The sequence below is a fragment of the Aulonocara stuartgranti genome, assembly GCF_965226115.1.
Source record: "Aulonocara stuartgranti genome assembly, chromosome: 4".
NCBI classification, from domain to species: Eukaryota; Metazoa; Chordata; class Actinopteri; order Cichliformes; family Cichlidae; genus Aulonocara; species Aulonocara stuartgranti.
Window position 1 is genome coordinate 23,561,111 of NC_138942.1, and position 56,362 is coordinate 23,617,472.

The 56,362-nt window shown below is 44.4% G+C and overlaps 2 protein-coding genes across 3 annotated transcripts in view; both read right to left on the reverse strand.

Moving 5' to 3' along the window:
- Positions 1–307: 307 nt before the first annotated feature.
- tnrc18 (trinucleotide repeat containing 18) lies at positions 308–45,765 on the reverse strand. Of its 2 annotated transcripts, none has more exons than XM_082529550.1 (30): positions 45,582–45,765; positions 43,512–43,861; positions 29,869–30,009; positions 26,851–26,958; positions 24,644–26,419; positions 22,457–22,544; positions 21,461–21,690; positions 20,229–20,375; positions 19,459–19,643; positions 18,705–19,116; positions 17,525–18,502; positions 17,295–17,440; positions 17,079–17,212; positions 16,829–16,942; positions 16,541–16,721; positions 16,135–16,450; positions 15,276–15,488; positions 12,477–12,641; positions 11,580–12,034; positions 11,039–11,173; positions 10,319–10,460; positions 10,109–10,226; positions 9,362–9,437; positions 9,118–9,226; positions 8,727–8,843; positions 8,172–8,324; positions 5,803–7,562; positions 5,463–5,699; positions 5,216–5,290; positions 308–4,411 (listed from the first exon to the last, which is right to left on the reverse strand). In XM_082529550.1, exons 2-30 carry the CDS (start codon positions 43,723–43,725, stop codon positions 4,205–4,207), a joined length of 9,132 nt encoding a protein of 3,043 aa, XP_082385676.1. In that variant the 5' UTR covers positions 43,726–43,861; positions 45,582–45,765; the 3' UTR covers positions 308–4,204. The 2 variants fall into 2 exon arrangements, with proteins under 2 accessions (XP_082385676.1, XP_082385675.1); XM_082529549.1 differs by having other exon boundaries at positions 9,070–9,226.
- Positions 45,766–53,765: 8,000 nt separating this feature from the next.
- actb2 (actin, beta 2) overlaps positions 53,766–56,362 on the reverse strand; it is a 4,134-nt gene continuing 1,537 nt past the window's right edge. Inside the window, exons 2-6 of the mRNA XM_082531212.1 lie at positions 56,221–56,350; positions 55,780–56,019; positions 54,981–55,419; positions 54,692–54,873; positions 53,766–54,589 (exon numbers count right to left, since the gene is read on the reverse strand). Of these exons, the coding sequence (XP_082387338.1) occupies positions 54,446–54,589; positions 54,692–54,873; positions 54,981–55,419; positions 55,780–56,019; positions 56,221–56,343 (1,128 nt within the window). The 5' untranslated portion in view covers positions 56,344–56,350 and the 3' untranslated portion in view covers positions 53,766–54,445. The remainder of the gene's footprint in view (positions 54,590–54,691; positions 54,874–54,980; positions 55,420–55,779; positions 56,020–56,220; positions 56,351–56,362) is intronic.

Below are 56,362 nucleotides of genomic sequence, written 5' to 3' on the forward strand. Positions count from 1 at the left end.
GAGTAAATGCCGCTGTTAGTAAAACTTTCTTTAAAGTGGATGTTAGCAAAAAATACTCGATGTGAGAATGTAATCAAATCACTCGAGCCTAACCTGAACTGTGATGTCCCTTTTGGCCACCGTATTCAAGATGGCGGGACAACATGGCAGCTTCCACGAAGCAGTGCCTGTTGCTATGCTTTGTAAATGAACTAAGTTTCTAAAAATGAATCAATTTGTCGGAAAACATTAAACAGCTCCAGAACACGAGCGTCTGCACCTTTAGTCAAATGAAAAACACTGTTTTCAAATCAGAGAGTCAGAGACATACAGTTCCATCTGTTTATTGATTGCCTATAAAATATTGAGTTACTAAAACAATTTCAAAGAAACACTGATAAACGTGGTTGCTGTCTGTAAAAAAAGAGAAAAAAAGAACAGTTCCTTACACATACAGTATAGGGTGACAGAATATATCAGGTTTCAGATTTCTCTCTAAAATGTATTCTTTTTGCATTTTTTACAAGATTAGACATGTGTACAAAGTATATTCTGATAGCTTTTTCTCCCCCCGACAGTGAAGGATCATTTACAAAACTTAGATGATTTTTCTATTTATTTTCAAAATAATCTTTTCTGTAACAGGACGATAACGATACTGAAGGAACAGCAGACGAAGAACCAGCCTCCAGTCCACCTCTCTCTCTCTCTCTCTCTCTCTCATTCTCTCTTTTGCTCGCTCTCTCCCATTCCTCTCTCTCTCTAGCAGCTAGCTCCCAGTGCCAGTCAGCAGTATTGCTTGAGAGGCGTGGACGATTGTTCAGAGAGGGGAAGCCGGGGGGGGGGGGGGGGGGGGGACAGAAACGTGCAAAAAAAAAAAAAAAAAAAAAAAAAATGGTGTGGGGGTGTGGAGGGGGATGCAAAAAAGCAATCACAGCAAATAATCAAGTACAAAGCCGAAATAAGACAAACAATGATAAACAACATATACAAAGTCAGACCCTTAAAATGTATGACCTAAAAAATAAAAACAAAAAGAAAAATTGAAGGCGAAACGGGGAATAAGTGTGTGTCTGTGTTTGTGTTGGACCCTGTATGAAGGCCTAAGGCTGGGCTTTGGATGGAGATTGGGGGGGGGGGGGGGCAAATAGAGATTGGAAGGCAATAAAACACACCTTTAAGGGTTACAAGGGTGTGTAAGAGTGTGTGTGTGTGGTGACAGCAGGAGATAAGAGCTTGATGTCTTATCAGTCTCCTTACCTCTGTCCTTCACACACACACACACACACGCACACACAGACACACACACACAGAAAAAAGTGCTTGAGCAGCTCCAGGGGTAAACAAACATTCATAACGGGCACTTTAATACGGAGCTTGTTCACTCTGCAAACACCGGTGCGACCTGTGTATCCACGATGCTCCCACACATCCAAACGCCAACGAGCCGAGACACTTTCGGCCTGCCTGTCATTTAAAAACGTTTATCTGCGGAAATGCATCGAGTTTTAGTCTGAAATGAACCGACAGGAGCAGGTGGGGCTTTAGCAGATAAGATGTTAGCAATCTCAGAAAGTGGCACATGGACTCACTCTGTACCCGATTCATTTTTTTTTTTAAATACCAATAAACTAGCAGCACATTATCAAACTTTCTCTTTTACTCTGTGGCTATCACATCTGGATTATATATATATATAAATGCATATGGAATTGTTACTGTGCTGGCACTGCTGCCACATTAACAACAGGGACATGTGGGGTTGTCCTCCAGAGTGACTTAAAACATGATATATAGGGTACGATAAAAATTAGACAAATCTAGACATAAGAGCTCAACAAGAGTAGAAAATATTAAACCTATTGAATATCAACAAGACAATTTTTAAACTCTGCAGCAAAGCAGAGAGGGCAACATGTTTAAAACCTACATGTTTATACAGCATACAGCTACCATACACTGCATGTATACATACACTGATATACTGTATGCAGAAGATACGGTTATATCCAATACAAATTATACACAACAAAGTAAGTCTGTTAAGAGCTCCGGGTCGGTTGGATAGGTTGCAAAACCAAAACACGATCATAAAGAAGGCGTTTTCCCAGCAGACTGGGAGCATATCTGATTATTCCTCCTGAAGGTGCAGGACTTGGGGGGGAGGGGGGGGGGGTGTAAAAGATTTGGCGAATTATCATAATCATCATCATAAGGCCTGGGAGAGTAAGGCCTCTCAAAATGCTCACAATCCTGAGCACGACATTCAACAGTCTCCCACTAAAAAACGGTGAAACGAGGCACACAGAATTAACAACAAAAAAAAAACAACAACGTCAAAACAAGACGAATGTGTCGCTGCTTGTTTCTGACGGGGGAACGGTGGCGTGCAGAGAAGAGACGGTGACAGCGGCGGGAGTTTTTTTTTTTTTTTGGGGGGGGGGGGGGGGGGGTAGTAAATACTTTAAGAAAACATACAAGACTCTCCTCTGCAGCGGAGCTCATTCAAAGTGCACTCTTGTTAAAGATGATTGCTTGGAGGGCAAAATGTGATTAAAGAGGCTAAAACGATGAACATCCATAAAACAGCGGAAGCAAAAGTAAAAAATAAAATAAGATGCATCCAAGCGCAGGACATTTGGAGGTTGCAAACGCTGCAGACTGCGGAAGAGGAGTGTTAAAACTGAATTATGTTGATCTAATGAGTGCTGGCAGCTCCGTGGCGAATATCAGAGGCATGACCTTGATGCTTCTCAGACCGGCTGCAGCGCTCACAACCCTAAATAAAAAAACAAAACCAAAAAAAAACAAAGGAGGAGGAGGGAAAAAAATCCACCCATTGGGAATCCTGCACTGCTGATACATTAGCTTATATCGTGCAGTACATTCACAGATCTCCTTTTTCATCAAGTGTTGTGGTTTATTTTTTTCTTGGTTACCCGTTTTGTTTGTAAAGTAAAAAGAGAGGTGGCCTACATTTCCCAGGATGCTTTTATTTTAAAAAAAAAAAAATATCCAGACAGGCCTTTAAGGCACCACATCTCATGTCTGCGCCTCCTTTGGGGTCCACTTCTCCAAGCGTTGAAACAAAGCGGGCAAACAACAAAATGCAGCACACTTCCACAGCAGCTGCTTTTGTTTTCTAGTGTTTGCGTGTTTTCGGGGTGGATTTTTCGTCTCCCCCCCTCTTTAAAAACAAGGAGCTCAAAGATGAAAATGAGAAGTGCTTTTAATAGTACAAGATCCTTCCTCTCTCTTTAGCCTGAGTCTCTGAGGGAGCAGGAAGTTTTTAGAAGCACACGGGCAGTTTTGTCTGCCCAAGTTAGGATTGTCAAGGGGGATTGTGTGGAAGGAGGAGGGGCGTTTAAATTAAAGACAGATAGATTTTTAAGTGTTTTTTTTTTTTTAGGTGCTCTCTGGTAAGGAGGAGTCTACCTCTCTCTGTGCATCTCCTTCTCTCTTTGTCTGTCGCTCCTGCTGTTCTGTAGATACATTTATATAACTGTAACATGACTGTAACATCACCACAGCAACATAATCACAACATCACACCAGCGGGGTCCGTCTGTCCGTTTAGCCGGAGCGTGTGTGGGTGGGTGGGGGGCAGGTTTGGGGGTGGACAGACTGACACAGGCCTGCATCTCCTGCATCTTCATTCACAGTTCATTAAAGCTTCTTGACTGTTTACCTCTTTAGAAAAAAAGTACTCTGACATAAATCTATTAGATGAAAATAAAAACACTCATTATTGTCCTCTATATAACTGTGTCACATGGCGTCTGTATTTACATTGCTTTTGTGCACGTGTGAGCGTACGTGTGTCTCTTTAGACAGGGTGCATTTACTTGTAAAAGGAGACCGAAGTGTTCATGCGTGTTCGAAAAGCTTTCCCATGAACACAACAAGGAAAACAGAAGCGTGTTCATGACGTTCGTGTGTGCAAATGTTTCAAGAGACGCGTTTCTTCTAATACTGTCTACATAGTGTCTCCAGTTTCTGTAGTAGTAGCTGTTCATGACTGTCTTCTTAATTTTTTGCTTTTTTTTGTTTTACTTAAAGTGTTTCAGAGCAGTTCTGTTCATGGAGTCTGTGAAAAGATCCACCGCCAGTGAAAATCAGTGATTTGACAGGTTGGGTACTGACTCCTTCCCAGTGAGGTCCAAAGTAAGCCGGGTCACAATTTGGTTTTATCAACTCGTAGTGAGTTTCTCTTTTCTTTTTTTTTTTAGCAGATGACTGGAACTCCATCGGTGTTGAAGATCATCCCCGTGGTGGGTTCGTAGGTGCCGGCCAAGTAGTAGAGGTCCTCGCTGTCGGCGTAGCGGCGAGTGTGGGTCATCTGCTCGTACTCCTCCACGCTCACCACCAGGCACTTGTGGCTGACCGTCTGCACGTCGTTCTCGTCGCTGTGAGACGACTGGTAGAGGGCGCGCTGCGACAGACACAGGCTGTGTTTACTGCTTTTGTAACCCACATTCATCAGACAAGTCAACACTAACACATAAATGGTAAATAACAACAAAGGCTCATCACCCTGACTGAAGAAAACGAGCCACTACTTCTACAGCTAAGAGCCCAAGAATCAAATACTTGTCCGTTATTGAGTTCAGCAGTGGCTCATGCTAGACTTAAGGGTTAAGACTCTACAATAATAGAGAGAAAACCTTAACAATCAGACCGTTTGAGCAAGTATTTTGTGACAGCGGGAAGGAGAAACTCCCTTTTGACAGGAAGAAGCCTCCTAGAGGACCCAGCTCAGGGAGGGGGAGCCATCTGCCGTGACGGTGAGTTATTATATAACTTGTCTTTTCTTTCTAGTGCCATTTTATTTTGTCCTAAAAAAACGATTATTATTGATCTCTCAGTTACAGTGAGGTAGCAAAGAAAGTTAGTGTTAGCATGCTAGCTAAAATGGACTAGCTTTGGGATTACAGCTGGTGTTAAACATTGTGTTCTGGCTAATACAGATCGGCAGTGGCTCAAGACTAGCATGCAAAACATGTAGCAAGACCAAATAGTAGTGAATTTTTTTTTATAGAAAGTTATTTTATTACAAATAAGAAAGAACACTGTATGAAGTTTTCCTTTTCCAACCAACAGGATTATTTATGGCTGTATTCAGTTGTATTTTTCCTGGTTGTGAATCCATTTAAGTACACTTTGTCAGTTTGCCCATACTGGAATAAGCAGCAGTAGAATATGAAGTCTGAAGTTCAGAGATAAAACTTTTCCTCACCTCCATAAAGTCTTTCCTCTGGATGGAAGAGTGCAGAGCTGCTGGTAAAGACTGACCGCATATCTGATCCCAGTTCTGCAGAGGAAGCAATCTTACACTTAGGACACAAAGCTGGAAGCTCCTCAAACACTTACACATTTTTATAAACCTCTATATAAAAAAGAAAAGAAAAAAAGAAAAAAAGTGTAGTACATTAACGCTGTCTTTCTTTATAAACCTTTGATCAGTGTTGAGCACAAACTTCTACCTTCTTGTCTGTGAGTTTCTTGCCGGGGTTCGTCTCCTCTGGATGATAGAACCAGTTGACCCTGACCACCATGTTGCTGCCCCAGGACTCCCACATGCTCTGGATGCGACCGATGAAGGGCAGGTTGGGGCGGCCGGCGGACAGGAACACTGCACAGTCCCCGATGCGGATCATTTCTCTGCCACGCACAATGGCTTTGTAGAAGAGCTTCTTTGCCTTGCCCTTCATACCGCGTCTCTGGAGGGGCCACAAAGGACATGTTGGTCACAGAGTGAAAAGAGCGATATCTACATTTCATAAATTTTTTTCCTACATGATAGAAAAAGATTTTTCTCCTCACCTGAGTGGGTTTCCCAAACCACTTCCAGAGCTGTCGTGCAGGAAGGAAAGCTGAAATTTTGGGCCTGTTCTCCACACTTGGAAGCCTCTGACGTTTAGCCAGCTCCTTAGTCGTGGGAAGGTGGACCCCCTCTCTCCTCTTTGGCCTCCCCGCTTTCCCCTCTCCTCCACTGGGCTTTGGTTTTGGAGGACGACCCCTTTGTCCGGAGCCCTTTCCGGTGGCTGGCTTAGCCGGTTTAGAGGGAGCAGGAGCAGCAGCTGTTGGAGAGGTTGAAGGGGAGGGAGACTGCGGTGGTGGAGACAGTTCTTCCTCCTCCATTTTCACCTCAACCTCTTTCTTCACCTCCTCTTCCTCCTCTTCTTCTTCTTTTGCTTCTTCTTTAGGTTTATCTTGTTCTGGAGGCTTCTGGACTGAGGCTGGTGGAGGTGTAGGAGTCCTCTCTTCATCTGAGCTGCAGGAGGAGTCGTCAGTCGACGAAGATGATGATGAAGATGACGATGAGGAAGAAGATGAGGAAGAACCAGAGCAGGATGAAGACGATGAAGAGCAGCTTGAGGTGCATTTCTTCTTCTTCTTCTTGATTTTCCCTTTCTCTCCTTCTTCCTCCGAGTCTGAGCTGCTGCTGCTCTGAGATTCCTCTTTCATCTTTCTTCCCTCCCTCTTCTCCACCTCCTTTTTCTCCTCCTTTTTACCTTTCTCCTCTCTTGTGTCCACCTCCTGTCCTCTACCTCCACGACTGTCTGCCTTCTCCTTAGCCATCATTGGAGCTTTGTAGGTTGAGTCCTTGTCTGGCACACCAGTCTCACTACCCGGAGCTCTCACTTTAGGCTTTAGTAGCTTTTGATTGGCTGTGGCTGTGCTAATGGGGGTGTGGTCTCGCCTAACTTCACGACCTTCCAGCAACATCAGAGCCTTCGTCTTCTTAGTTTTAGGGGAGGTGACTCCTTCGTGGTCGAGCTTCACGAGGGGCTCTGCGGAGAGAGACTTCCGCCTCACATCACCCTGCCCAGAGCTGGTCTTGGGCCTGGAGATGGAGCTTGGCCTGGACGACAGCTGGTCGGACGGCATCTTGATTTTAGGTCTGGGAGCCGAGGATGACGATATTGAAGATGATGATGAAGGTCTGGGAGTCAGAGAAGAGCTGGTTTTGCCTGCTGACAGCCTAGAAATGGGGCTGGGCATGAGTCCCGAGCTTAGGCTGGGTCTAGAGCTGCTGTGATGGTCTGAGGAGGGTTTGGTTTTAGGCGAGGAACTAGAAGTAGGTCTGGGTGTGGATGACGCAGCAGGCTTGGATGCAGTAGACGAAGCAGTTATACTGGGCCTAGACATTGGCCTGTTTGCAGTAGGACTGACATTGCTGTTATTCTCCCTCTCTCTGCGCTGGCTGTTGTACGAGCTGAGGTTTGGCTCGCTGTACAGATCCACAGTCAGGACCTTACCGTAGGTGGAGGGGTAGAGCGAGGGAGGGAGAGAACGAGCTGCTTTAGAAGCTGGAGGCTGCGCCGGACTGCTCTTCCTGGGCACTGGACTGGAAAGCGTAGGGCTGCTTGTTGGGGATGTAGCGGAGCTCTTTCGGCCTGGTTTTGTTTGGGTTCCCAGTGTTGGCCGGGATGCAGGGCGGGGTTTCTCCTGAGCTGGTTTCTGGACAGAGGAGGGTCGCTCCTGGGCGGGCTTGGCTGGAGCCTGGGGTCTTTCAACTGGCTGGGTGGAGGAAGGTGGAGGATCAGCTTTCTCCCGACCGTCTGAGTTCATGGAGCTCTCTGTGGGGAAAAGAGGAAAAACAATACAAATGTAATTTTATTTCCTGCTTTACTCCGCATTTGCTGACATTTCCATTGTGTGGCTTCGTGACTTTTGTGGTCTGCAGCTCGTCATGCTGAGCAGAGTAGACAGATCAGCAAGCAAACGTTTCTAAAATGAAAATATTACATCTAAGAACTGCTTACCCAGTCAAAACGTGGCAGCGTCAGCAAATCGGACAAGCGGTGTGCTTTTTATTACAGTTAAAGCTACGGGCTGCGAGCTTCACAGAACAGCACAGCAGCAGTTTCAGTAAATTCATTAAACTGACATCAGAGATGACACACATGGTCAAACTAGAGATGTCTGACACTTCTGAACCTCAAGCTATTTTTGCTGGTTCTGTTGTTTTAAAAACGTGACTCATCGAAAGTGGCCTCTCTCATAAATGCAGAAAGAAACCACACAGAAGTGTTTCTGTTATTATCTCTGATAAACAAAAAGTCTCAAGCATGTAAAAATGTACGCAGAGACATTCAGCTTTGGGAATAAAAATTTTCTATCAGAGTAAAGCAGAAAGTTGAGGAGTTCGAGACAATGTGATGGTATTAGTACTTTGTTTGGCTCACCTGGTTTGGGTTTGGGTTTGCGACCAGGTTTTCCCTTGATCTTGGGTGTGGTCTCCTCTGGCTTTGCTCCCGCCTCTTTACCCTCTTTGCTGCATTTGCGGACCCTCCTCCTGGAACAGCTGGCCACGAGCAGAGCCGGGGATGGTTCGGCACCTTTACAGAAGAAGACAAGGGTTTAAAGTTTGTGCTTTTCACACTTTTAATAATGAATGCAGGAGATTTCAGGGGGCTGGGGGCTCATGTTGGTTGTCTGCAATGTGCAAACTGGGCTAAGATGTTTAGGATACTGTTATGTATGAGCATACACTCTACTGTCTTCATCCCCTCAGGAAGTGTTGGAAGCACCTTGCTTATTACAAGTTCCCAAAGAGAAACACGGGGATTAGGACTCAGTGATCATTAAATATGTTCAGTTTTTTTAGGGAGCAATGTGCTTCATGGTCCCCGTTTTTCTCACTGCTCCCCTTTACTCCCCCTTCTCATTCTCCAAGACTAATCTGAGTGTCTCTGGTGCTAAACCTTTCACACTGTGTTGTGTGCATATTTCGTGCTCACAGTGGATCTTGTAGTCTGGCGGCAGCAGTCTGATGTGTGAGAGAGGGATGCGGCCCGTGTCGCCATCGTCAAACTCCACCGTGATGAGATCGTCATTCTCATCGATGTCTGAACTTCCTGTTTGGAAGAAACGAAAATGCGCAGGTCAGCAGGAACGATTGTATCTGGTTAGATTAGATTAAAAAGGGCTGATGTAGCATGTTTCGATCTGAAGTCAAGAACAGAATCCAGACCAGTTACGTTTCCTTTACAATCTCCAAGACAGTAACATCCCTACAATGAAAGTGCAGCTCTGCTAAGATCGTTTGCATTTGTTTGTGCTGCTGGCAACAATGTAACTTGCTTATGAATCCTATCATTGAAGTGGTGGCTGTTTGTGCTCTTGTCGCACCGTTGACAACAGTGCCGGGGTAAAGACAGCGGTACTGCTGGCTCCAGTAGGCAGCGATGCGGGTGCCCTCAGGGAGATAGCGCACGGATGGAGGCTTCACATCAATGATCTGTACACACAGAAGTAGGAACTCTTATATGGCAAGCTAAAGCATCAAACTATTTCATACTTCCCTTTGCATATGAACACAATACTTTTATTTTTGCTACTCTTTACACCTCACATATTTCACATAGATACTCACAGCCTCCTGGAGTAGTTGTTCCAAGCAGTAGATGTGCGGTCGGTTTCCTCGCTCCCCCTCCACCACCACACTGTATCTGTGGGAAAAGGGGAGTTGGTCAAAAGCTTGGGGTCATCGAGCAAGGGTCATTGCTTTAAACAACACTGTCAGACAGTCTCCTGAGCCACAGCAGCGTTCTTGGTAGTGTGAGTGGTCTCTTTGTCAGAACCAGAGCTTAGGCCATATCTTGATAGAGCTTGAAGTGTAGTAGATAGAGGAACCCACTCTCTTTACTATTGTTTTCACTTTGTGTGAGTGTCATTGTGGCAAAATGTGGTTTTGGTGGTACTTATTTGTAGCAAGAACAACCACAGGGTCAAAAATATCTGTCTAACATAACCATACAGGATCCAAATTAACACAGATGTGAAATTTCATGTCGACAGTGGGAGTGGGTCAAAAACTCATCAGTGAAATGTCATGTTTAATGTTTTCCTTTTTCCATGTTTGTGTGAATGCATGTGTGTGGTTAAAGCAGGGGCTGTCAAACATAAGGCCTGAGGGCAAAAATTGGCCTGGTAAAGATCCCAATTCGGGCCACTGGACGACTTTGGAAAACGTGATGGACAGCATGAACTTTTAGGCTTTTCTTGTGTTTACAACTTTTACTGAGAAAGCTCGCTTCAAACTTTTATGCTAAGCTAAGAAGGTGTTCAAATGTGTCACATGTTTTTCCCTCTACTTACAAGTCTGCTAATGCGTACTCACATGTCAGGGGAGTGTACAGTGTTCACATGTCCTGCATACAGTAGCTGGTCGTCCATCGGGATCAATACTCTGAGTCCGTCCACCAGAGAGTCCTTATCTAGCACACACTGCACTGGAGCTGAACACAACACCACCCCAAACAGTAATAAATATACATGCTATCATTTTAGCATGTGTGACAATCTGAGGTTCGAGTCTGCGGGCACTGACCGGGAGTCGAGGCACTCTCTGACACGCTGCTGCTTCGTGCTGGGAGGAGTTCGTCCTCGCTGAAGCTGCTGTCTTGGTTGTGTTCGAAGTCTTCGTCTGCCGCCATGCTCTCCATCAGCCGGCTCACCGCACCCCTGGAAGGCTGCAACACAAACAAGCAGATTTGATTAGATTCCCAAAAAACCGTGATGATGTTATTTTCCTTACAATCAAATTATTGTGGAACAAGAGTGATTCCCCCTGCGACACAGTGGCTTTTCTACTTAATGTTGACTTGTGGCACTCCACCAAATCACCAGGCTGACACACCACAAATGAACTTTTCACACACAAACAGTAGCATATTACAACACTTATGCTGTCGAATAAACGATCTCCACCAGCACAAAGAGCCCTGCACACACTTCTGCTTCCTTTTCCAAGGCAAACTCAAGTTTTGTCTGGCGGCAGATGGTGAGAAATACAACACTTTGGCAGAAATCACACAATTAGGTTTACTCTTTCCCCTCAGTAACAAAACAAAAGTGTTAAATCCAACACAAGCTATTAGTTTGTTTCTGAAGACCTTTTGATACTGTACACACACACACACACACACACACACGCCAAGCCTCAAAGTACCTTTTGCACTATTAGGTCCAATAACTTTAAAGATCTGGCTTTGTCCTTGTCAGCATAATTAAGTTTGCATCTTTGCAGCAAATTTATCATCATACTGACCTCTCTGGCTTTGGTCTTGGGTTTTGGTTGACTCTTACGTGCCAGGCTGAGGCTCAGCGGTGCAGGGCTGTCTGTGACTGGACTGCACAGAGTGGACGGGCTCACAGGCAGAGGAGAGTCCTTCAGCTTCTTTTTCTGTTTTTACAACACAGTTAAAAACATGCATATGAATAAATTATGTCACCGAGGCTCTGTTGGGCAGAATCACATTGTGTACACACACACACACACACACACACACGGGGGGGAGGGGTGCATCCAAGCCGCCTGCAGTCGTCCTTTCTTGTCAGCAACACGCCACAGACAGCAGGGGAGTGCTGCAATGACTGAAGTAAAGGAAACCCTGCTGGCGCTCTGACATACACTCCTAAACACACACACTAGCAAACATTGCAATAGAAAAAAGGATGCGAGGGAGCAGGAGTCTGAACAAGGGGGCGAAAAGATAGTAGAAAAGATGTGGAGTGAGAAGAGAGGGGGAAAAGGTGTGATTTTGTTGTTCAGTCTGAGCCGGTAACAGCTCAGTGACTTCTTGACATACTTTCACCACGTCTTTCCCGTCTCTGCTGGGCTGAGTGGGCTTCGGTCTGGAGACGGCCTTCGGTGTGAGCGGTGGGGCTGAGCTGGTGGAGGAGGACGAGGAGCTCTGACTGGTGGAAGGGGTGGAGGCTGAAACCGTGGCATCGTGGAGAAAAATCCTCTCGCTGCGTCGGCGGTTCCAGCCCTCATCCTCGCTGAAACCTCCGAACCCAGAGCTGCTGGCGAGGTCTAAACTAAATCTCCGGGGTGAGCGAGGCGTAGGGCGTAATTTGGGCAGAGGTTTGCGTTTGACTTGCAGCGCCTCGTCTCGCTTGGTGGGGCTACTCTGGTCAACGCGGCGGGTCGCTGGTGGCAAAAGGGGGAGCTCGGGGGCGGAGCGTTTTCCGTGCAGCAGAGAAGGGAACTTCCTTAACCGCACGTCCGAGCCAGAGTCTGACCACTCGCACTCTGTTGAACCTGTAGGAGGTGAGGAGAGGGTCATATGATGGTAAAAACTCTTCCTATGTATCTCTCGCACATGCATAAAACTAGACTCCTCCCATAAACATCCAGTCATTAACGAACTGAAGTGGTAGATTGCCTGAAATCAATAACTCTGTGAATAGGAGTATTGATCAGTTTGAAACTAATACATAATTCAAGGGTGAATCGTTACACACACCCTTGCTGTGACAATTAGAAATGAATTAAAATTTAACCTTCAATCAATAAGAAAATCCTGAACGAATGCTCAGGTGGTGAATCTGCTCAACCACAAAAAAACCACAATAGAGTTAAAGGCCATCGGGGGAATGTGTGAAATCAGTTTAAGCAGAGTGAACCGGGTCTGTCTGCATTAAAACAAAAGGAGAGAGAAGGCACATCAGTTCACAGCTCATTTGTGTGTAAGATCTTTTACCCAGAGTGCTTTGCCTGCTGCAGTGTTTGCTGTCGTGGTGGAGGCTCAAAGAGGCCGAGCTGACAGGGAGCGCACTCGCCGCAAACCTGGCCAGCAGACCCAGCCCGCTCTCCTCACAACCGGGGTCGTTGTCTGAATCCGACTCTTCCTCGTCCTCGGAGGTTTCTGCATCAGAGAAAAGATTTCCAGCTCAGAGACAAATGTGTTCACGGCAGGAGGTCTGGACCAAAGGTCAGATCGCTTCCTACTGTTGCAGAGAGAGTGCACCACAGAGAGGGCTAATTAACAAAAGAAATAACACCGCTATTGCAGCAGCCCGGATCTTTAACTATGTGTCTACACAAGTACACATAAACACACACACACACGTGTAGGCGGGAGAGAAACAACAGTGGAGAGAGAGGAGATCCACTGTCTGAACTGCCGCAGCCCGCCTTTATGTAAAGCTGCACGAGAAAGCAACAGCAAGAAAAATCAACCATAAACATGCATCTGAGCCCCACACACACACACACACACCACAGCTGATTTCAGAGGACGTTATATTGACTTACACTGGAAATCTCGTATAACCTTAGCTGTAGCTTGCCTGAACCTAATCCCAACCTAAACCTATCCTGAAAACATCACTTTACTTTCAAATGTATTCATTGCATCATGAGGTCCCATTAAGTAGTTATGTCCCCATAATGTAAGTGGTGAAACAGATTAAGGTCCCCACAAAGTCAGTAAGACCCGCGTGAGCTGACTGGGATATTATTTATTATTGGAAAAATAAAAACACTCAAAAACATCATGGAAATAAAATAAAAGCTGCTCCTCCTCCTCTGACAAGCCAGAAGAGCACACAAAGAGACACACACACTCAGAGTGTAGCATAGTGGCTGTTAGCTGCATGTAGCTGGCAGTTAGCAGTTCATGAACAGAGGGGGTTAGTGTTAACATGGAGGGTGGATACACAGTACATTTAAGAGCTGTAAAATTATTAAAAGGCTATAACTTTGGGATTTAAGTGATGCTAAAGCACAGAACTATAAAAAAAAATGTTAGGGAAAGGAAACTCATCACTAGGCTGAAAATCAAGTGGTTCTGGATTTTTGTGTTCAAAGCCTCAGTTCTAAGAAGAATCAGAGGTGACTGTGCTGTCAGGTTTCCCTGGAGCATACCTGCCGGTCACTGCAGGGTTTTTAGGCTTTAACCCCAATTAATTGTACAGTTTACTTTCACTGCAGCTCGAGACAAGAATGAAAACATTTAAAGACTTGTTTCGAGGCTCTAACAGTTACTTTTAGGAACCAAATCTGGTGCACATGTTGTACTGTGAATCCACGGTGCGTTAACAGTAGCAGACAGACGTTAGGACAAGCAGGCACTGAGAGGACAGCCCTGTGAGGCCCCTTATGTGGTTTAATTATCCATGGTTATATCCTCTGTTCCAAACCAACACCAAATGTGTCTCTTTAAACTTTTACAAGCCATCAGTAGACATTAACTTGGTAGGTGGGGGTAACCATGGCTACCGCTAGAGCTCCAAATTGTGTGAACAATAAAAAAAACAAAACAAAAAAAAAAAAAACCCCTCCCCCCCAAAAAGTTAATATTCTCTGTAGGCATTTCAATTTCAGCATAGTCCATGTTAGTCAATAATAAAATTGAGGGAGGGGCACATCCTACTTACAGAGCAGGTGACAGGGGTGTGGCCTCAGACAGGGTGGGGCAGGGCAGCGCAGCGGCGAGAGCCTAGCCGTAACGTAGCCTGGCCTTAGCCCAGTATAGCTTAAGCAAAGCTTTAGCCACAGCGCAGAATGGCCATGGCGCGGTAGTGTAGGCTCAAGGCTGCGCTAGTCCTCGCCAAGCTTCTGTAATGTCGCAGTAGCAGCAGCACAAGCACATGGAACAGGCTGAGACACTTAAAAGCATCATGAGTAGGGCAGGAAGGGGATGGGGGTGGGGGTCAAAGGTGAGAGGACAGAGCAAGGTGTCGGAGACAGCAACGTAAAGGGAAAAGGGTTATTTGAAGGTTTAGTAGACACACAGGAGGAGCTCTATTGTCCAAATATCCCAAAATCACTCTTGGGTCATTTTTCCCCCAAAAACGTCAAACACCAGGCCACATGCTCAAGAAGCGTTAGTCTAAAAACAAAAGTGAAGCACGACAACTAACACTAGCATTACACATCTATTTTATGACCGTTTAAAAGCGCAGCAAGGAAATTATCTGTCCAAACAGACTGGGCTCTGTGTGCTCTGAATTCATCTTCTAGCTTTCCAAGTGTGAACCCTTAAGCAGAACAGCCATTTTCCAGCTATCCACAGGGATATTTGACGAACAAAGCACTTCAAAGGATGTGTGAGGTGCACTTGGGCAGCTGGACGTACTGACAGAGACGGACAGACAGATGAAGCAGACACAAGGACCACGGCGCTTTGCATTCTGTAGCAATCAAATCAACACCTTTAATAAAGCTTATAGATGTCAAACTGCAATACAATTTTATGAGGGGGCGAAAAATTCACAATTCACAAAATGTTCAATGTACAAATGCTACAAAACAGTTTGCAATCCAGGCATTAAAAAAACACCGTAGAAGTAAACATTTGTTTTAAAAAAATATGGCAACTCTGCAGAGAGGCCAGCAGCGAGAGAGGTAGAGATCGTCAAGCAAAAGCACAGTCTTAATAAAAAAACCCCAAAAAAAAGCTGCCTTAGTGAAGACCAAACTAAGACACAAGCTCTAAGACACAGTGATGTCTGACTCGACAGCAAGCGGCGAATAGCTCTAAGATTTGGTCAGTAACCTTGGTCGAAGGAGTCGTCAGAGGAGCTGAGGCCCGCTTCCTCCAGCAGTAGGGATAAGTGCTTGTGTTTCTTCTTCAGAGATTTCTCACTGGATAGCAGGGATGTCGGCGATGAAGTAGACCGCCTCTTCCTGGGCAGGCTGCCGTGGGAGCGCGTCCCTGAGAGAGGGGGCCAGCCCCCTCGAGCAGAAGTGTGCTCCTCTGAATCGGAGTCTGGTGTGGAGAGAGTGCGGTTAATCATTCATGAGGTCATGAGGATGGAAACAAAGACTCAGACACAAAGAGAGTTTCCGCTTGGTTTCAATATCACAGCCTCACAGAGATTAATGTTTTATTTTCTAAACTAATGCAGCAAAGCCCAGCATATCTGGAACTAGTCAGCCGCAGATAATCTAACTTTCTACACCATCTAACCAACGAGCATGTGTCAAGAAAATGGGGGAAAATGCAAGAAAGCAAATCATTGCCAGACAAAAAAAGACAAGATTAGTGAGTGACCAAGCAGGTCACCCAGAAACTGATCCACATGTGCACCTTTAAATTGCTCTCAGTGGTTCTGATGCACTTTATCTGTGGAAGTCTTGCACATGCAAATCTAATTCCCACCACTTCAGACCCAACTCCCATCTCTACAGCACTTTTCTGTGTGCTGAAGCCAGTGACTGACAAATGTAAAATGACGTAAGTGGCATAAAACATGAGTATGTGCTGCACTTTTAATTTTCCAAGTCTAACCATGAATTATATAAAAAGTGACACTGTATCAGCATTAGCTAAAAGTAGGTCACTCTATAACTCAGGCTGTGTTGACAGTTGGGGAAAAGACACATGAAGCTACTTTTTGTCTCCAGGTACTCACTGTTAGAGCAGCTGCTGAGCTCTGATCTCATGGGAGAGAACAAAGCTGTCTTCTTCTGACCTTTCACTTTCCGGGCAGCGTCTGAAGCAGAAGCCTCGGAAGCCATCTTGTGTTTTCCTGCTTTGACCGAGGAGTGGATTCCTCTCTCTTTGAGTCGACTTTCCACAGACTTGCTCTTCGACTTCTCCGATTTCGTGCTGGAGGTGAATTTGCGTGATGCGCCGAGAGAGCCGAGCTGCGAGAGAGAGAGCGCTCTGTCGAGGTCTGACGCCAGCTGCTCCTGCTCACATAGGAGGCCGCGCTTTGCCTTTAGCACCTAAGACCATCACCATAGACTCATCATTAATTATACGAGACCAGTCTCATTACCCTACTGCCAAAAAAAATACACTTCCAGGTAGCCTACCTCCAGCGGATGACTGGTAGATGGCTCCGTGTCATTCCAGCTCTTCTTCTTTTTCTTCTTTTTCACTTTCAAGCCTCCACTTCCTGCCTCTGTCTCCTCTTCTTCTCTGGACACCCGGAACTTCTTCCTTTGTCCTTCCCCTGCTTCAGAATCCTCCGAGTATTGCACCGCCCTACCCACCCTGGGACAGAAATATCCACCTTTGCTGAATATGCATATAGAAAAGCATGCATAAAGGAGAACAAACGGCAAAAGCCAGCAGCAGATTACATTTGTGGGTTCACTCACTTTCCAGGCCTGCTGTCCAGTTTGGTAGGTGTGGCCAAGTGTTTCCTCTTTCTAGGTCGCCCCCTACCCCGTCTGGTCAGACTGCGCCTCTCATCTTCCTGCAGCTGGCGCTCACTGACACAACAAAACAATTTTAAGCGTGTGTTAGTCCAGGAGCGGAGGCATGGAAGCATTTTTCGCACTTTTGTGATTATTTCGCGTAGTAGTGACTCTTACAGCAAGTGTGCAAGCAGTGTTAAAAAAAAATTACCGCTTGTCTCTGCGTCTCTGGAGCTTGCTGAGCTCTCTCTGCTTCTCTTTATAAGTCTTCTGCAGCTCAGCCAAGCGGACACGGAGTTCCACTTCCATTGTGTCCAACACATCCAGAGGCAGTTTACTGTACAGCTGCAAAGAGAGGCAACGAGGTGAGAAACATTTCCTAAACCGGCTCATTTTCAATTGTGGGCCACACGTTTCTTGATCTTACCGGCTCCTCTTTCCTCTGCCGCCAGCTGTACTTCTTGTTGGGGTCCAGCGTTCTGGGCAGATCAATGTGGGATTGTTTCTCTATGGCCTCCAGAAGGATTTGTTTGCTTGCTTCAAGAAGACAGTCTAGACCCTCTAATGTCACATCTGGATGGGATGCAGAAAAAACTAAAATTAGAGGAGTTCATAAATATAAATAGCTGTTTATTACATCTGTTAGAAACTGCTTACCTTGCTCCTTATGGCTGTTTTCTAACTCTTGCTGAGCCATTTGGCTAAGCAGGGCCATCCCCTCCAGCGCCACCATCTCCATAGGTCCTGCAGTGCTGCAGCTTTCAATCTGTGGTATGAGTGTTGGGGCAGGTGGGGTGATGGATAGAGGATGGACGATCTCACTAGCTGTCAATAAGGCGAGCATCCCTGCCATGGGATCTTCTGAACTGATGACAAGTGGAAGTGGAGAGGTAGGGGCAGGAAGTGGATAGAGAGGAGGATCAACCAGACTTTCTTTTGGACTCGGAGCATCCAAGATGACTGGACTGTCTGGCTGTTCCTGTTCACATGAAGCGCTGGTGGTTTGATCTAGTGATGCACATGTCTGAGACAGTTCTTGTCTGTCTGAATCTGTGCTGATGCACTCTGCATAATGTGTTTGGTCTGGATCCTTTATGACCTTGGATTTAGGTTCAGCTTCTGTGAGTGTAGGAGGCTCAGAATATGCTGTCAGACATGAGTAAGCTGAAACTTCTATTTTGATTTGACCTTCTTCCTTCTCTTCCTCCCTGATTTCCAGCCCTCTGGCTCGTTGTGGTGGAGGACTAGGGACATGCAGAGGTAACGGTTGAGGCTGTGGCTTTGGGGGTTCCCTGTCGTCTTCATTGTCCTGGGTGACTTGGGCAGGACTACAGCTTTGCTGAAGAGGTCCGAGTGGCTCTGGTGTTATGTCAAGCTTTCCCTGCTCCACATCAGGTTCCTGTTTGAGGAAAGATGCCGACTTTGACTGCTCTAGCTTTTGAGGCATGATATCTGTGTCCAAAAGCCTTGAATGGAGATGGGCTGAGGGCAAAGGGGCAGCTAAAGCAGGAGAGCAGACACGACGGGGTGGGACAGCTTCTGCATTTTCCCCTGTGGGTGTTGGGATGTGATAAGGAGGAAAAGGTGAGCCAAATGGGGCCGTGATGGACTGGTAAGGATAACCTGGAGGGAGATCTGTCACAAAGGCAAACAAAAATATAAGTTAGAACTGAAAATTTGTCTGATATCAGGAGGTAGGTCTGATTAATTCATTGCTTAAGACACTTTATGTTTGGACTACCGTGAAATAAAAGTCTTATGTATCCACTCTAGCTGACATGATGATGAAAAGCAAAGATGGCTGCATTATACACTTGTTAGGTTGCTCCAGACTCACCGGCGTACATGCTTTGAAAGGGTGCAGAGGTCGGTTTCTGCCCCTCTCTCTGTTCCCTCTGTCTCACCTCCCCCTCTTCAGACATCTCTTGTTTAGGCCGCCGTGGCGAGGAAGGGGGGGGAGACGCTGAACGGGGTGAAGGCGGGTGAGGCAGGGGCTTCGGCGGAGACAGTACTCTCTGCCCACCTTCCTCTGACTTCAGTGTGGTCACTGGAGAGGGGAGCCGAGGCAGCGGGGTTAGGGACGATGTCGACGGGGTTGGAGATCGAGAGGAAGGAGGAGGTTTGCGGGGATGCAGCACCGGTGAGGGAGACGGGGATGAAATTGAGGAGGGTCTGGGCTTTGAGTCAGTGTTACGCTTGTCTGCTTTGTCTTCCATCTCTGGCCGGTGCTCACTGGCCTTTAGGCGCTCCTACAACACAGGAGAGGAGATATTTCTGACAGACGCACGCACCGTGTGTGTATGATGTGACAGACTCAGGATATGAATTGTGGGATGTGCTTTGTTTAGACTTTCCTGGCTGTATTCTTTTGCAGCTGCAGGATATGGCTGTTTACTGATCTTTACTTTTTGGAAGCGCAATCAAAGCAGGGAACTAAAACCCTACTGCAAGCCAATCTAATATTGTTTTGCTGTGTTTATGCCTTTATGTCTACATACAGCTGGATTGTACAATGTGTAATATTCATGGAAATGTCTTTAAATATGGTGTTTGTTGACATGAAGGTGCTTAACAGCACAAAGTTCACTCACAGCTATCTGTGCATTCCTCTGTAGCTCCAGGACCTGCGCTGTGTGCTGCTGAATCATGAGTAGCTCGTGTTGTCGGAGGATTTGCTGCTGAGAGAGGAGCTGCAGCTGGGCCGCATGCTGCAAAGTGCTGGTTGTACCGTACACACCCGACCACACTGGGGCTCCACGCTCCAGTACATCACCACCTGCAGAACAGCAGCCAGAGCCATGAGGAGAAAGTAAAATTAAATGTCCATTCAAAGTTTCTGCTTTTTACAAAGCAGTTTTTTCCCCACTTACAAAAAGATTTTTTTGGATATTCTTAATTTGATAAAGAATTATTGGAACTTGGGTTTGTTTACTACTGTGATACTCCACGTCCTTTTTGTAGCTTTTGGGCACTGAGGAAACCAGCTGATGTAGTTTTAATATAAAAACTGTTGCCTTGTTGCATTGCTATAACTACCCCATGCACATTAGGTGTTACTCAACTGTAAAGGAAAACGACTGAAACTGAGTTGAGTATGTACAAGGGGAAAAGAAGTACAATGCACTGCTACAGGATCACAGATACAGGGTTTAGGGTGGCTTATGGTCAAAGAATAGCCTCAGCTGATGGCAAATTATAAAATGAAGCCAGAGAAACATGAGTGATTTTCCATTTTCATTTGTTTACAGAAAGTACAAACAGTAACATCTGTCTGTATAAAAGTGGTACTCCTTTGTTTTCGCTCGAGCAAGGCGGAAGCCAACTTGCACTGACACTTTTACAAAGACAACAGCTTTCCTACCATAGTGTGGCAGGTGTTCGGATTGGATGACGATTAGCTGTCCAGACTGCGGATCTCTGGCAAACTGGTAGGGAGGGGGCATCGAGCCTGGCAGAGAGGGTGGGTAGCCTGGGGGGAGGGTCTGGTGGAGTGAAGAGGGACCCAGGCCTGAATAGGAGGGGGGGAGAATAAAAGGGTGAAAAAAATGGAGGCAGAAGTGCGAAAAACGTCAGATGAAAAGAAGAGAAAGTCAACAGAAGCCAAACTGAATCCAACATTTACCCAGTGCTATTCTTCATTCAGTATTTATACTTGCAGTGAAAGCATAATGGAATCACATGTGGGAGCGTGCACTGAATTTAGCTGCTTGAGAGAGTATTTTGTTTTTGGGGGTTTTTTGTCCTCCGTGTCTAGACAGAGAAGGCCCTTTGGGAGCTTTGCATGACCATGTGTCTCAGTGTTGCATGTTTTTAAATCTTACATGCTTATGCAAGCATACACGTGAGTGAGTGAGTTTGCATCTCTGTGCTGTTATTTCTGGACAGTGTGCATTGGAAGAAGAAGGTCTGGAATGTCCTGGAGAGACCAGGAATGTCTGCGGCACTTGACTCAACGGGGCTGCTGCTGATTGAACCGCTCGACGGACAGACAACACCAATCAGGAAAAGCCACGTGTGAAAAGCTAGACAAAGCATGTGTGCTCTACGTTTAGCACCAGGTGTTATAACGCTGACAGACAGTAAGATAGAAATGATTCTGAAAGTGCAAAAGCATACAGAGTTAAAACCGCTAATTCCTTTAACGGCGTGCTGTGCTATCTGTCCCACATCTGGGTGTCTCCTTCAGTGCTCAAGGAGCTTATTTAAAACTCCAACATGTAAGGTTTCCATCAAACAAAGCGACTGTAACACACGTAACATGTGTTTACCACTTTGTTTTTAATGCAAACAATAAGTAAACTAGGGCTTTCTGTATGATTACTTCCAAATAATCCGTTAAATAATTGTTTACTCTAAACAAATAAATAAATGTTGAAACAACAGTCAAAATAAAAGCAGCACAATCAACAATGTGTCTTTATTAATTTTCTGCAGCTTGAATAAAAGATTCATTATTTCAGCTTTTGTTGACTTTTCTCTTGACATAAAGCACAAAATTATTAAAATCGCCAGTTACACAACTGAGTTCCTCAACGATGTTACGAGGGGTTTGAGGAAAAATCTAAAGTGTGAGACAAAAGCACATCTACATACTGTATGGAGAGCCAGAGAGCCAGACTGGGGGAGCTCCAGACCGGGGTATCCACGAGTGAGAGGTCAAAGTTGAGGGGTCAGGAGGCCATCGTCCTGCCCCTGCCAGAGCGGCCCCTCCAGTGACCACAAGGTTTGGGGTCATGAGGCTGGATGTCATCATACTGGGTGTCAAGCCGCTAGATAGTGGGGCAGGGTGCATCTGAGTAAACTCTGCAAGTTCCTTGGACTCTCTAAAAGGAAACAAAATCCGTTTAATAAAGGGACAACCCCTGAGAAATGAAGGCAGAGTGGAAATGCCAAAAACTTCAGTTTCAAGGACAGCTCCAAAAGAGTCAATCCCAGTGGACTCCCATAATGCATTCGACTTTACAGCAGAAAGAAACCAGTTTACAGTGTGCTACATAAACATTTTTAACCACGTTCATAACAACGGTACACAGTAAGATTTTGATTTTGTTCAGGCTTAAAATTTTGCATTAACAGGAACATGACTTCTTTGACAGACAGGTGGATGCAAACTGGCTACCTGCTCTGTGCTGTATCAGCGAATCTGAGTGGCTGAACTGGACCTCTTCACTAGCATTTTTACTGGAATTAAATCTGTGCTCCAGTTTTGGTGAGTAAAAATTCTAGTCCCTTATTTGTTCCTTCACAGGAATTAGCAGGAGTCTGTGTCGACTGTTCGGGATACAGCTCGTTAGCTGAGCTTGCTCATAAGTTTGAACTCTGCACTGCAAATATGGTCACATGTAGCACCAAACCCACAAAGTGGTGAAAACCACAGAGTTTAAGTCACAAAGCAACAGGTGACACAGTTGATTCTTCCACCCTTTATATACAGGCTACGATTTTAATTTAATATTGTTTAAAGAAGAGACCTGCAGGTGGCCCAATAGACTTGTTTAAACATGATTCATGACTAATGAGTAACTGGGTTACTAACAATAAAAAAAAATAATAAAATAAAAAAAATCAATAGCTGAATTACTTCCCCACCTGAGCACTTTCTCCTGCTCACGTTCGAGCCGGCCAGCCAGCAGTCTGTCATTGTGGTGGCGAGCACGGTCCTCTCCACGTTCTTCATCTACACATTCAGGAAGACGGGAAGAGAGAAAAGGATTCATCATCACATTTTCTTCGATACTACACCATAGAAGAAAATATGATGGGCTATAACAGCCATATTATGCTACCTGCTACAGTGCACTCTACTATTGGACATCTCTCTGGTCTATAGTAGGGATGAAAAAGGAAACTCTGGCAGGTTATAAAGTTGAGCACGATGGGTGACAACAGAGAACAGAAGGGGAAAAATACAAGGTGACAGCGACTAAAGGTGGCACAGCATGTCATAATGAGCAGAGAGGCTACAAAAAAATCATTATGTTAAGCTTCATTCTCCAAACAGAGTGTGTGTGCACACAAACTGTACAAACACACACAGAAATGGAGCGACGGCTCTCACTCCAGCTGCCAGCTCGCATCAATTATTAGTCTAGTGCCGCAGGAGACACGTGAACCTGCCATCGCTGCCTTACTACTGCATACACAGGGCCTTAAACCCATCCTGCTTACTATGAGAGCCAACGGCAAAAGACTGAGGAGGAAGAAAAGAGGAGGAAGGGGAGCAGCACTCAAGCGGGCAACCCAGAATAAACATGAGGGTCTCCTCCTCTCTCCCATTAACCCTTTTCCATCTCATCAACGCTGACTGAGGGTCCCCAAGCAGCAGAAGGTTTTATACATGTGTGCCAAACCTTTCAGTCATGAGAGAGAGAGAGTGTGTGTGTGTGTGTGTGTGTGTGTGTGTGTGTGTGTGTGTGGCCTATAAAAGGACAAGAGACTTTAACAATCCCTGACATGCTCCACAGGAAAGGGTTCTACACTGTTACCAAGGTTACAAGGAGCCGGCCCCACATGCTATCCTTTCTGTATCAGGGATAAACACTGCGTGCCCCCTCTTCTTCCCCCACATTCCTCATTGCTGTGCTTCCATCTGTCTCATACTCTTCTTACTTTCCTGACACACTTTTCTCCTCCGGTCCATCAACCTATTGATAGATGGTCTCTCCTATCATTAGACCACTTCGTGCTTCCTTCCATTTACACATCCATCTATTTCCAGTGTAATTCTTCTGCTGTTTATTTAGAGCTCCTCCTAGCATGAGGGACTGAGGCTATTAGCAAATCAATCTGCTCAAGGAAGGAAATGACTAACTCCCCCCCCCTCCAATCGCAAACAGGGATGCACTGCATGTGCATCTACAGTAGCTCATAAATACACACAATTCCTAATATACACACAGTCACTCAAGACTGATCCATTGCTTAGCAACGCAGCCATGGTCTTATTGTAATTCAAGGCTTGTTTGTAGCTTTTAGCTGCGCTCTGTAATGACATGTTTAATGCAGAGGGGGGGAACGAGTGGAGAAAGAGTAGAGGGCCCAGAGGTGGGACAAGGGGGGAGTACCTCTACAAAACCCTTTTCTGAAAGGAAAGAAGGGTGGGGAGGCAGAGAGATATTCAACTCAATGAAAAGAGCAAGAGAGAGAGTGAGGCCGAGCTGTGGGAAGATAGAAAGAGCTCAATGACACACGGTGCTGAGAAAGAAACAGAAACAAGGAGATGGAGCGGGAGCACTGGAGCTGAATGACCTTGACGTCCAAGAATGGAGTGTAATATGGCAGGAATTGCAATGCACCCTATGACATAATTAGTCAAATTGTGGGGGGGGGGGGAGTTGTTTTTAACCATTCAAATCATGTTGCACGCATGAACACCTCAGTGTCAAACAGGGGGCTGAGGAAATATGACTTTGAGGCGGGAGAAAATGAATCGTCTATTATTCATAGAAACCAAAATGAGGAATCATTTGCTCTTGGTTCATTTAACTGAAGGGATCTGTGTTCCCTGCAGAACAATTCAGAGAGAAGCCACAGTGGAGAGTTGAAAGCACAAGCACAAGCAAATACATTTGAACAATGTTCTAAGTACACTTGATTTAACTTGCCAGTAACTTTAAAATATTGTGTTATCAGTTCAGTGAATGTGACTCCTGGAAGTATTTTAAAACCCACACTGAGTGCAATTTGCACTCAGATTTGTACGTCTATCAGTCACCAGGAAAAGAAAAAAAAAAAAAAAAGGAGTTTTTAGCTGAAGAAGACCAAAGAAGTACTGACCTTTAATAGCGGTTTGCAGCAGGGGTCTCTGTGTGTCTGAGCTCCCACTCGTCTGTTTACTGGTGGCCCCGCTGTCTCTCTGCCGAGCCACAGCAACAGCAATCCCAACCGGAGGGTGGCGCACCTCGCCCTCACCTTCCCGACCAAAGGAGCGGGCACTGTCGGGTCGCTCCTGTTCTCTCTTCAGCTGAGGCATCCTTAATGCTCCTGAACCACCGGAGCCAACTGCTATCCTATCCCTCTCCCTTTCTCGCTCTCTCTCTTTCTCCCTCTCCTTTTCCCTCTCGATTTCCATCCCAATGTTCGCCAATCCACCAAAGGGCCCTCTGCCGTCCGTGATGTTCCTGGAGGAACCAGGGCCTTCAGCAGCAAAGTTTCCACTGTATTTGATCAGGCTCTGCATGGCCGAAACCTCTTTAGAATCCGAACCCAATCCCCCACCACGCTCTCCACCGCTGGAACCCCCTGGTCGGTAGAGTGCCGATGGGTCCAGGTAGCGTCTCTGACTACCCTCTTCGCTTGCACGCCCGTGTCCGTGCTGGGAGGAGTGTGTTTGGGGGGAATGGCTGTGGGTCGATTGTGTGTTGCTGTTGTGTCGATGGGATGTGTGAGGGGACTGTGACATTCGCGTGTGTGTCTGCTGGCTGTGGGGAGAAGAAAGCGTGTGTTGGGCTGCCAGAGCAGCCATGTGACTTGTAGCGTATTTGGTCACCGGACTGATAGGATTCCACTTGGGCTCTGCCGCAGATCGCTCTATGCCTAATCTGTTTGAGTGTTTAGAGATGTCCCTGGTTTCTGGGCTGAACCTTGATTGGATGGAGGAGAGGGATGTGTCCTGGCTTCGTTTACCAACGGAACCATTGGAACAAATCACAGAACCTTCCTCTCTTTGATTGCTTAAATCGCCTGAGTGGGAGAGCCGAGGATGCTCCATGAGGATCTTCTCATGAAACCTGTAGCTCTCCCTCTCTCTGTCCCGTTCATGCTCCACGTCTCTGTCACGCTCCCGTTCTCTGTCTCTGTGTTTGTTGTCGCGCGCTTGTGATGCTATCTGGATCGGCCCCGCCTGCTCATCATAAACCTCCACAGAAGGCACATACGTAGGTGCGCTTATGCGTTGCTCCCTGACAGACTCTCTGGTTGTGGAAAGGTGGGGTGCTCCAGCTGCTGAGGACTGGAGAGCAGGAGGAAGGACATAGGATATGTGGAGGGTTCCAGCTGACGTGGCTACAGAGTCATTCCTCCTATGTCTCTCTGAATGAGGGTTTGAGTTATTCGCATTAGAGTTATGGTGGAGTCGAGAGCCGCTATCCTCGTCCCGACTCCCTCTGTCTGGTTCTGGTCCATGAAACCTGCCTGTTCCTCCACCCCCACCAGGAGGGAAGGAGGTCTGTGGAGATGACAGCCTGGATCTGGGCTCCACTGTGGAAGGCTGGGAGTGTGACTTTTGCTGGTGTAGATGGAAGGACCAACCATCTCTGTCTCTTTCTGCGTCCCGGTCCTTTTCCTTCTCTCGTTCCCGTTCCCTGCCTACCCTGCGGTCCTCCTCACCTCTCCCGTCCTGTGTCAAGTCCACCACGCTCTGCGGCCGCTGCTCCTCTCTTGAACGTTCCCGCTCCCTTTCCCTGTCTCTATCCCTCTCTCCCCGATAAGACCTTTCCCTCACCCCTTCCCGGGATGTCCTCTGTGGGGGTGTGGAGCTGGACGGGGTATTGGAGGCAGCAGACGGGGGGTGGAGAGGTGACTGCCTCAGGGAGGATGGCAGGTAATATCCCTCTAGAAACACAACATAACACACAAGTCAGACAACACAAACAACCACACAGCATGCTGACAGATGATGAAACAGATGATGAAGGCAGAGTACAGCAGCATCCTGCAGCACTCAAGCAGAGGTGAAAAATAATAATAAATATTTATGTGTCAACTTGCCAAGAAAACGTAACAATGCAACAGGCTTATAGTAGATCGGCAACAGCCGAATGACAGAAGAGACATACATTATAGTGTGAAAATGACAAAGGAATCAGGGCTAAATCTGGTGTTGTATTTCTGGCCAGGGCCCACAACTAAATAGGCTTTCACACTATAATAAAAAGGTTTAGCACAAAACCTACTGCTGCTGATGTATCACAGGATAAGGCAGAATATGTACAATAAATTCAGGCAACTGGTCTTTGTGAATGTTGTCGGCGACAGATACTGACCTTTATGAGAATCATAGAGAGGGTGCTGGGAGAGCGAGGGAGGCTCAAGGTGCCCCAGGTGCCCCAGGTAAGGGCTGGAGTACAGGCTGCTTGGAAGAGGGGGGTAGCCTGAAGACACAGAATGCAGGTTATAGAAATGATACTGAAAACACCAGAAAAGTTCAGTTAATTAGTGTATAAATATAAAAGGTAATTTTGTTAGCTTATCCTCTGAACGTCAGTCCTGTTGACTCATGCTGATATTTATCTGTTGTGTCACTTCCACTTTGCACCGGCTAAATGTTCAGTAATGGCATTTATCTTCTTTACAATGAAGATTTTTAGGGTCAATGATTGGCCAAATTCTCATTCTAACCCATCAGGTAGAAATTTCTCAACACTTACATGCTGACTGCTCTGATTAGTCAACTTTGAATCTATTAGTTGACCTGGAGATAATCAGTCTTTGACTGTTTGATAATTCGTTAACAGTTACAGTCATTTTATTGTAAAATCTGAGACCTTTGGGTTTTGGACTGTCGCCCTGGACTCTGAGACGTTACAGTCAGCTGGTCTGAAGCAATACCATGTATGAGGAAATCACAAGGAGGCATTTCAGATCATTACATCATTCTTTCTTCCTCTTAGTCATGCATTCAATGACTCTTGCTTTGATGTTTAAACATTTCAGACTGTTTAAACTGGTGTTTGTTTAACTTGTAATGATTGAGTTACTGTGTAATGAGAGCAGTTTCTACAATTTTTCCACTTAACTTATAATCAGTAATCAGCTGACATAAGGACTGGAGATACCTTCGTTTTCTAATGCTCCAACTTTTCAAAGTGATTCCTTTAATATCTGCTGACTTTTAGAGAAAATGAAATCAGAACGTACACATGAGAGGGTGAAATTCAACTACACGTGCGTGTATTTATTTGGACACTCAGTTAAGTGGCTGATCAGTTTTCTTTTTGTCCACTGAATTAAATAATCAACTTCAGCTCCAAGAGATTTAACCACACTATCAATTGTGACTCAGTTTCTTTTTTTTCTTTATAAAACATTTACAGCTGACCTCATGTCACAAATCACTGTTTGTGGGTCAGCCTGGGTTGCTGGGCAAGAGTCTCCCGACAGCCAACTGCTGCTCTCAGAGACCAGATCTTAATATAGACAAAGGTTTGTGTTTGGATTTCTGTGTTAGGACTGAGCTGGCTGGTGTCACCACGTTAGGCCATAAGCAGAGGAGAAAGAAGAAGAAAAAAAGGAGGGTGAGGCATTCCTTGTTCTCACACTCCAGCCATTCCAAGAAGTATTAAAGACGCAGTTGCCATTCCAGCCCAAAAGCAACGGCGGCAGCGCAGAGGTATAAATGGGTCTCCCCTCGTTCTGAGATGCAGAAACGGAGAAGCCGAGGAGGTGGGTGTTAAGGGGTGTCAGCATTAGAAGAAGGCACTGGGAGACAGAAATATAAGAGGCATGATGGAATGAAGGTAACAGCATGCAGGATGGGTTTCTTGCAAAGCTCCCTTTAACCACAGTTAACAGCTAGCCTTGATCTTTAACAGCTTTGATTTGTGGTTCAGCTGTAGCAGTACGGTGCATCCCAGGCATATCCAAAGTCTGCCTCTTAGCTGCTGCCCAGAATTGTCTCCAGCTTAGAGTAACTTTAGCTGCTATCAAAGCCAGCCACCAGGTATTAGGAATCTCTCTTAGCCCGTGAAGGATTCTGTTCAGGAGTCTTCTTCACCAAGCAGGGGGTTTAGCTTTTTTAGCTTTAGAGACTTCAACCTTAAATCCAGTCAAACCTAAGTCAAATGTCAAAGTTTATCCACCCTTTATATTTCCTTCTCTGGCTGAATATAAAGTGAAACAGGTTACATCTTTTAAATTTAGATTTATAATTAGACATTTACAATGAGCAATTAGTGGCACTATTCCCACACAGGAGATCTAATCACAACCCTGAAGGAAGAGTTTCACATACAGCCAGCAAGCTCCATTTTACCTCACATTTGCACACTGGGCACCTCTAAGACTACCCATATTAGTGCTCTCATATCCACTCTCACTGACATCATACAGTGTTTAGTCTAAAGCCTGAGCTTTTGACCCACAAGGATTACTTGCACATACACCAACCTCATTATTTTAAACTGTGGCCATGTTTAATGTGAGCATCCACTACTGTAATAGCATATGGAAAAAGGAAAAGCACAAGAGGTCTACTGTAAAAACAGCTTTTTTTCCCCATTTGTTTTTGATAGGAAATGACACTTGACCATTAGAAGGAAACAAGCAGAGTCTTAAAGTCTTAAAATAAATAAACTAACCACATAATTTGATTTACAATGTTTGAAAAGCACTGAGCAAGCCGTGTGTCACACAAGGCAACGCAATCACTTTTAAAAGGCATCTTAAATGAAATCCATTTGTCCTTCTCTTACCTTGCTGAAATGCACTGTGGGGTTTGTTTTCTACCCTATCTGACCTACTCCAGTGAGATTTGATAAGGAGTTGCAAAAGGACACAAGGGAATGAGGAGGGGACCGAGATTCAATCACTTAATGAACAAGCCTTGAGGAAAGTCACAGGCAAGTTAAGGAAACGAGGAGTCCAAGGAGACAATCCTCTGTGTGTCTAAAAGTGTGTTCGGGCAGGATGGTGTATGAAAAGTAGGGCAGGAGAACTAGAGAGACGCCGACAGAGACAAAGTGCGTACTGGACAGAAGGCTCAAAAAAGAACAAGAGAGAGGAAGACAGATTACAGAAACAGATGACAGGCGAAAGTAAAGGACTGGTCGAGGACAGAGGAACCAAGGCACATTCAGGACAGAGCCAGCAGCAGAGCTACCAGCCGTGAGACAGAAATGGAACAGGATCCCAGCGGAGTAAGCAATGAGGAACAGGCCTCCTGGGCATTGGTCAGGACAGGATTGTGAAAAATGCCATGAAAATATGATGCCACTCTGCCTTTGAATTATGTACTGGGACAGAAAAGGAGGATAGAAACAGAAATGCAAATGTAGGTGATTTACCATCATGAGCATGCGATGCCCACAGCTGAGCCATCTGCAGACTGCTGGGATTTGCGGATCTGTATGCAGGGTCAGAGGTCAGAGAGGAGGGGCCTGGATAGCCTGACAGGAAGGGGCTGGAGCCTGCCGGGAAGGCATCGCCTATAGGAAAAAGAACGAAGACTGTCAGTCACCCTTGTAACCGCGAGGCCAAACAACACAAACAGTCAATGTTTTTTTTATTCTGTACGTGATGTCATTCCTTCCTGTGTGTGTTTTTGGGCGAGGGGAGCTAAATCAATATGTGCTGATGCTACTGTGCCCGAGCAGTCTGCTGTAATCACATTATTACTGAGCAGCCATGCACTCCATTTCAACAAGACAGACCACAGACAGACTTCACTCAGAAAGGAGGGAAGTTAATGTAACCACCAACCGAAAGCCACAATCGTCACAAGAGGAATGCAGCCATGTGGGGCACGAGGAGGAGTGCGTCTCTGTTCAGGGTGGGACAGGGATTTACCTCAAACTCAACTGTCTGTCAGATAGAGCTCTGGATTACATGCTGACAGCTTTTATGAGACAAATCTGACCAAGTAAAAATGTACTCAACCTTATAAACAACTCACAGACAAAATGTTTTCCATTATTTAAAAAATATAATTAAAAGCAAATGTATTTCAGCATTAGGCCAAAGATGTATATGTAATATAAATTACACACACACACTGCAAAAATACCCAACACATTAAATGTTTGTTACAGCTTGAGCTCAACCTGTTAATCACAACAACGATTCATGGAAATGAACAGTTAGCTTGATTACACAATGCTATAAATATTAAAAAAAAAAAAAAAGGGTAGTAACACATAACAGTGAAATATTTTTAGAAATATGCTGACGATTACTGAAACCTGAAATGTGTTTTCAGAAACACAAATATAGAAGAAAAAAAAAGCGCACATATTCAGTTTTTCTTGACGTATTTTCTTTTAAATTTGCTGTAGCTTTGCACCCGATGTACCGTTCCTGGTAACAAGTCACATTTTGTGTCATCACAAAACTGAAAGCGCTTCACTTTACAAAGATAAGGCAGCAAAATCTAATGTTGGAAAGAATCAAACTGATAATGTGTACCTTTTTTGTTTTTTTAAATCTTCGCTTCACTATGAGACATAACATAATAAAAATAGCTGAAGATGACTTTTTAGCTGACCAGATTATTCCTGCACTGGCCACTGTGCATTAGACTCTGACATAAATCAAGAGGTCACAGGAGCGTTTATCAGAAAAATGCCTGCTGCATAATATAATATATAACAGTTTATGTTTAGAGTTTTCCCCATACATTTATAAAGGTGTTATTAATAAAACCTCAATATAAGTAATATTCAACCACTACACACCACTGCATCCAGTTCCATGGAGAGCGCGAATCCCCGTAAATCACTTCATATCTTAAGACGATACGGTTATCGATCGTTTTTATTAGCAATCTGTCCACCGGCAAACTTTGAACCATTACAGCTTCTTCCAAGCGCAACCTTCTGAAGAGCTGGAAAAGGTTTCATGTTTAGCCGAGGACCCCCAGATCCCCCCCCCTCCTGAACCATTACTGAACACACTCCACGGCCATTACCCTGATAAAACTAACCATGTGTGTAGGGGAAAGGGTGCTGCCTGTATACGGGCAGGAGGGGGGAGGGAATGAACGTGTGTGTTTCTGTATTAGTCCTGTGGGAATCCAAGAGACATGCTGTGCTTGCCGAGTTTCCCCTGCATCTAAATCAGTACATTAAAACTGCAGTCCGTCAGCAGCCACACACACACACACCATTTTAAATCAATACCAAATGCAGCTTTCCAATCTATCGCAAAGGCGTGCATGCAAACACAATACATACAGAAGTAATGCACTGTGCCTTTATTCTCTCACTGTGATAACACTGTGTAGGTGGATTCTTCCACACTCTGCCTTATTAGACACAGTTTTTATTAACACTCGCATTTAAACGTGTGTGTGCACGTGTGCTTAGAGCCCCTGCACCTCTTTGCCGTATGATCACCAACATGTGCAAACAGTTATGTGTGGGTTTGCAGTGAATGCGCTTTTGATTCAAAAACACTGCACAAGCTGTACACACACACACACACACACACACACACACACACACACACACAAAGACTGCCGTAGACCTGCATTTACAAATTCACACATGCACACCAAACCCACCCACACATACACACACGTTAACTCTGAAAAGCAGCAATGAGGTTTTACCCAGAAAATGGCACAATTTTCCATCTGTGCAGTTTTGCAGTATCATCTATGCACTGATGTCAATATTAAACAACAACACAAACCTCACTTTCCTTCTGCTTTCAACTGTGTTTATAATTCACAATATTTTAGGTGTGCGCTTTCTTTCCTTGAAGTTGTGATGTTCACGATTAAAGCCCTGCTCTCCCCATGGTAACTGATGGTAAAGGCAACTGCAGTTTAACACTACAGCAAACATGCCACCAACTTTTTTATGAAATACTAATAGAGGAGCAACTGCTGCATGTGTGTAAAGTGGAGCCAAGCCCTCAAACAACACAGCCTTTATTCAGCAAGTCATGAACAGAAGGGGCCTGAAATGCTGTAAATAATGCTGAGTACTTTTACACTCTTTACCCAAGACATTGATTTGATTTGGGTTTACTCAATTATGACCAAATGCATAAATCCAATTTTGGGGTCAACACTAACATTATTAAAACATGATTATTCATCGACTTTGGAAACAGCACAAATTATGTAATCAAACATAATTTACAATTTAAAATAGGTCTTAATAATCATAAACCGCGGTTTAAGAAAGGGATGAGTTTGGCTTTTAAGGAGGGGAAGTCACTGCTTTCTTGGAAAGGTGTGTCCTTGATTTATGACAAAAAAGAGAATCCCTGGAATGGAAACCAGCGGCGTCATTTTATCTTGATCATGTTGTTTTCAAAGATAGTAGTGCGATTTTGTCCTTCAGCTGACTAAAACAGTGGTGCTTCCATTCATCCTCTACAAACTTCAAAACTGATCTGCTAGAATAAAACAAAACAAAAACAACAAAAATAAAAAAAGGACCACGTCTTGTTTTGTAAACTCAAATTGGATGAATTGTCACAGTCAGTGCTCTGCGACCGGTTTATATATAAAGAGGAAGCTCGGTCTACATCAGCAGTAACACAATGAAGGTTTGATACAGTATTTAAAAACAAACAAACAACAACAACAACAACAACTGTTAGCTGCAATGTTTCCTGCAATCACTTTACATAAAAGGTGAGCTGAAATGCTGTTGCTAAATTCACCACTGTAAATCAAAAAAAGGCAAAGTTGCTCATCTACGAACATAAAGCATATTTTGCAACATTTCCTGACTTGGACATTTTACAGTTCCTACTTTTTAGGAATAACCGCACTGTTTCGATGAAATTATTTGGCATTAGTTCAACTCTTGACACAAAGCCCGAATTGTTTCTAGCACTTTCACTATTTTTTTTTTTTTTTTAAATTACTGCCACTTTTAAACACATCGGCGAGTGTCCATGTGTGTCGCACTAGGTGGCAGCCATGTTGTTTTAACAAATTATCCTCACCTTTAAGCCACTTTTTAATCATTACCTCATGTGTAAGACGTGCAAAACATAGATGCACCCTCGATGAACACACACACACACACACACACACACACACACTACATTTCCAACCACCACCACCACCTGTCAAGGTTGTTGAAGTCCTGGTAGGATGTCAGCAGTTTCCATTTCTTCAGGCCAAACACCAGGGTCTCTCTAATACACATACACAGACACGTCAAGAGGCACAGATGCCTCACTGGAGTATGGATCAATCTCGGCATTGTAGCCGCCTACAGGCCATTTATTCCATGTGTCTGAGTACACACGCACACATGTACACACAGTCTACAGTTTTGCTTTGTGCCAGTGAGCAGGGAAAAAAAATACAATCCCAAAGTCCCTTTGCCCCTCCTGAACAGTCAAAAGCAGGAAAAAGTGGGAGGGGTCGAAAGAGGAAAAACATTTGCAGTCCTTGTTCCAGAAACAACATCCAAATGGTAGCTGAGAGGGAAATGTTTCCTTAAATGTTTTGGAATTACTCTTTCATTAGCTTCGTCTCTCTCTCACCCTCTCCCTCTTTTAACCTTTTCCTTCCTCTCTCCCTTCACAACTCCACCCCCCCCACCACACACCACACACAGCATTTGGCTCTCAGTTCACAAGACAGTTAGTTTGCCATATTGGGAGAAACGAGTTGCCAAGAAACACGCTCTCTGACTCCCAACGCGTTTCTGAGCCTCCATTTTCAGATCAGTATAAGAAATATATCTTGATATCAGAGATAGGAAGGAGATCAATTCTGTCAGACTCACTGCAAATCTGGCACAAAGGCGCACACATCCAAAGAAAAAATATAAAATAAAAATCAGAGAAACTAACAAGTCAGTGTTGATCACAAATTGATCCAAATTCTCTGAAACACACACACAAAATTTAACAATACTGGAAAATGTGCAAAAGGAAAAAAGACGAAATGAAAGAAAATCTCTGGTATAAAAGCCTGAGACACACACACACTATCTGTTATCCATCAGTGGCACTCAGAGCAGGGTTAGCTGGGGGAGATCTCTATTGATCTCTGGTTTTTATTCCCTGCAAGAAAAACACTGAAACAGTAAAACTCTGCAGTGCTATACATCCCACAGTTAACTGACACACTGGTAACCATTAAACCCAACTGTAAGAAACCCTCATTCACACTCACACACAGGCAAGGGATGTGCGGGAATTTGCATGTGCGTCCCTGAATTCATTCAGCCATGCGGTTTAAAGTGTGTTAATTATTTCAAAATGGAGATGTCTGGTTCTCCTCTGCTGGGAGCCGTTTACAGGAAACAGGTTTTGTTTGTGTTGTTTGCGCAGCTGAGCTGAATACAAACCGTTTCTCAACTTTAATTAAAAATGTCAAGTTCGAGTTCTGACACGTCAGCTCTCGGTTTGGCAAACCGAACTGCAACAAGGTGGCATCTGACTGGTTTCTCTCTTTGTCGTTTGATTGAATAAAGAAAAATGAAATAAGTTTGCAAAAAGAAATTCATTTTTAAACAAACAGAATCACTTGCACAGCTGCTTCCTCTGCTCAAGCTCTCCTTCCATCTGATGATACTCTGAATACACATGCAGGGAAGGGTTGGAGTAGTTTGTTTACCACACAGCAGAAGAAGAAGAAAAAGAAAGACAGAATGTTAATTATTTATCTTAGATCATGCATTTATTCTGGGCTAAAATTTCACATCTGAAAATAACTCCTGTGCTACAACAAATTTTAGGAAACAAGATGAGCTGCACAGTACTGTCGTGATTTCTCTAAAGTGTTATAGTGATAAACACCCGTAATCTCACTATGTTTTATTTTGGGGGCCTTTTGTCTTTATGAACCTTTAAAGAAACAGGCAGTGTGCAGTGAGGGCTAATGTGTCTCTGGTGTACTGGATGTGAGTACCAGATGAGCAACCCCAAAGAGACAGACATTATTATTATTATTATTAATGGCAACTTAAAAAGTAAGTGGGAGGAAATGGTGGGAGGTGGTACGCACAACAAAAGAATGGAGACTCGTAATTTTTTTTCTTTTTAAAGGAAAATCTCTAAGCGGAAGAAAAATGAAGGGAAAATTACATTACATGAGCTCTGAAATGTCAAATCAGATGGAGACCCAAACTGAGCTGCCATCTGGACTCTGTGAACAATAGATAATAGATTAAATGGATTTGTTGCAGTTCTTGGTTGTAAAACACATCATTCACTGACCAATTCCACTTCCATTATTTATTTAATAGGTTGGAATTAAATTTTAGTTTATAATGACTTTAAAACCACATTATGCCAAAAAAAAAAAAGAAAAAAAAAGGCACAGTTGTATTTGGTGAATTGTAAATTGTAGTTCACATTTTCTTTATTTACTGAGGTTTTAACCCCAGTTTATGGCTTTTAATCAGACATTAAAGGCAGATTACTTTTGCATTATTTAGCACTAAAAAGTACATTCAATACAGTATGAATAATAAGAATTTAGATTTTAGCACTCATGGGTTAAGAAAAGGTTGGGAACAATATGAAGCTATTAAAACAAGCAGAAACCTGCTGAATAAAATGACGATTTGGGATATATAGTTGTACATAGTGTATATATATATAGCAGTAGTAGGAAGTAGTTAAAGGACATTACAAAGTTGTGAAAGGTCACCAGTACGCACAACACCAGAGGGAGACCAGTGGGACTGAGCCATCTCAATTGAAACCACACACAGGATGATTAACTCTCCCAGATTAAACAATTTCTTTTAAAAAAAAGTTGATGTTTTAATCCATGTTGCTCAAATTTACAAAAAACAAAACCAAAACCAAACTTTGAGCAAACATTAATCGAGTACACCAACATCCACACCGTCCCACGCAGTTGCACTCAAATCTCCTGTGACGATGGCAGGTGTTACTTTGACGCACACCTCGAAAATCGGCAAACGTGAGTCCAACATGTGTCACAGACAGGCAGACGAAATGGCAAGGATGGTAGTGTGTGCAAAGAAACACCACAAAGCTGTATTCACAGCTGCAGACCAAAGAGTCAGAAACTACAAAGTGGTGTAATCACAAAACCACATATGTAGTGACAGGAAACAACCCGATTTTTAGAAACACTCTCATTTAATGCACAGTCAAGTACCTTTAAGTCAATCTAAGGATGACTGCAAACTCAAGGGCTGATTTCCAGCTCCATATTTTTATCTTTGCACTCTACTAGAGTGGCTTGGCATGAGTCACATTTCAAAAATGATCCTTATTTATGTTACACTGAGCCCCTAAATTAAGAACTCCTCTATAGATTAAGCCAGTTTAGCCCCTTTCATATTAAGATAGTTGTGTGTATGACTGGCTGCCCTTTACAGAGGATTCAAACGGTAGGCAGGTGCTTGAGATGAGCATAAACATCTCTCACTGACATCACAGAAAAGTACATATACTGATTGTTTAATAGGAACAACCACTAGTAACACTAAATAATACAATAATAAAAAGGTTTAGCTCAGCTTTAATAGCATATGTAAGCCAAACCATGAAACATGCTGCAGGTATGGGCGTCTCCACTGGTTAAAACATATTCCACATAACTAACAATCAGCTAGAACTGACTATTCACGTGTCAAAATTGCTGTGTGCATCTCCTTCGTGTTGTTACACATTTTGAGCTTTTACCTAAGTGCCTTGGGAAGAATATTATCAGGCTTATGTAATGGGACACGTAGAGACTCAACACGCAGCCAAACAGACAGACACAGCACAGTGTGTGACCTTTGTGTGCTGGAGGCTGTTGTTTGTGTTAAAGGGAGGGATCTGGCACAGAGAACGACTTAGCTAATGTTTTAGGTATTTCAACATGCCACAGCACGCTTGTACGCGCGCGCGCGCACACACACACACACACACACACACACACACACACACACACACACACACACACACACACACACACACACACGCCTACCTATCACTCTCATGTTTGACAGCTGTGTGTGAGTGCTGTATATGTGTGTCGTTTTTTCTGCCACTGACAGGTTTATTGTAGCTGGGCAGCAGAGCCTTGTGCTTTCTCTTAAGGAGCCCGTTTTCTCTCCTGAAGGATTCAATTAATCTGAGAGGGGGATGTGTCTGAACCACATCTTCTCACACATACTTAGGTGTGTGTGTCTTGAATATATATTTATACACACACACACACACACACACACACACCACATTAATTTAAGTGCAAACAGACACACTAGCCAAGCGGCGCGGAAGACAAATTGGTATCAGCCAAGACATCCCTGGCCTGCCCCTGCAAGCCGCATGAATTATTAGCCTTCCACTCGTGTGCCCTGTGAGTGTGTGCGAGACTGAAAGAGACAGAACAACTGAAGGGCGAGCACATTTATCTAACCGTGTATGAATGTGTTGTGGTCAGTATAAATCTCTTCTCTCTGCAGAGTCTCAGGGGGAAGCCCCAGCCCCAACTGTACTAAGCACAATCACATGCTCCCATTCTTATACACCAGACTTCAGTCCTCTCATCTACACAGACACTCAAATACACACACACAACCAGCAAAACCTCAGCTCTTATCCTCTGAAAATAAAATGCCGATTTCCACTCATTTAGTTCTCCTTTTCCATTCATCTCAGGCTGTTTGTGTCAACAGCTATTGGCCTTTCTCCGAATGGGGGAGGCTGAAATATGTGTACCGAAGGCAGTTAAAAGTGAAAAGTAATGCTGTTTTACCTCAAGTCTCACGAAATGAGCAATACAGTTTCATCTCATTAAACAAGCATTTGTGACATTCGCTAGCAAATATCACAACACAGCATATTAACCTACATCTGGTTTTGTTAAAAATGTGGGAAAGGATGGGGGACGAGCTGCTGTGACTTTTGTTCTATTTGTTAGGAGGAAAACAGAAGTTAAATGCTCAAAATCCAGTGAAAAAGTCTGATGCCACAGTGTGTTAGACCACCAAGTGATCTCTGAGTACTACTGTGGGAACATAAGAACTTGGGACCAAAAGTGACACTAAAAAAGGAAGAAAGAAAGAAAAAATAGTTTACATTTCACTTCAACCACTAACTGCATAACTGAGTTCCTGATACACACCACTGAATGTGCAGCCTGGGTTTTTGCTCACGTGCAGAGGTGATCCACCTTAAGCTTAATGAATGCAAAAAAGGCATGACAGGTGATACAATAGAAAGAATATGAACAATGACAAGAAAAAAAAAAGGAGAGCTGGTTGATCACAGCCAGCAGCAGGAACGAGCTGCCAATCTTGTAAACAGTGTTTGTGTTTGAGGTGTGACAGCAGCTTCAAATTCTGCAGGGCAATAGATTTCTGAGTCTACCTCTGCAGCCCTGCAGTGGACGGAAACCTCTGCTGCTAAGCACAGTGTCTTTACCGGTAGCTGGTAATTAATCTTTGCTGTGCAGAGTGAAGAGTAAAGAGGAGAGACTGTACGAACTGTTAAACTCAAGGTTTGGTCTTTCTGGACACATTGCGTTGCATTATATTAACCCGATCAGTCCCAGAAATAAATAAGCACAACACAGCAGGCATGAGTACACCAAATAAGGCAAAAACCACTAATTACATTTTTATTCATTGCATAATAGTCTGTCTCTGTGCATTATCCCCCTTTAATCTTAATAATGTGTCCGTGTAATCATTAACTGTCTCATTTGCTTTTTCTTCCCTGTATGTCATTTCCCCTTGCAGTTTCTTCTTCTACAAGTTCTGCAAGTTCTACTTCTGCAAATGAGTGAACTTCTGTTTAGCCTTGATGATTTCATAAGCAACAGCACAAAAGTCATGAAGAAGTGACTCTGGCAAGTAAAACTAGCGCCGAGCTCCATGTAGAGTGCATACAAAGTTGCAATAAAAACAACACTGAACAACAACAATAAAGATCAAGTGATACAGTATGCCGTATTCTACCATTTCTTGGCACATACTTAACATGAGCTGTGGCTACGTGTCAGCAACGTTACTTCTTTCTCTCTCACACACCTGAGAGTGCCCACAACAAAAGCCCGTTGGCCCCATCTAACACACAGGTTACCCACAAGGCCAAAAGTGGAAGGCTTGGGCACATAACTTAGGTAACAAGCTGGATTTGCCGTCTAGTGAAATAACGACAAAACTACAGCAGATAAAGGAAGTTTTAGTTTTACTGGTGATACAAGTTCATTCTTTCAAGTGTGCTAAATATATCTCAAACGTGTAAGATGGTAATTAGTTAAAAGCAAAGTGAAATTACCTTTAAACCTCTCCTATGACATCCACTAGAACCTTTTTACAGTTTGCAGAAATAAAAGGTATGGGTGTGCTTGTCTCCTCAGTGCAGTTACATTTCAGCAGGTCCTGCCTCTGCAGCACTCAGGCACAAAAGTGAGGGACGTAGAAGGAGAGGACAGATGGCTTCAATCATGTGATGGAGGCACCGGCAGACCTCCAGCAGACTGCGGACCTTTTACAGCCATTTTACATCTATAAACAGTGACTGAAGCTGATCTTGTTTAGATACAACCTGGGTGAATAGCGGGCTGATAGAGGAGCTGCTGCATAGAAAGGATTGGCTGATGGAAAATTATGTCTTTACAGATGCCCTTTTTGCTGCACCAGCAGCACAAATGTCAAACTATTTGCAGTTTCACAATGCATTGCAAACTAAGTGTTAAGCTGCCTTCCACATTTGGCAGCTTAAAATAAGGGAGGACACTCTACTCTATTAAGTCAGGTGGAAACCCTATTAAAACTGAACTAAACAAAAACTAATAAGGCAGACTCCTGGGAAATACGGCTGCACTGGCAGCTATAAACAGTCAACCCTGCTATCAAGAGCTCAGCCAGAAACAACTGTGCAAAAAAAAAGCTTTGAATTCCTTGAAACATGTGTAAACAGAAACAGTAGCAGGGCGACCCTGGCTCCTCTGACTGCACAGCGGGTCCTTGAGAACTGGATTCATGTGGTTTATTGCAATTAAAGAGGAACATTATGAACATTCACAATTACTGGGTAATTATTATGTAATAGGGTTGTATAGTGTTATTACAAGCACAGGACTGCAATCTCATTCGGGGTTGGTTAAATGTAATGTGTGGGGATTTGATATGGAGGAGTGCCATAAAGCTAAATGACCTGTGTCGCACTGTGGTGGGCAGAGGCTGTGAGAGTGTGCAACAGGGGAGATGAGTCACACAGTTTTGGAAGGTCGGGGTAAAATGTATCCCGTTTTAAAAGGAGCCTTTCAACTGCCAATCTGGGCTGGGACAGCAGCTGGGTCAATTCTGCTTCACAACAACACAACCACACCCCGTCCCACAACCCCTCTGGCTAAACGTCAAGTTTACAAACCCGTCTGCACACAAGCAGTTTTCGGCTCGTTTCTGAGCCACGGGAGGGGAGATGCAGGGGCGTCACGTCATCCTAACTAAAGTTATTACTGTTAAACAATTTTCCTCTCAGTTGAGCTGCGTTTCACTTAGTTTCCTGGGAAAGTTTGCTCATTTCACTTCAGTTTCTATAGAGCAGAAATGTCTTGTTTTAGTTTAGCTATTATTAGTTTCTGTTACGATATGAGTGGCATTCTTTAAGAAGCTCAAAGAAAAACAACACACAGCAAAAACTTCACACACAGTCGCCTGACACAAACACAGGCTCCTTGTGTTGACAAATCTGACCAAACTAAAACCAAAACCAAAGAAAATTGCTTTAATTTGTCTACTTCCCGCTTTTATTTCACTTAACTTTAATGTTTTTTCACACTTAGTTTTAGTTAACCGTCATAACCGGGAAAGAATGAGCCAGAATGGTATTTGGGAAGAGTAAAAACTAGTAAAAACCACACGTCGATTAACTCCAAAGGGAAAATATTCCATGGTATTTAGGACATAGGGGTGGGGGGGACAATGTTTTTGTCAACAAGCATATATTTTTGCAATACCACCATGACAGTGAAAAATGTGTGGCTTTAGCATATACACGAGGTATGTAAAGTTCAGCTCAAGGGCACTTTGATACGTGGACTTTACAGTCAGGAATCAAACCACCAGTCTACCAAGCAGCGGACAAACCGCTCCACCTCCAGAGAATTTAACAACACACGATAACCCACCTCATTCCCACGGGCTAACTACAGGCTACTTTCAGTGAACTAAAAGAAACATGATTTAGAAATACTCTTAGATGTGTTGGGAATTTCCCAGGCTGGCTGGTAGATTTGTGATGTGGCCGATCTTAATTAGTGTGGCGACTTTGTTTCAAAACATATGAAAAAACAGCACTTTCCTCCAAATCCTCGTATAGTCTTTATTTCTTTAAGCAATGCAGTTTACTAACAGAGTTTACATGAATCCCATCACAGCCTACGCACATACAACTCTTTCCCAAAACACACATGGAACGCATCCTTTTAATTACTATTAATCTGCAAGATATATTAATTGACATCTCCAGTAGTGTGAAGAGAGGTGGGGTTGTGAGTGGGTTATGCCTTTAGTTTTGTAAGCTGGTAATAAAAATATTGTCCTCATATATATATATATATATATATAATGCTGATAGAAATTTAAGGTCGTAATACCCACAACTGTCAGGAGTCGCAAAATTGGTTCAATAAACTGTGCCCTGGTACATTTCTTTGCCACAATGCACCCATCAATCAAGCCAACACTCCCTGCTGTGCACTGATTTCATCTCTGACACCTTTTCATGTTTGTGTGTGAGAGTTGAATGTGTGGGTTCTGCCACGGTGTCAAATTAACGCTTCATCGGAGCCCCTGCCCTCACTTTACTGGACCCCTAAGTACTGCAATGAACTCACGCTCACAGATAAGGACAAGGGAACACATCTAAAAGGGAATATTATCACCTTTGGGGTTAAAAGAAACCAGAAAACCTGTAATTGTATCTCTGTCTGCAGCTACATGACTTCAGAGTAACTCAGTGAGAGCATTTGTCAGACTTTCCATTTTCCCGAAAGAAACAGCAGACATCCCTTTCCACACACACACACACACACACACAGAACATATGGTTTGAACATAGATGACTCCAACTTCCTCTGTGACCGACCACAAAACCATATGCAAACATGCAATGTTATCTCCTTTTCTTGTTATTTCAAGGCTCTCTATGCCAATAAAAAACGCAAGACATTACTGTGCAGGCACTGAATGTAAATGGAAAAAAATCATCAGCTCAACAGGGAATGACATATACTGCATATATGATTCTGCTTATAATGCACAGACACACACGATGTGATGTAAACAAACACATGGGCGTTCACTTGTAGGAGAATGGTTGTGTAATACCCCAGCAGTTTGCTTCCAGTACACACAGTTTCTCTCCATTACACAGATTCTCCAGTGTACTTGCAGCAGAACAAGGGCTGTTTAACAGAACTGCTACAAATTCATGAAAAAAAGAAAGAAAAAAACATCAGCCATTTGCCAAATGCTCCAGCTGAGTGACTTTTACTCCAAATACACAACCACTCCAGCTATTGCTCAGAAACGGGTCGAGCACGGGTCTGTGATACCTTTAAGGTGAAAACTTTACTACCCCGCCGTGTCAAACACAGATAAACACACTGCATCGGCCCTGGAGCAGCAATGACAGTGTAATGGTCCGCATGCAATCCTAGACCGCTGCACCCTGACCTGCAAGCTGCTGCATGAACATCTACACCGCAGCCCTGTTTGTCCTTTCAATCCGAAGAAATGTGTATCGGAAACTGCCAAGTAATTTTCCGCTAATGCGCTGCACATTACAGGGGCCGAGGATCCTGAACACGATCTGTTACATCTGAAACTTGTCACAGCCTTATAACAGCCGCCTGTCTTTGCCCACATCACACCGCACATCCAGGCGGTGACCGCGCGGGCTGCCACGGATAGCCACAAACCGTGCGCAGTTTTTATTTCAAGTTAATATTTAATCTTCTTGTTGTTTTTGGGTGGGGGGACACTCATATTTCAGAATCAAGCTGAGCAATGAAGCGTGGCTCACTTACTGTGGTGTGGATGTAGGTTAATGGCCGATGGCAAGAATTTTCCGGAGTGGAGAGGCTGCGGCTGACTCCCCAGCAAGTGACCGGAGGAGGGAGGGATCCTCCCGGCTGCAGCAGCTGCTCCGAGCCGGATGGAGTGAGAGTCCATCGCGAGCCCCGCCAACAACGAAGGTGGTACGTGGACGGATCGGGGAGGACCAAAATCTCTGCCATCCATTATCCACAGCGGGGAAAGTTGTGAAAGGAAATAGTCCGTTCGAATAGGCCCTCTATTCCGAAAAAGCCAGTTCTGGCTATAATAATGTCTTTAATTTTCCAGGCGATTCGGGCTCCTTTTCAGCCATCCTTCTGACCTATAAAATACATGAAAAATTAAAATAAATGAAAACAAAAACAATAAAATAAGAGCTTGGCATATAATCTACAACAGACTGCGATGTCGGAGCAAACTGTTGGGAACTGGTAGTTTTAGGATTTCTCTTCTTTCCAGCGAACAGGCGGCCCATATGTGCAATGACGCAGTTTGGAAAAGCACTTCAAAAACTAAACCTCGAATAGCAGCTAAACGCCGATGAGACCGTGTGAGGCACTGCCGTCGTACTCTAAATGAAGATTTTAATACGATTTTAACTTATCTACAATATTATGATGTGACATCTGAGCGATACTACACCCACGCTGCACAGCGAGCAGGCAGCCGCTCCGCTTCCCAGGGAAACGAGCAGGAGGAGCGGCCAGCGGCTGCTGCTCTTCCCCCGACTGTGAAAGCATCTCGCGATCCCGATCTGGAAACCAAGAACCCGTCGGATTTTAGAAAACTATCCCACCTTTTTCCTTCACTTGATTAACAGCCCCCCTAATCCGTAAACCTTGCAATCTAGGCTCAGGCCGAGTCGCAATGTAAACCAATACACAGTAAATACTAGAGGCGCATCAAATATAAATTTCGAACGGGTTAAAAATAAATAAGCTCGCAAAAGCATGCATCATTTATCAGCGGGGTGAGCGGTGTTTTGTTGCCTGCACATGCAGATTTAGTCCGGGTTACTTCGCAACTGGACGTTGGTGCTGCCCAAGGAGCGAAATCTGAACCCAAGCCGCAAACACTGTGTAAAAACCTAGAATGATATCCACTTTATCGACGCTTTGCTGCAAGTTTGAACTCGTTTAAACACATAATAGTGGGTTTTACAGCACAGACTATAAACCGACGCATAGCCAGTAAAGTATGCGTCTTGATTCTGGACAAGAAGAGAAGAGATAAATAAGGTCGATTGAAATGAATTTAGAGCAGCTCTTTATTAAAACCTCGCAGATATCGGTGTTATGTTTAAATTCCAAAGAGATACAGAACAAAAGTTTAGGGGAAAATAACAAGCAAATGCGACTTTTACAAACGGCATCCAAGACGGTATAAACACGGTAGCTTGTAGCTTCAATATACTATTTTTATTTATTTACAGATTGCCCCCCAAATTAAATACGGCTCACATTATTAGTCATGATTTTTTCTTAAAAAGAAAAAGGCTAAAGCCGAGTTCACCTTCAAAGGCTGCAAACAAACACATCACAGCAATGACTCGTGATATCCAAGCGGGCGGGCTCTGAAAAGAAGGGCTCGCTTAGAAATTACAATAACGCCCTTATACCACTTTAGAGAAACACGGGAGCCAAAGAGAAAGTACCTGTATTTTTTCCTTATTAATAAAATGAGTTCAGGACAGTTAAATTAGAAGATAAGCTAGACCGAAAGCTTTTCCCCCTCTCGGTGTGACCCATGCGGCACGGCAGCGCAGGAGGCTCGGCATTTCAGCCACGTTTCAAACTTTTTCACGGTTCCACTAAAAGCCACGCAAAACTCTGTCGGAAGAAACGTCTCGAAAGTTGCTTTTTCACACCGACGACATCCAGATAAAAAAAATTAACAACACGTCGCGTGCACTAACCTCCGCGCCCTTTTCAAATCGCACTCGCGGACCAAAATAGCTTTTAAAACAACAAAAATACGACTATTTTATTAAGAAAGGGCCATGGTACGTAGAGAAGACGGGGGAAAACATGCCTAGCGCTTACTTGAAAGGGTAAAATGTCTTGAAGGGGGCTTAAAAAAATGCCAGCGCTTCTTAAAATCCGTCCAGGTTGCTGGGAGAACTGGAGTAGTCCATTACAGGCTCGTCCGAAGGTAAACTGGGGAATAACTCGGGGGGAGAGAGAAAGCCCATGACGCGTCTAGCAATGAAACACAGCATTGTTTTGTAAGCCCCACCCACCTCCTTTACCACCATCCAACCCAGGACTTTGCACACTGCTCCTCTCTGATTGGCTGTTAGGAATGTCAATCAAAGCTCCCGAGTGTATTAAAAAAACACACACCGTGGCCTCTCGCCAGCACTATAAAACCAATTATGGAGCGAGGAAAGGTTGAGCAGTTTCAAGGTCCCCTCTTCCATCAAGACCGAGTGATCAAAACAAGCAGTGGGCTTTCTCTTTTCCCCCCCACCATGTGTGCTCGAGAAAGAGAGAGAGAGGAAGGGGGTCAAAGCGATGCCCCCCACTTACTCACCAACCCACCAGTTTCCACCCTGATTATAATAGACGCTAAAAAAAAATCAAGTATCCCAGGCGTTTGGAGGCGTTTTGTGTTTGTGTTTTTTTTAGGTAGTGTGGTACTCACGTTTACTTTTTTTCTCACCAGGAAGCAGCGAATAAGCCCAATTAAGTCACAGAAAAATCCCACTCTCCACTATTTGCTACAAAGGGGAGCAAAACCGAGAATTCGAGCATAAAAACTCGCGATAGCAATTAATTCGTTTCATTTGGGCTAGGGCTTTAGAAACAGTAGATCAGGTATATGGTTTGTGAAAACACATGAGTGGAAATGGGAAACGTGTCACAAGCCAGAAACACAGACTAGTTTATGGTTTAGGCCTGGCAACTGACGATATGGGAGCCATCAAAAGCATTGTTTAAGACAGCATCATTGGGCCACGATAGGCCATATCTGTGGTCTACAATCGACTGGGCGCTGTGATCTACAGCACTATTTCACTGGTCAGAGACCTCCTGAAGACCCACTGAGGACTTGTATCATAAGGGCATAAAGGCATCATAAGGGCTGCGACTGGAATTCACCGCTTTCGGTATGCAAATCGGGCCGTAGGTGAAAACAAGACTGGGGTGTCTGCTTGTGCATAATCTCTACAGACTGAACAGGAGGAGGGACACACACATTTGCATTAAAAGGGGGAGAAAAAGTGGCGTACTAATTTAGTACCATTGTGTTAAGACTCATAAAGGGGGAGTGGGGGCAATCGACCTTTGGTGTAAAGTCCCTCCCCACGCACAGACACACACACGCCTCCCCTTCCTCAACCCCGATGTGACCCCCCCTGTTCTTCCGTGCGGACAGCACTGTCGGACCCTGGCGGGTTTTTATTATCCATAAGTTTCCTTTGAAGTACACCGCCCCGCTTTACACAGTTGCAAAAATGTTGATTAAAAAAATTAGAGGCGGTTTCAAACTGCCCGTGCCCCCCTCCTTCCTCCATTCCTCCAGCCCCTCCCTCCTCACTGCGCCGGTTTCAAGGCGACCCTTCGGTGTAGGGGCACAGCGAGCGCTTCAACAGACCGAATCGCCAAAGGAGAAGAAGGAGAGCAGCAAGGGCTCATCTGAACAGCAGACGTGGACGTTATGTACCCGCTCGTGGGGACACTCGGTGCCCGACTTTCCCGGTGGTCACGGCTCGGTGGCTTCTTTGTTTTTGTCCAATCGGACCACCACACCGCTAGCGAGCTGAGCAAAAACACCAGGCTGCTCAGCGGCGGATCTCACCCCGCTGACCTCGCTGCTACGATGCGCCTGCCATCCCTGACGGGACTCGGGGAGGGAATTACCAGGCGGAGATCAGAGTCATGTCCCGGACTGTCCGAGGGGACCGAGTCGGTCCTTTGTTCTCCAAATCGCTCCCGACTGGGAATTCAGACAATTCTTTCTAATTAGTGTCCTGTTGTTGCCCTCTTTTCAACCTGCGAGCGAGAGGCAGGGTTCACCTTCACTGTGTTGGGTTTGTCTTGTCAATAACACCGTGGCTTCCGTGGGAGTTATCCCCACTTTGAGGTGGGTATGGATGATTCGTAGCAAATTTACCAAACAGCATAATCAAGAGCACAGCTTATTACTTGCAGCATTTTACGCCTGTTTTTGTTTGTTTGGGGTTTTTTTTTAGTTTTTTACACACGGGTTTAATCCACATCCATAACATAATGTGTGTTTATTCACTGTAATAAAATGATAATAATAAGGTGACTTATTTTTATACAAACATCACACTGAATTTCTATGTAATGAAACCCTCCAGTTCAGCCAAATAACCCAATAAAGGCTAATTCAGCATTCCTCATTGCACTCTCCAACTACAGCACAACAAGCAGCTAATGTGCAGAACAATGTGTCCAGGTTCAGAGACATATCTGTTTATTTCTAGGTTAGGCTTGTCACATGGATAGGAACAGATGGGACCATTTGGTAGATTATGTTTTTTTGTTTTTTTATAGCATATACACCAACTGTGTTCTTTGAGGATGATCCAACTGTATGTTCCAGGCTTTTGGAAAAAGTACTGAAAACCATGATTTATGACCTAAAAACGCTGCTGAGTCAATATAATACCACAGTCATTTTTTTTTTTATCTAACTAACGCTGTTTTTTTGTGTTGTTGTCGTTGTTGGGGTTTTTTTTATTCCACCCAGCAGATATTATAGAGGGAGAACATTTGTTATCCTTGACTCTCATCCAGGCTGCTAGTGTTTTTCTTCTTGTTGTTCGCCCCTTATCTTCCCCCCTCAGCGCCCTATCTCACATCAACCTCTAGCTGTGTGGCTGTCCAAATACTATCTTTTCTAAGGCTTGGGTTAATTCTGTCCTATCAGCTGAAGGATCAGGTAAATGATTTGATTTGCTGGACAAACTATCTGATTTTCTCCAAGGCCTGTGGCTACATTAACCCACGGGGGACAGAGTGAGGAGGCGGCATTGATTCATTCAGCTAGGGGTTCACACCTCTGTGGAGAGGAGACGCATAGCCCTACATAAATACAGAAGGATGTCCTCCTGCATAACCATAAAACACACACAGTAATGGGCTAATAAAACCATGAGCCATGGTTGTATTCTCAGTTAAGTATATTTTCTACTGTATTCCATAAAACAAAACAATAAGTCCAAACAAATACTAACACCCCTCCCTCACACACAGAGCAGTGAGCCTGCATGCCCAGAGGGCTAAATCATTCATCAAACTGCATCTCATGCTCGACACAAGCTCTGTATTGTTACTGAAGCTGGTGCTACTGCACTGCAGCAAGATACATGCAGAAATATGTTAATGAAGAAACCTAATAGCAGTGTCATGTTTCCTGCTGGAGCGAAGCAAATGTACACGCACAGGCAACGCACACACGCATGCAATAAAAATGCCACCGAGGCTTAGATGACTGACACCACACACACAAACACAGACCAACCCCCCCTCCACTTCAGAGCTGTAGGCCCATACAGACCCAGAGCTCTCATGGGGTAACTGCCAATCATCAGACAGAGCCTTGAAGGGTTTTTGTTTTGTTTTTGATTTGATTGGGCCACTTGAGAACGCACAGCTGGCCACTTACTTCACATCAGAAGACATGTGTGCACAAGACAGAGGAAAAAGTAGGTCCACCAATTTCCAGAATGTGTAAAGTGATTTCTGGTTTGTCTCTCGTTGCGTTTTTCTTCCTTTCTTGGGGGGGCGGTGTGTTCAGGTTTAGGAAATAGCCAAATGCACACAGCAAAAACAACACACACATACAACACACCAGCTGGAAGAAGTACATGAGATGGTGCGAGGAGATACTTTTACATCCAACACATCTCAATACACAAAGAAAAAAAGGAAGCAGTAAATATCAAAACAAGCATTGGCATTTGTTCCAGTGCTCCCAGAAAGATGAGGAATATTTTGCGTCACTTAGAGCACGCTTAGTTGAGATCAGCATAACTCCATTTTTACACTCACAGCGTGAAAGGTGGGAACAATACTAGCTGCAAACATTTGGCTTGAGCTTGTGTAAGTTGGAAGCTTGAGCAAAATCCTGAATGTGTTATCATGTGCCACCTGAAGCTTTTTTTTTTTTCTATGTGTGTGTTTGTTTTTCCTTTACAAATGTGCTGCATGCATTGAAGTACAGTAGCTTGTGAAAGGTACTGTTTTGACATCGTCTGTGCACATTGTGCAGTTTGCATTCTGGTTTATTTGCCTGGGTGACCACAGCGATCATTCCTGATGATGTGACCCAGATATGCTATGGGATACAGCACATTTGGTTGTCGGTCTGCTGTATGCAATGAGGGACAAATTAGCTTTTGATTGTCCTTAGTTGTAGGTAAATGTAATGTCAGGGTGTACACCATGACATGAGCCAGCAGGCAAATTAGTCAGCTTAAGCATACATCAGGTGACTAATAGGGCACCAAACGCGTTATTTGGATTTTTTATAAAGAAAGAAAACAGGCGACAGTCTTCTACCAAACCCTGTCTGACTTATAGTCTGAGCTTGTAATCAGATGTGAAGGTGCTAAATAAGTCAGTCTACCATAACTGAGATGGCCAAAAGCTTGTGGTGTTGCTTTTTTGTCTTAATCTTTAAACTTCTTTCTTTTTGCTCCTGGAAATAGCACCATGACAAAGACATGCACAGAGCGGTCACAGCACAGAAATTTCCATCTGCCCCTCCTGCTTTAAACCAACGTGGGGGATGGCAAATGAGGAGGCAGTGGTTGTGTCTGTCAGCTGTGCTCTGTACAGTGCTCAAGCAAGCTTGCAGCTTGCAGGGTTGTATATTTTTGGTACTTGTTCCTCTTCCTGACTTGTGTGGTCAGATCTCTGAGAAATTTTTTCTTTTCTCTAGAAATTAAAAAACAAACAAACAGCACATCCACAGGCTTTCCACAAATGTAAGGAAACAGTGATGCAACAGACTCATATATCCTGCTGAGTAAATGCTCAGTGGTGATGTGTCAGGGTCACTGAGTCCTCCGAAGGCTTGCTGCTCCTGCTGCTGCAAACGCTGCTACCGATCATGCGTCTTTATTCGGTTACTGTAGAACAGAGGGATGGTCTGCACTGCAGAGTGTGTGAAACAGACACAAAACATCACTTTAAAGCTGCTGTCAGTCAATCAGACAAGATACTGTAATGTCCTTTGAAGGATGGGGGGGCGGGCGATGCAGAGATGTATTAACCCTGTGAGCATGTCATCCACTGTAGCATTGAAATCACTCCAAGCCCTGCAAATGGAGGATCTAATGTATTTGAGTTGATTATTCTCCTCTGGCCTCCTCCTGTCAGCAGTTGTAGCCCTCTCTTTCTCGTGTTTGCCTTTCACCCAGTTCACAGGTCGAAGAAGACTCATGTAGTGCAGCAGCCCCACCTGTTGGAGAGAGGTGAAAACTGCAGGTGAAAAAGGTCCTTGACCAGTGGATTTGCTTGCTCTAGAGCCTCACGCCTGTAGTAGAAAAAGAAAGAAGAAGAAAAAAGGAAGGAGACACTAAGTCTCTTTTTTTAAAAATGAGAAAACGCCCCACCCCCCACCCCACTGTGTCGTTTCTCACAGACACTTTTGATCTAGGAGTGCTTCATTCACAAACACCTGCAGTCCACAGACAACACACACACACAACCCTGACAAAGACCGGGAAAATAAAGTGTAGTACACTACAAACACACACACTAAGCGCTGTTTCTCTGGCAGTGCGTGTTTTGCTGGCGTGGCAGTAAAAGGATATCAGAGGGAAGCAGTCTCAGCAGAATCACAGGGGTGCGCTGGGGCGGGAGCTGCAGTGAGATGGAATACATTTTCAATACCAAACACACTCGATCCTCGGCGTGTGTGTGTGCGTAGCCTTTCTAGAAGCATGCATATATGAATTTCTATCAGGGCAAGTGCACACGTCTTTATGCATATGCACGGACCTGCATGTCCTCTCTAACAGGCCTGCATTCAGCTCAGGATACAGCATGAATCTAGGGCAGCCTGATTAATGGGAGCATCATGACTTTGGGCCGCACTAGATCTGTGCTGTCCCTCTCTCTCTCACACACGCACGCACACACAGAAACAGGATATGATGCATTGAACTTGAGGGTGGGGCTGGTCTATCCATCTTATCCTCTTTCATCTCTCTGATATACAAATGTGGAAGATCCGCTTTTAGAAGTGCACAGGAAATGGGCCTGTATCAGCACGGGATCTTATTTTCCCACCATTCTAGGAAAGCTGGCATGAAACCACAGCTTCAATGGCAGCTTTTAACTGCTGTCTCACGGTTTCTCCCCAAACCCTTTGGGTTCTAATATATATACAGTAGCGTGCAAAAGTTTTACGCAGGTGTCAAAAAATGCTGTAAACAAAGAATGCTTTCATAAATATAAATTATTGTTTATTGGCCCCAAATGTATTCTGCAGCAGGACAACAGCCCCAAACATACAGCCAAAGTCACTGAGAACCAGCGTAAAGAAGATCAAGAAGTACTGGAAGTGATGGTATGGCCCCCACGGAGCCCTGATGTCAACATCATCAAGTGTGTCTGGGATTACATGATAACCACAGATGATGTTTGGAACAACCTACCAGCTGAGTTCACTCAAAAACTGTGTGCAAGTGTACCAAGAAGAATTGATGTTGTTTTGAAGGCAAAGGGTGGTCACACTAAATATTGATTTGAGTTAAATTTCTCTTTTGTTCATTCATTGCATTTTGTTGATTGATGAAAATAAATGACTAATACTTCCATTTTTGAAAGCATTCTTTGTTTACAGCATTTTTTCCTCACCTGCATAAAGCTTTTGCACAGTATTGCATATATATATATATATATATATATATATATATGAAAAAATATATATGTATACCTTGCACATGCAGTGACTCAAAGCACCTGGTCAACCGTGCATTTGTGCAGAGAAAAACGACAACGTGAGAACAGGCAGGAGAGTCACGCCTTAGTTTGTGATAAATCAGCCTCTGTCGCCACCTGCTGTCTAAACAACGCAACTGCCTGAAAGAATCTTTTTTTTTCCTTTATGGAGAGATTTAACCTCTTGTCACTCACATCATAAAACCAAAGTCTAAAAACAAAAAGATTACTGTCAAAGCTTTTTATAGCCAATAAACAGCTCATCATGAGGAAAGAAGTGAAGTCATTAAGAAACACACAAGGGCAGCGAAAAGACCCTTTCATGTGACATTTAGAGACTGACTGAACTTTAGTCACGTTACTTTACACACAGTGAGCTCACGTAATACTAAAAACAAAAACAGGTCAGCATAAACCCCTGAAGCACCAAAAAGCAGAGATACTGATGCATTTAAACATACTCCGAGACGCAAAAGCATCCTGTTACAGTCTGCATGTACTGTGCATTAAGTTTAACTCGGGCAGTATTTTCAGAATCTTCTAACATTAAATGAGATCGAGGCTTCGCCGGTTCTCAGCAACAGTCAAATGGAAGGGAATTACTGGCAAGGCGCTTTTAATGGGAGAAGCCACGGTGCACCCACCCTCTAACCTAATATATACAAATAGCACTTATGGCACTTTAAAGCGTCATGTTAATGAATCACTCACAATAAATGGTAAGTGGTAATTGATTTATCTGCCATCTAGCAACTTGGCTTTAACAGCAGCACTACTTCATAAAAATGCAGACCAGCAAAAGCTGCTTAGAGGTGCATTGCTATTATAGCAGTTATGAAGTTATCCTACACTTGCAAGCACAGCTTGTTTAAAAGGGAGTTAATTGAACCCATTGGTGATTAAATTTCTAGTTTTAGCTCTGGCAAGAAAATACATCACTGCTGTAACAGCTCGAAAAGGCCCAAGGGCTGAGCACAGAGAGCGCTGGAAACTGCTTGCGTTTAAGACAGGATGTTTCAGCTTTGCCTTTAAATGTATCAAAATGTAGATCTACATTCAGTTTGTTGCCATTTTAGCTTTAAGCTTTTACAGATACCAGCTCAAAGACCAAAAACTATGAGCAATAATAGAGCTGCACACTAGCATGACTTTGCTCCATGAATAAAGCATTGGTCTGGTTTTTACTGCTGTATAACTGGCATTTTAAGTCTACTTTAACACTCACTGTAATAATTTCAGCATTACTAAAAGACGACTAAGCTGTAGAAATGGTCAAGTCATAAAAAACACAAAAGTCAGACATCACTTCGGAACACATGTGCACTTTATTGGGATTGTTTAGTCAGTGTACAGGTTGGCCCCACCGGTCTGGCACCCCATGTTTACCCCATCATTCCGAGACACCCCCTTGCCCCACCACCCCAGGGATGAACCTTCCAACATGGGGGGGAGAAGAAGTGAGGTCAGGATGAGGGTTTGCATAACAAAAACAAAAATTAAACAGGACCAAGATTTTCTTTTAAGGCTGAAAGTACAAAAAACCCAGACATAACTTACATACAAGCGATACTACAACCATGTTAAGTATGCGCCAACCACTGGGCAGCCTTCACAGAGGCAAATACGTATCTGAACAATGCAAGTTAACATTTGGAATCATGTGTCTGAACAATGCAGTTAACAAACATTTGGAATGACCTAAAGAAAAACAAAATGTACATTTTTTTAAGCCCCAGATGAGACTGCAGAACCCTGGGGTGTCTTTTTTAAAACCTAGCCAAAAACATTACTGTCTCCTTCATCGTTCCAGTTTTTTTTAAATCCTGAGTCAAGCGCCAAAAATAACTGAAGCCATGCCAATGAGTTGGTCATCTATTCTCTGCGCCTGAGTTGTGTATGAGAAATGTGTGGTGTGTGGTTGTTTTGCACAGAGCTGAAGTTGTTGGGCGTTTGGTTGGGGAAGGGGAGAAGGAACAGTCTGTTTAGAAGCATTTGCGGTGGACGATGGAGGGGCCGGACTCATCGTACTCCTGCTTGCTGATCCACATCTGCTGGAAGGTGGACAGGGAGGCCAGGATGGAGCCTCCGATCCAGACGGAGTATTTACGCTCAGGTGGGGCGATGATCTGCAGGACAATGAGGCAGAGTGTCATTGGGATGCTTAATAATTTTTAAAAAGCGCATTAACTGAACCCTTATGAATGCCACTAGAAGGCAAGTCAGCTCACCTTGATCTTCATGGTGGATGGGGCCAGGGCTGTGATCTCCTTCTGCATCCTGTCAGCGATGCCGGGGTACATGGTGGTACCTCCAGACAGCACGGTGTTGGCGTACAGGTCCTTACGGATGTCGACGTCGCACTTCATGATGCTGTTGTAGGTGGTTTCATGGATTCCGCAGGATTCCATACCTGAGAAGATACAAGACACCAGTTAGCAAGTGGAACTGCAGGACACTATAAGGGCCCAGTTTGCATGTGAGGAATTAATAAGCGGTGGATTTCTGTTGGAAACATACCCAGGAAGGAAGGCTGGAAGAGGGCCTCGGGGCAACGGAACCTCTCATTGCCAATGGTGATGACCTGTCCGTCAGGCAGCTCGTAACTCTTCTCCAGGGAGGAGGAGGAGGCAGCGGTGCCCATCTCCTGCTCGAAGTCCAGGGCGACGTAGCACAGCTTCTCCTTGATGTCACGCACGATTTCCCTCTCAGCTGTGGTGGTGAAGGAGTAGCCACGCTCTGTCAGGATCTTCATGAGGTAGTCTGTGAGGTCACGGCCAGCCAGGTCCAGACGCAGGATGGCGTGGGGCAGGGCATAACCCTCGTAGATGGGCACTGTGTGGGTCACACCATCACCGGAGTCCATGACGATACCAGTGGTACGACCAGAGGCGTACAGGGACAGCACGGCCTGGATGGCAACGTACATGGCGGGGGTGTTGAAGGTCTCGAACATGATCTGCAAGGAGAGGGAGAACACATTTTAGCTTTACAAATTTAAAAAGACAAGTCTAGCTTTTGTGACCACTGCACTCACTACATGCTTTAGAGTGAGGCTGACTGAAGTTAGTCGAATAAAAGTGCAGAAAGTAAACATTCCTTCACACTTGTGCAAGTAAGTCAATGTCTAATAAAGTGCAGAGCTACTGCGCTCTAAATAGACACAAGTGCAGGTAAGGCACACAGTCAAGAGACCTGTTGATGATAGATCATCTTAGAGAAGAGTTCCTGGAGGAGAGGAGGGAGGGGAAGGAAGGAGCAAATGAGAATGGAACAGAAGGAAACTGGGGAGATAAACAGAGGTCTGGAAAAAGTGTACCTGGGTCATCTTCTCCCTGTTGGCTTTGGGGTTCAGGGGAGCCTCTGTGAGCAGGACGGGGTGCTCCTCAGGGGCAACTCTCAGCTCGTTGTAGAAGGTGTGATGCCAGATCTTCTCCATGTCATCCCAGTTGGTCACAATACCGTGCTCGATGGGGTACTTCAGGGTCAGGATACCTCTCTTGCTCTGGGCCTCATCACCAACGTAGCTGTCTTTCTGACCCATACCCACCATCACACCCTGAACAGGGAAATCAGTTTTAGTTAAAAAGTCAAAAGTTACAATTTAGAGAAATTAGAGAAGTGTTTGCCAAGTGATAGCTGAACTACAAACATAATATTAACTGTCATTAAATTGAACAATTTTCTTGATATAGGCTTGATTTGCGACACAAGTCACAATTTAAGGTGGCATTAAAAGTAGACATGCGCAGTCGCTAACCTGATGCCTGGGGCGACCGACGATGGAGGGGAAGACAGCACGAGGAGCGTCGTCTCCGGCGAATCCGGCCTTGCACATACCGGATCCGTTGTCAACAACCAGTGCGGCGATTTCATCTTCCATGGCTGAACTGTTGAAGATA

Bases quoted from the DNA above. Each gene is read 5' to 3' on its own strand.
- tnrc18 (XM_082529549.1), bottom strand. From the start codon at position 43,725: ATGGATGGCAGAGATTTTGGTCCTCCCCGATCCGTCCACGTACCACCT. The intron at 30,010-43,511 runs GTAAGTGAGCCA...TTTTTCCTATAG, and splicing joins TAACCTACATCCACACCACA to GCGATGCCTTCCCGGCAGGC. The intron at 8,844-9,069 runs GCAAGTTACATT...TCTTCCAAACAG, and splicing joins TTCAATGATAGGATTCATAA to GAAGTTCAGACATCGATGAG.